We start from the raw sequence: 72089 nt of genomic DNA, 5'->3' as shown, positions 1-72089 counted from the left end.
TGCATGTACCTTCAATATCTGAGGTTACTGAAATTCTCATTAGGGCGATTTCTTGATTTGAGATAACTTAGTGTCTCAAAATCTGTCTAGTTTGGCCAGAAATTTCAACTAGCTCCATTTTCCTCTTTCATTCACTTTGAGGTCATAGTAAAACACAACATAGCATCATAGTATGAAGCCAAGGTATCAGTTAATGTTGAAAATGGTACTTGTGCCTGGCGCGGTGGCTCACGGCTGTAATCCCAGCACTTTGGGAGGCCGAGGCGGCCGGATCACGAGGTCAGGAGATCGAGACCATCCTGGCTAACACGGTGAAACCCCATCTCTACTAAAAATACAAAAAATTAGCCGGGTGTGGTGGCGGGTGCCTGTAGTCCCAGCAACTCAGGAGGCTGAGGCAGGAGAATGGCCTGAACCCAGGAGGCAGAGCTTGCAGTGAGCCAAGATCGCGTCACTGCACTCCAGCATGGGCGACAGAGCGAGACTCCGTCTCAAAAAAAAAAAAAAAGAAAATGGTACTTGTTTTCAGCCCCTGCCTTAGTTTCCTTTAGTTTGGTCTCTTGTCTATCCCTCCTCCCAGGTGGTCGACTTCTGACTTTTTCCCTCTGGCTCTTTAGCTTCTTCTCAGGTCTGGTGATATTGTCATGTCTTTCAAGACTACTCAGTGCCCATTGTGTGTGTGTGTGTGTGTTTCTGGGCGAAGGGAGTGTTTGGGTGAGGGAGAAGGGACAAAATGGAGGAAGGTGAACAAGAAGGCACAATCCATGTTGCTTCCGGGTTCTTCCTCACCAACTTTCCCACGCGGGAAGATGCAGATCAACCGAGCATGCACCAGGTGATGTCAATCCGAAGAGATCGAAACTTACCCGGCAACGCCTATGGAGATGCCCCTATCACGCCCTTATCCCGCCCACTGCCCTCCCCCTTCCAGTACCAATGCTTAAAAGTCCGCAGCCGGCAGTAGCCAGTGTGACTTCTTCAGCCCTGCATTTGTGGAACGGAGACCATCACCCGAGAGCGCAGGCGCGACTTCCCTGGCCCCCCACACCTGAGGACCAGAGAACCTCGTCGGAGAGTGTGTGCATATTTGCAATAAAAGACTGCCACTTTCTTATGTACTTTGGCCTCATGTTTAATTACTTAGCTCTCCTAAATTAAGTTACATTAAATTAAATTAAATTAAATTAAAACAGGGAGGTGTTTTCCAAATGAACAAAGTTTTTAGAGTGGGGTTCCAGCACTAACATTCATGGACAAAGTCTACAGTTTTCGATTTTCCTTCCTATTCCCAAACCCAACATTCAAAAAACCTAAGATTTCTTCCTCTTTTCCAATCTCCCACACCATAAAGTAAACTCTTAGCAAATCCCGATTATGTAATTTTTGAAGACACAACTCTTTGACTCATTCTCCTCTGCACTCTGCTCCTAGGTCTGCACCCAAAGCAGCTGGCTTTGCTCCCACACAAGCTGACTTTTGTTCACAATGGAAAGACTCCAACTGTTGAGAGTCAAAGTATTGCTGGGTGCGAAGCAAGGAAGTCAAATTGGGCTTAATCTTTTTTCTTCTCAGACCACCACTGGGGAGAAGATTAACCATAGGGGTATCAAGGAGCCGGTGAGTGGAACTAGATACGTCATGCTTCAGGCAGATAGTCTGTGTCTCATAGGAAATAGGATGATTTCTTTTAAAAAGGGAAAAACATCTTAATCAGCACAGTTTGGTAAGTGGGGGCTGTCAAGGCCAGCAAGACTCACCGACGTTGAGTTTGCCCGCAGCTCTCCAAAGGGCAGGTACCAGAAGCTTTGTTCTTTGCAGAAGGGGGCCTTTGCATAAAAGCCTGAGCTGAATTCCCCCATCCCCCGCTCCCTGTCCCATCGTGTCTAGGGTAAGAGCCTCCAGAGTGAAAGAACAAAGGGAAGGGGGCTGGTGGCTGGAAGGCCAACTTACCACATTCTTCGCTTACGAAAGCAATTTGAATAAAGTTGAGGTTTAGGAAGCTGTCTGACTTTAGATGTTTTGGAACAGGCTGGAGTAAGGATGTGTTAAAATGAGCTAACGGCTGGTCGCGGTGGCTCACGCCTGTAATCCCAGCACTTTGCAAGGCCGATTATCTGAGATCAGGAGTTCAAGACCAGCCTGGCCAACATGGTGAAATGTTGTCTGTACTAAAAACACAAAAATTAGCTGGGCATGGTGGTGCATGCCTGTAATCCCAGCTACTAGGGAGGCTGAGACAGGAGAATCACTTGAATCTGAGAGGTGGAGGTTGCAGTGAGCTGAGATTATGCCATTGCATTCCAGCCTGGGAGGCAGAGTGAGACCCTATCTCCAAAAAAAAAAAAAAAAAAAAAAAAAAAAAAAAAGATTTAGTAGAGTAGATAGACCAAAATGACAATTACAATGTTAATTATAATTATAATGTTATGTAATAAGTACAGGAAAAACTGCACTGAATGCTAAGAAAGTACAAATAATGGAGGTTGGGGTCCGGGAGGGATGGGCAGGGAAGACTGGACAATCTTCAGTGATCTGAGAAGGAAAAATGTGGAGAGAAGGGAATTCCAGAAAATTAACCTTTTGGGCAAAGGCACCAGAAAAAATGATGGATTCCAATACTGTTGTTTAGCAGGACTCAAAGGCAGGGGTGCAACAGGAGGGAGCTGTGTGAGAGAACACCGCAACTAACACTTAGTGAGCAGATTACTATCAGAGTCTTGTGAACCAGAACGACTCCATCTTAAATAGGAGCTGGGGAAAATGAGGCTGAAACCTACTGGGCTGCATTCCCAGATGATGAAGGCATTCTAAATCACAGGATGAGACAGGAGGTCAGCACAAGATACAGGTCATAAAGACCTTGCTGATAAAACAGGTTGCAGCAAGGGAGCTGACCAAATCCCACCAAAACCAAAATGGGAGACTTTTTGAATAATTCAAGTGATAGGATTTGGATAGGGCAATAGGTAGTGTTGGAGATTATTAGAAAAGGTCAAGTGCAGCTTGGGTTGACACACGTACCAAACATGAACCTACCCTTTGGCCAGGTGACACAGGTAATATACATTCTATCTATCTATCTATCTATCTATCTATCTATCTATCTATCTATCTATCTATCTGCCTATCTATCTATCTATCTACCTACCTACCTACCTATCTGATTTATCTCCTTACTATCACTAGAAAGTAAGCTCTGTGAGGGCAATTTTTTTGTTTGTTTTTGAGATGGAGTTTCCCTCTTGTTGCCCATGCTGGAGTGCAATGGCGCAATCTTGGCTCACTGCAACCTCCGTCTTCCAGGTTCAAGCGATTCTCCTGCCTCAGCCTCCCGAGTAGCTGGGATTACAGACACACACCACCATGCTCGGCTAATTTTTTTGTATTTTTAATAGAGATTCAACATGTTGGCTAGGCTGGTCTAGAACTCCTGACCTCAGGTGATCCACCCACCTCGGCCTCCCAAAGTGCTGGGATTACAAGTGTAAGCCACCATGCCAGCCTATTTTTATTTTTGCCTATTTTATTTATTGTCTTGTCTGCAGCCCTAGAAGTGTATGTATGGTTCATTCACCAGCATCCTCAGTATATCTGGGAGCTTGTTAGAGATGCTGATTAATGGGCTTCACCACTGAATAGGAATCTTTGGTTGTAGGGACCAGGAATCTGTGTTTCAAAGTTCTCCCTGTGATTTTTATTTTTTATTTTTTTTATGACAGCCTACCATTGAAACCAGGTGATTTTTCTGAATGTTATTGTTTAAGGACTACTATTCTAGAAAGAACCAGGCAAAAAGTAGAAAATCATTGTTTGTTGATGAAGGAAGGGGCATAAATGAGAACTAAGGTTTGTAAACAAATAGAGGGTAGGAGTCATTTCCTTACAAACTGCACATCAATGTGATATACAAAATAACTCTTGAAAACAACAATGCTCGTTGCCTCAGGTCCCCTACACTGACAATTCAATGAGCCTTGAACAATGAGTAATTTACAACAAGCAGTCATCCTTCCTCTGGGAGGTAGAGTTACTCTGCAATTACCAGTGATGGAAAGATGAACCCCACAGCTACTGAAACTACTTAGAGATTACAAATGGAATTATATAGCATATTCTTCACTTATTTTGCCTGTTACACCTACAAAAACACAAGCAGCTAGGTGCAGTGGCTCACACCTGTAACCCCAGCACTTTCGGAGGCCGAGGCGGGCAGATCACGAGGTCAGGAGTTCGAGACCAGCCTGACCAACATGGTAAAACCCCGTCTCTCTAAAAATACAAAATTTAGCCGGGGATGGTGGCATGCACCTGTAATTCCAACTACTCAGGAGGCTGAGGCAGGAGAATCGCTTGAACCCAGGAGGCAGAGGTTGCGATGAGCCAAGATCGCATCATTGCACTCCAGCCTGGGCTTTTTTTTATTAAAATTTTTTTTTCCTATGGTGCTGGGAAAAACAATTTCTGACTCATGGCTCAGCTTTGAATTTGTCAGATCTTACTCTAACTAAAGGCTTTTAATATTCAAGGACGGAATTACTGTGTATACCAAGTTCTAAGGTCTACTGGAGGGTTCAGAAGACTAAACCATCAAACCGAATTGTCAAAAATAGTCCTGACTGGTTTTGGCTCCTGAAAAATAGGAGGAAAAAAAAATAGTCCTGACCTTGACCAACACTATTGTTGCCAGCGTATTTATGACTTCCTCTTTCCCACCCTACTCTCAGGGGATCTTTGACCTACTGTAAAAAGGGATTTCTTTTTCACCCCTAGAGCCTGCAGGGAGAGGAGTAATATCTAAGAATGCCTTTCAAAGTTTAGCAAACATAGAACGTTGCTCTGGAACAGTATAATATTGTTGGCCAGAAGAGAATCGCCTCCTCAATTTCTCAGTAAGTGTTAGAGAAGGAGGAAGAAGAACATGTGGGTGGAGTTGAGGAAGGTGAAGTGATGATGATGTTGGGGAGAGAAAAGTCCAGCACCTATGACAATTCTCTTATCTTGACCTTAGCTGTTGCTCCAGTTAGCTGATGTGGGATAAAATAAAGCTGTTGACCCTAATACAGCGTCCAAAGAGTGAATTATCTAGGTAGTGAGTTATCCCAATTGATTGTTCAGGGTCAGTTACAGATCAAACTCCTTGTTCTACAATTTTCCACCTTCTCACTACTGCAATTGACTAGTATTAAAAGCTTTTTACAAAAATAAATAAATAGTATACCTAGACTATTGCAGGACATCAGAGTATTTCAGTTGGAGGAAGAGGGAGCAAGTGGTCCCAGCCACCAGGAGCAAATAAGTTTAATTATGTAAAAGAAAGAGTTCAGCCAGGTGCGGTGGCTCCTGCCTGTAATCCCAGCACTTTGGGAGGCCAAGGTGGGTGGATCAGGAGGTCAGGAATTCAAGACTAGCCTGGCCAAGGTGGTGAAACCCCATTTCTACTGAAAATACAAAAATTAGTCGGGCATGGTGGCAGCCGCCTGTAATCCCAGCTACTCGGGAGGCTGAGGGAGAGAATTGCTTGAATCTGGGAGGCAGAGGTTGCAGTGAGCCCAGAGGACACCACTGCACTCCAGCCTGAGCAACAGAGCAAGACTCCATCTCAAAAAAAAGCACAAAACAACAACAACAACAACAAAAAACCAGAGTTCAAAGCTAGGGCACATAGTGTAATGTTCAGGAAATTCAGTTTCAAGAAAGCATTTGCTAGGCCGAGCACGGTGGCTCAGGCCTGTAATTCCAGCACTGTGGCAGTCCTAAGACAGGCAGATCACCTGAAGTCAGGGGCTCGAGACCAGCCTGGCCAACATGGTGAAACCCCATCTCTACTAAAAATACAAAAATTAGCTGAGCATGATGGCGGTCACCTGTAATCCCAGCTACTCAAGAGGCTGAGGCAGAAAAATCACTTGAATCTAGGATGCAAAGGCTGCAGTGAATAGAGAGTGTACCATTGCACTTCCAGCCTGGGCAACAGAATAAAACTAGGTCTAAAAAAAAAAAAAAAAAAAAAAAAAAAAAAAAAAGGAAACGAAAAGAAAGCATCATTTGCTAATGGTACTAGTTGTTTTCTTAAATTTGAATTGAGAAACAACTTCTATATGGTGAACAAACCTCAAGTAAATATCTTTGTTTTGAAACAGAGCCTCACTTGTCACCCAGGCTGGAGTGCAGTGGCCTGATCTATGCTCACTGCAACCTCCACCTCCTGGGTTCAAGCAATTCTCTTGCCTCAGCCTCCTAGTAGCTGGGATTACTGGTGCACACCACCATGCCCGGCTAATTTTTGTATTTTTTAAGTAGAGATGGGATTTCCCCATGTTGGCCAGGCTGGTCTTGAACTCCTGACCTTGTGATCTGCCTGCCTCAGCCTCCCAAAGTGCTGGGATTACAGGCGTAAGCCACCGTGCCTGGCCTATAAATGTCTTAATGAATGTTTACTTATGTACAACCTCCCGGATAAAGACAGAAGGCATTTCCAGCACTTAATAGGTTAGCTTGCATTCACGTTAAAGGCCCAGGAATCTCAAAATTCAATTGTTCCTTAGACTTTTTTCAAATTCTTTTATGTTTCAGTCATGGAGTCAAACAACCTGAATTTGGATTCTATTTCCTCCTATTTCCACCCACTAGTTATGTAACCAATAGTTTCCTCTTTTTTTGGAGTCAGAGTCTCACTCAGTTACGCAGGCTGGAGTGCAATGGCATGATTTGGCTCACTGAAACCTCCGCCTCCCGGGTTCAAGCGATTCTCCTGCCTCAGCCTCCTGAGTAGCTGGGATTACAGGCACCCGCCATCATGCCTGGCTAATTTTTGGTTTTTTGTAGAGACAGGGTTTCACCACATTGGTCAGGCTAGTCTTTAACTCCTGATCTCAGGTGATCTGCCTGCCTTGGCCTCCCAAAGTGCTGGGATTATAGGCGTGAGCCAGTGCATCCAACCAATGGTTTCATATTTCCTTTTTTTCTTTTCTCTTTCCTTTTTCTTTCCTATTTATTTATTTATTTATTTATTTATTTATTTATTTATTTCTGAGACAGAGTCTCACTCCATCGCCCAGGTTGGAGTGCAGTAGAGCAATCATAGCTCACTGCAGCCTCTAATCTCTGGGCTCAAAAGATCCTCCTGTCTTAGCCTCCTAAGGAGCTTGGAGTACAGGCACGCACCACCATGCCCTGCTTAGTTTTGTTTTGTTTTGTTTTGTGTTGTAGAGACAGGATTTGGCTATGTTGGGTCATCTGGAACTCCTGGTTTCAAGTGATCCTCCTGCCTTGGCCTCCCAAACACTGGGATTATGGACGTTAGCCACCACATCCTCACACCCATCCCTCCATTTTAAAAAGTAATAATAATAATCACTCATAATTTACAGTTTGACATTAGTATGTTTCGGTTTCCGTAAGTGTAAAGTGCACATAATGCCAGTGGTTGCTTCTTAGAATCATAACAGGTGGCCGGGCACAATGGCTCATGACTGTAATCCCAGCACTTTGGGAGGCCACGACGGGCAGATCATGAGGTCAGGAGATCAAGACCATCCTGGCTAACACGGTGAAACTCCATCTCTACTAAAAATACAAAAAATTAGCTGGGCGTGTTGGTGGGCGCCTGTAGTCCCAGCTACTTGGGAGGCTGAGGCAGCAGAATCAGTTGAACCCGGGAGGCGGAGTTTGCAGTGAGCCAAGATCAGATGTGCCATTGTACTCCAGCCTGGACAACACGAGCAAAACTCTGTCTCAAAAAAAAAAAAAAAAAAAAATATGGTACTTGAGGGCCAGGCACAGTGACTCACACATGTAATCCCAGTACTTTGGGAGGTGGAAGTGGAAGGACCGAGAGGTCAGGAGTTTGAAACCAGCCTGAACAGTGTGGTGAAACCCCATCTCTACTAAAAATACAAAAATTAGCCGGGCATGGTGGTGGGCGCCTGTACTTGGGAGGCTGAAGCAGGAGAATGGCTTGAGACTGGGAGGTGAAGGTTGTGGTGAGCTGAGATCGCACCACTGCACTCCAGCCTGTGTGACAGGGCGAGAATCCATCAAGAAAGAAAGAGAGAGAGAGAAAGAAAGAGAGAGAGAGAGAGAAAGAGAGAGAGAGAAGGAAGGAAGGAAAGACAGATGGAAGGAAGGAAGGAAGGAAGGAAGGAAGGAAGGAAGGAAGGAAGGAAGGAAGGAAGGAAGGAAGGAAGGAAGGATGGATTATGCCTGTAATCCCAGCTACTCGGGAGGCTAAGGCAGGAGAATCACATGAAGCTGGGAGGTGGAGGTTACAGTGAGCTGAAATCGCACCGTTGCACTCCAGCCTGAGCAACAAGAGGGAAACTCCATCTCAAAAAAATATATATATTAAATGTCCCATGAATAATGTAAGGTATCAAGCCCTACTAAATTATACACTTTATTTTTATTTATTTATTTATTTTGAGATGGAGTTTCACTGTGTCACCCAGGCTGGATTGCAGTGATGCCATCTCAGCTCACTACAACCTCTGCCTCCCAGGTTCGAGCAATTCTCCTGCCTCAGCCTCCCAAGTAGCTGGGACTATAGGCGCCTGCCAACACGTTCAGCTAATTTTTTTGAATTTTTAGTAGAGATTGGGTTTCACCAAGTTGGCCAGGCTGGTTTTGAACTCCTGACCTCGAGTGATCCGCCAGCCTCGGCCTTCCAAAGTGCTAGGATTACAGGCATGAGCCACCACGCCAGGCCGATAAATTTTTATTTCATAGTTATTCATTCTTTTTTTTTTTGAGACGGAATCTCGCTCTGTCGCCCAGGCTGGAGTGCAGTGGCCAGATCTCGGCTCACTGCAAGCTCCGCCTCCCAGGTTCCCGCCATTCTCCTGCCTCAGCCTCCCGAGTAGCTGGGACTACAGGCGCCCGCCACCGCGCCCGGCTAGTTTTTTGTATTTTTTAGTAGAGACGGGGTTTCACCGTGTTAGCCAGGATGGTCTCGATCTCCTGACCTCGTGATCCGCCCGTCTCGGCCTCCCAAAGTGCTGGGATTACAGGCTTGAGCCACCGCGCCTGGCCCTCAGAGTTATTCAATAATATTTATTGAGCACCTACTGTATATCAGAGACTAGTTGAAATACGGGTGATTATGACAATGAATGAGATCAACAAGTTTGCAGCACTAAGAGAGTTCTCATTATGGTGGGGGTAGAGAGATGAAGGAATATATAAATATGGTAATTTTAGATGATGTTGAGTACTGTAAAGTAAATAAAAGTAAATAATGTGACCAGGAGTGACTGAGTATGTGTAGGACTACTTCAGATAGCTAGTCACAGAAAACATTTTTGAATAGGTGACATTAGAGGTGAGATGTGAAAGTTGCAAAGGAGGCAGCCACTCTCAAATCTGGAAGCAGACCATTCTAAGCTGTGGGAACAGCAAGAGCATAAGTCTGGAGATGGTAAGAAACAAAGTGTCTCTGAGAAACAAAAGAAAACAAAAGAGGGTGTGGTTGACATGCAATGAACAAGTCAGGGAATGTGGTCAGATGAGATTGGAGACTTATCATTTTCTTAGTAGATTTTTCTTTTATCATAAAGCAATGCCTCAATTTTCTGGTTCTCAAAGTATTTAAAGAATATTAGAAGCCAGGCACGATGGCCCATGCCTATAATTTTCTTTCTGCCATTGATTTTCATCTTCCTTACATTTTGTCTCATATTAATACTGCTGTAACAACTTTCCTTTGTTTGTATTTATATACCTTTTTCTACCTTTCTCCTATATATTGCATTTCAGGTGTGTTTATTGTAAATATCCTATATTTGAGTTTTAAAATCTAATCTGAGTCTCTGTATTTCAATGTGAGTCTACTGTGTTTATATCTATTATGTTTATATAACAGTGTTTTCTCTTTTTCTTAAATGATTTTGCTTTGTTTCTCAACTTGTTTCTTACCACCCTCTCCCTACAATTTTTTTAATTCAGATATCATGATTCTATTATTTTGCAATTCTTAATATACAGCAGGTATACATAACAATCTTTTTGCTTTTTTTCTTAAAAAGTCTCCATTACATCAGTATTTTAATATCTGCTAGACCTTTATAAGAAATTTGGGAAAGTTTTAAGTTTCCATTACTCTTGTCTTTCACACTCTTTTATATTCTTTTAGCCCCACTTTGTTAACAAAATAATGTATACATATATATACACATACACACACATATGTATGCATGACTGTGTGTGTGCTTTTGTATGTATATTTGTAACTATATTTGTAATTACTATTATTAAAGTTTACCAACTTGTTTTAGAATTTGCTTTGGTTACTATAGCCTTTTTAAGCCATCCTTTCCTTCATGTTTATATTTCTTCTTATGAAAATCCATTATCTAATGATTTTTCACTGAACTGTGAAAATGCACTTAGTTCACCTTCACTATTAAATGATTATTTTAACTCAACATAAATAAGATAAATGTATTTATGATAAAGAGAGAGAAAGATAAAAAATAAGAACAGAATTTTCCAGATTGAATTATCGACCAAGTATTGCTCATTTATAATAAATGTCAAATGAACCGATTCAAACCATATACATTTATGAGCTTTTGCTAATGTGTACTTTCATGTAACCAGCAACACCCCCTCAAAATACAGGACGTTTCAATCACCTCAGAGTTTCTACTTGTCCTTTTTAGTCAATTTCCCCTCAACCACAGGAAAGCATTCTTCTGATTTCTATCACTCTAAATTAGTTTACCTGTTCTAGAATTTGATATAAATGGACACATACAATGTAGGTTAGTTTATGTCTAGCTTTTTCTTTCATTCAACATGTCTGTGAGAGTCATTTATGTTGTTGCATTTTTAGTAGATTGTGTTGTTTTCTTGAGTAGTATTTCCTTATATGAAAATATCACAATTTGTCTCTCCATTCCCTCGCAGATGAGCACTTGGGATATTTCAGATGTTCCCCTGTTGTGAATGAAGCTTTTTAAAAACGCTTTACAAGTCTTTGTGTGATCATGTATTCTTATTTCTCTTAGATACATTTGTAGAAGTGGAATTGCTGTGTAGGTGTATATAGTAACTTTATGAGAAATTGCAAAATGTTACCTTGAAATGGTTCAACCATTTTACATTCTGACTAATGATATATGAGAGTCCAGATTCTCTGCCAAAAGCATTTGGTATGTCATTCTGCTTTGGTTTTGTTTTTGTTCTTTAGGTATTCTGATAGGTGAGTAGTAGAATTTTATTGTGAATTTAATTTTCATTTCCCTGATAACTAGAGATATTGAATACTTTATCCATGCTTACTAGGGTTCATGTATAAATCATGCCTTTTAAATTATTTTGTCAAGTTTTATTGAATTGTCTTTTGTTATTGAGTGTTAAGAATCTCTCTCATGCACAAATACACAATATTTAAGCAAATATTTATGACATGCCTTTTATTTTTTACCAATAACTTTTGATTATTATACTTTATACATTTTCCTGTATAGTTGTTAGTTTTTGCATCATCTATGGAACTTTCACCCACTTGTAGAATCAAAAATGTGCTTTTATATGTTCCTCTAGAAGATTAACGGTGAATAGGATTCATCCTGAATTTTGAATTATTTTTATATAGTAAAAAACTGCATTAAGTTCATTTTTCCCAAATTATTAGTAATATATTTCATTACAATATTTTGGAAAGACTTTCCATTCCTTCACTGAATATCCAGAATATATAGATATTTTTGCTGAGAAAACCTAAAATTAAAAGCAGAAAAAAAGAGAGGCATAGCAAGATGGTGGAATAGAAAGCTCCATTGAACATTCCTCTCCCACAATAACAGAAATATAAGGACATGAGTTGAAACTAGGCCTCATAATTCCTAAGCCTTATAAAATTTAGAAAGCTTGGCCATCATGAAACTTAAACCCTAGATGGCCACGGATAGCCCCCCGATGTTCCCAGAACCTAAACAGAAAGACAATTCCGGGAAATAGCCTCATGAGGTCCTACCTTGATAGCCTCATGAGGTCCTACCCTGATAACCTCATGGGGTCCCACCCTGACTCAATGTCCCCGATGTTCCCAGAATCAGCAGTTCCAGGAAAGAACCTCCTAAGGTCCCGCCCCAACCAATCAGAACAAGATACCTTGCTCAGGCCATAGACAGACCCAATTACCACACGCCTAAAGCCTTGTTTGAATTTCGTGCCCTAAGCTGTGTTTGAACTTGTGTTTGCCTATATAAACAACCTGTAACAAGCACTCGGGGTCCCAGGGCCAACTTAGAGCTTAGGACCCTAGCACGCTAGTAATAAATAACTCTCTGCTGTGAATCTCGTGTCGGTGATCCTTCGCGGCGACCCCTGCCCAGGAGGGAATCGACAGTTCGGTTCCAACATTTGGTGCATTGGCCAGGAAGTGGGGTCGTCCGAGGACCCCCGACCCATCCGGCGGAGACCCATCTGGCCCGGGCCACGGACTGCTGACTGAACGGACCTACCAGGTACTTTCGTTTTGTTCTGTCTGTCTTGCCGGCTAACTCTGAACTCTAGGGAGTACTCCTTCTGAATTAAGTGGGGAAGGGGGACAGATGTGTCTGGCACCTTCCCACTTACGCCCCAGGGGATGCCCTGGCGGTAGTCTAGGAGAAGGCTGACGACTCAGTCAGCCTCCTTAAATCTGTAGGCAGGTCGCCCCTGCCGTCTGAATATTTTGTAATCTTGTGGCGCCACTCTCTGGCCGCGTGGCTTCTCCTTACTTGTCTGGTCTTTGTTTTTGTTACTTTCGTTTTGTCCTTGTTATACGTGGATGAAATAGGACAAACGTTGACGACTCCTTTGTCTCTGACCCTGACTCACTTCCCTGACGTCTGGGCTCGAGCCCACCACCTCTCTGTAGAAGTCCGTAAAGGACAATGGAAAACATTCTGCTCGTCCGAATGGCCAACCCTCCATGGAGAGTGGCCCCGGGACGGAACATTTAACCTCTCAATTATCTTGCAGATTAAAGCAAAAGTGATGGATCCTGGGCCACACGGACACCCAGACCAGGTGGCCTACATAATTACTTGGGAGGATCTGGTCCGAAGTCCTCCCTCTTAGGTGAAACCCTTCCTCCATTCCCCTTCCCCATCCCAATCTACCCTCCTTGCCTTAGAAGCCCCGAAGAATCGGAATCCAGACCCGCATAAGCCAGTCCTCCCAGATGAATCCCAGAGGGATCTCCTCCTTCTTGACCCCCTGCCTCCTCCACCTCAAAACCCCCTTCTGAGACCTCTACCTTACACTTCACCCTTGCCCCCTGTCTTGTCCCCAGCTCTTTCCTCTACCGCCTCGGCCCCTACCCTTTCTCCAACTTCTCCCTCGGCCCCTCCCTCCACCCCGTCTCCTTCTCCAGCCCCGCCCAAACTCACCCCTCGGACGCCGCCACCGACACCTCCTCGTCTCCACTTGCGGCGGACTGAGGACCCAGATGGCCCTTCCACTTGGCAATCCTCCCTTTTTCCCCTCCGTACCGTCAATCGCACGGTCCAGTACTGGCCCTTCTCTGCCTCTGACCTCTACAACTGGAAAACCCATAACCCTTCCTTTTCCCAAGACCCCCAGGCCCTAACCTCGTTGATAGAATCCATTCTCCTCACTCACCAGCCCACTTAGGATGATTGCCAGCAACTTTTGCAGGTCCTCCTAACCACTGAAGAAAGGCAGCGAGTCCTCCTGGAGGCCCGGAAAAATGTGCCAGGACCAGGAGGCCTCCCAACCCAACTTCCCAATAAAATAGACGAGGGATTTCCCCTCACACGCCCGGACTGGGACTATGAAACGGCACCAGGTAAGAAGAGTCTCCGAATCTATCGCCAGGCTCTGTTGGCAGGTCTCAAAAGGGCAGGAAAATGCCCCACAAATTTGGCCAAGGTAAGGACCATAACTCAGGAAAAGGACGAAAGCTCGGCAGCCTTCATAGAAAGGCTTCTGGAAAGGTTCCGAATGTATACCCCATTCGATCCAGAGGCCCTAGAACATAAGGCTACTGTAGCTATGACATTCATAGACCAAGCTGCATTAGATATCAAAGGAAAACTCCAAAGGCTAGATAGGATCCAAACCTATAGATTACAGGAATTGGTTAAGGAGGCAGAAAAAGTGTATAATAAGAGAGAAACCCCTGAGAAAAAGGAAGCCAGGTTAGCGAAGGAACAGATAGAGCGAGAGGATCGTAAGGACCGAGTGAGGAATAAGCATTTAACAAAAATCCTGGCGGCAGTTGTGAAAAAAAAAGGACCAAGGAGAGAAGGAGAGAAGCGGAGGCGGCCAAAAGCAGAAAAAGACCAGTGTGCCTACTGCAAAGAATGGGGACATTGGATTAAAGATTGCCCCAAGCGTCCTAAAGACCAAAAGAAACCTGCCGCTGTCCTCACCCTAGGTGAAGATAGCGAATAGAGGTGTCAAGGCTCTGGGGCCCCCCCCGAGCCCCGGCTAACTCTCTCTGTAGGGGGGCACCCCACCACCTTCTTAGTGGACACAGGGGCCCAAAATTCAGTTTTGACAAAGGCAGACAGGCCCCTGTCTTCCCGCACATCCTAGGTCCAGGGGGCAACAGGGGGAAAATTGCACAAGTGGACTAACCACCGGACAGTTAATCTTGGACGAAGAATGGTGACACATTCCTTCTTGGTAGTACCTGAATGCCCCTACCCCCTCCTAGGGCGAGATCTTCTGACCAAGCTTGGAGCCCAAATCCATTTCTCCGAGACAGGGGCCCAAGTACTAGATCGGGATGGTCAGCCCATCCAAATCTTAACTGTGTCTCTGCAAGATGAATATCAGCTTTTCGACGCTCCGGTCATCACTAGCCTCCCTGATGTTTGGTTGCAAGATTTTCCCCAAGCTTAGGCGGAAATGGGAGGACTCAGGCAGGCCAAGTATCAAGCCCCAATCATAATTGATTTAAAGCCCACGGCAGTGCCCGTGTCTATCAAGCAATATCCCATAAGCCGAGAGGCTCATATAGAAATTCGGCAGCACATTAACAAATTTCTAGAACTCGGAGTGTTGCGACCTTGTCGCTCGCCCTGGAACACTCCTCTTCTGCCAGTAAAAAAGCCTGGTACTCAGGATTACAGGCCTGTCCAAGACTTGAGAGAAATTAACAAAAGAACCATGGACATCCATCCCACGGTCCCCAATCCTTACAACTTACTCAGCACCTTAAACCCAGGCTATAACTGGTATACAGTATTAGATTTAAAAGATACTTTCTTCTGTTTACCTCTGGCCCCCCAAAGCCAAGAACTCTTTGCCTTTAAGTGGAAGAATCCTGAGAAAGGAATTTCAGGCCAATTGACCTGGACCCGGCTTCCCCAAGGATTCAAGAACTCTCCCACTCTCTTCGATGAGGCTCTTCATCGAGACCTGACCGACTTCCGGACCCAAAATCCAGAAATGACCCTACTCCAGTATGTAGATAACCTCCTCTTGGCTGCTCCTACAAAAGAAACCTGTATACAAGGTACCAGGCATCTACTCCAGGCACTGGGTGAAAAAGAATACCAGGCATCCGCCAAGAAGGCACAGCTCTGTCAGACCAAGGTAACATATCTGAGGTATATCCTGAGTAAAGGAAAAAGGTGGCTCACCCCTGGGCGCATAGAGACAGTGGCTCACCTTCCACCACCACGAAATCCCAGGGAGGTACGTGAATTCTTAGGAACTGCTAAGTTCTGTCGCTTGTAGATACCCGGTTTTGCTGAACTGGCCGCCCCCCTTTATGCACTCACCAAGGAGAGCACCCCTTTCACCTGGCGGGCAGAGCATCAATTGGCTTTTGAGGCACTAAAAAAGGCCCTCTTGTCTGCTCCAGCCCTTAGGTTACTAGACACCTCAAAGCCCTTTACCCTCTTCCTAGATGAGAGGCAAGGGATTGCCAAAAGAGTCCTGACCCAAAAATTAAGGCCTTGGAAAAGACCGGTAGCGTACCTGTCTAAAAAGCTAGACCCTGTGGTGGCCGGCTAGCCCCCGTGTCTTCGCATCATGGCAGCCACCGCTATGCTGGTCAAGGACTCTGCTAAGTTAACCCTTGGGCAGCCACTAACTGTTATTACCCCACATGCCCTAGAGGCCATAGTGCGGCAGCCCCCGGACCGGTAGATAACCAACGCATGCCTAACTCACTACCAGGCCCTCCTACTGGACGCGGACCGCGTCCAGTTTGGCCCTCCGGTCACCTTAAACCCTGCCACGCTGCTGCCGGTACCAGAAGACCAACTAAGCCCACACGATTGTCGGCAAATACTGGCTAAGACCCATGGAACGTGGGAAGACCTTAAAGACCAAGAACTCCCAGACGCGGATCACACTTGGTACACAGACGGCAGCAGTTACCTTGACTCAGGTAGCCGGAGGGCGGGAGCAGCGGTAGTAGATGGCCACAACACCATTTAGGCACAATCACTACCTCCTGGCACGTCTGCGCAGAAGGCTGAGTTAATAGCACTAACCAAGGCCCTAGAGCTGTCCAAGGAAAAGAAAGCTAACATTTATACTGATAGCCAGTATGCCTTTGCAACGGCTCATACTCATAGAAGTATTTATAAAAAAAGAGGTATCCTAACCTCAGAAGGAAAAGAAATCAAGAACAAAACTAAAATAATTGCCTTATTAAAAGCCCTTTATCTTTCTCAAGAAGTGGCTATAATTCACTGCCCCGGGCATCAGAAAGGACAGGATCCAGTCGCAGTAAGAAACAGACAGGCTGACCAAGTGGCCAGGCAAGCCGCCATAGTGGAAGTACTGACCCTAGCCACAGAACCTGATGAAACCAGCCACATAACTATTAAACATACTTATACCCCAGAAGACCAGGAAGAAGCAAAAGCCATAAGGGCTATAGAAAACAAAGACACTAAAAACTGGGAAAAAGGAGGAAAAATAGTCCTTCCCCAAAAGGAGGCCCTGGCAATGATCCAGCAGATGCATGCCTGGACACACTTGAGTAATTGAAAGCTAAAATTACTGATTGAAAAAACTGACTTTCTAATCCCAAAGGCAAGTACCCTCGTAGAACAAGTGACATCTGCCTGTAAGGTCTGTCAACAGGTAAACGCTAGGGCTACCTGAGTGCCAGGAGGGAAACGAACTCGTGGTAACCGCCCAGGAGTCTATTAGGAAATAGACTTCACTGAAGTAAAACCTTACTATGCTGGATATAAGTACTTACTGGTGTTTGTAGATACCTTTTCAGGATAGGTAGAAGCCTACCCCACCCGGCAAGAAACGGCACACATAGTAGCCAAGAAAATTCTGGAAAATATCTTTCCTAGATTCGGACTTCCCAAGGTAATTAGGTCAGATAACGGGCCGGCCTTCGTTTCTCAGGTAAGTCAAGGGCTCGCCAGGATATTAAGGATTAATTGGAAATTACATTGTGCCTATAGATCCCAGAGCTCAGGACAGGTAAAAAAAATAAATAGAACAATAAAAGAGACCCTTACTAAATTGACCTTAGAGACTGGTTTAAAAGATTGGAGACGCCTCCTATCCTTAGCTCTGTTAAAGGCCCGAAATACGCCTAACCGTTTTAGGCTCACTCCATATGAAATCCTCTACGGAGGACCTCCCCCTTTGTCAACCTTACTTAACTCCTTCTCCCCCTCCGATCCTACGGGCCCGGCTAAAAAGACTCCAAGCAGTACAGGCCCAAATCTGGGCCCCCTTGGCAGAACTGTACCAACCAGGACATCCACAGACCAGTCACCCCTTCCAGGTAGGAGACTCTGTCTACGTTAGATGGCACCGCACTCAAGGACTAGAGCCTCGATGGAAAGGACCCTTACATTGTTCTCCTGACCACGCCCACAGCCATAAAGATTGACGGAATCTCCACTTAGATCCACGCATCCCACGCCAAGGTCGCTCCAGGGACGCCCGGACCAACACCACCTGAGACATGGAGACTCCAACGCTCCGAGGACCCGCTCAAGATAAGACTCTCTCGTATCTAGCCCCTTGCTTATTACTAGCCCTCCTTCCCTGCGTCGCTGGCAGTAATAACCCCCACCGGCCATATAACCTGACCTGGCAGGTAACTGATTTTAGTACTCATGAGGTCTTAGGTAAAACCTCAAAAATTGCTCCTATGAGGACTTAGTTCCCTGACCTCTATTTCAACCTAGACAAAATAGCAAGAATAGATGACATGGAAAGGGGAGAATGGAAAAAACAGGCTAGAAAGGTGTCCGTAAGCCGGAACGGGTTCTATGCCTGTCCCGGATTCAGGACATGAGAAATGAGAAAAACTTGTAGAAAAATAAATGCCCTGTTTTGCTCTAGTTGGTCCTGTATAACTACTAATGATGAAAAATAAAAATAGGCCACGAAACCCTGGTACATAACCATGTCCTTTGTCCAGCGCTGCACCAGAACCCGATATTCAAAAACTTGCAATCTGGTCCGCATCAAGTTTGAAGATACAGCAAAATCTGATAACCGTTAGATATCCAGGTTAACATAAGGCCTATATTTATACCAAAAGCCACTGTGTGGAATCCCTATCCAAATCAAATTAATAGTCAACCCTATCACAGCCCCTGTCACAGTAGGACCAAACCAAGTTTTATCAGAAACAAGGAAGCCCCTGGTTCCTGCACCGAGAGAGCCCCAACCAAGAGCTCCTAAAAGCACTTCCCCGCCCTTAATCTCCACCTCCTCTAAATACACACCCTCAGCCCAAAACGTCACCCGCAGGCCCCTTGACCTAGAAATAGGTGACAGGCTCCTAAATCTCATAAAAGGCTCCTATTTCGCTTTAAACCAGACAAAGCCAGAATTTACCTCCTCTTGCTGGCTATGTCTGGCAACAGGCCCCCCTTACTATGAAGGCATCGCCTCCACTAATAATTTCACTAACTCCGCCAATCCTACTGGATGCGCGTAGGAACAACAAAGAAAACTAACCCTGGCTGAGGTTTCTAGGTCAGGAACCTGCATAGGCCAAGTGCCCCCTAGTCATCAGCATCTTTGTAATGTAACCTTGACAGTACCCAGCTCCAATCACTATTTGGTCCCCTCCGAGACGGACTGGTGGGCTTGCAACACTGGGCTCACCCCCTGTGTATCCACAGCCGTTTTTAGCAGCGGCACCCACTATTGCGTATTAGTACAAGTTGTTCCCCGAGTATACTATCACTCTGGAGACTCCTTTGATCTCCGGTATGAGCAAAAAACTCATACTAGACCAAAGAGAGAACCCATCTCCCTCACCCTCACCGTCATGTTAGAAATTAAGTTAGCGGCTGGAGTTAGGACCGGGACAGCAGCCCTAGTGCATAGTAACCATCATCTGCAACAACTTAGAGTAGCCATAGATGAAGACCTTAGAGCCACAGAACAATCTATCACAAAACTTGAAGAGTCCTTGACTTCTCTGTCTGAAGTTGTATTACAAAACCGACGAGGACTAGAAATTGTCTTTCTGAAAAAGGGCGGGCTCTGTGCAGCCCTGAAAGAGCAATGTTGTTTTTATGCAGATCATTCAGGAGTAGTTAAAGATTCTATGGCAAAACTAAGAGAAAGATTAGACAAGAAAAAAAAAGAGAGAGAATCTCAGTAAAGTTGGTTTGAAAATTAGTACAACCGATCCCCTTGGTTTAGCACCCTAATCTCCACCATCTTAGGACCCCTCATCCTGCTCACACTCATCTTGACTTTCGGGCCGTGCATACTTAACCGTTTACTCGCCCTTATTAAAAATAAATTAAACATAGTACATGCTATGGTTCTGACCCAACAATACCAGACCCTCAGGACTGAAGAAGAGGCTCAAGATTGAGCCTCTAACACAAAAAGAGGAGGGAATGAAACTAGGCCTCATAATTCCTAAGCCTCATAAAATTTAGAAAGCTTGGCCATCATGAAACTTAAACCCCAGATGGCCACAGATAGCCCCCCGATGTTCCCAGAACCCAAACAGAAAGACAATTCCGGGAAATAGCCTCATGAGGTCCCACCCTGATAGCCTCATGAGGTCCCACCCTGATAACCTCATGGGGTCCCACCCTGACTCAATGTCCCCGATGTTCCCGGAATCAGCAGTTCCAGGAAAGAACCTCCTAAGGTCCCGCCCCAACCAATCAGAACAAGATTCCTTGCTCAGGCCATAGACAGACCCAATTACCACACGCCTAAAGCTTTGTTTGAATTTCGCGCCCTAAGCTGTGTTTGAACTTGTGTTTGCCTATATAAACAACCTGTAACAAGCACTCGGGGTCCCAGGGCCAACTTAGAGCTTAGGACCCTAGCGCGCTAGTAATAAATAACTCTCTGCTGTGAATCTCGTGTCGGTGATCCTTCGCGGCGACCCCTGCCCAGGAGGGAATCGACAGTTCGGTTCCAACACAGTGAGCAATAATCATCTGAAGGTACAAAATGCACTAGTAATACTAAGTACACAGAAAAAAAACCCAGAACATTATAACACTGTAACTGTAGTGTGTAAACTACTCTTATCCTAAATGAAAGACTAAATAAAGAAGCGAGCAAAAATAATAGCTACAACTTTTCAAGACATAGCAAAATAAAGTATAAATAGAAAAAAAAAATTAAAAAATACATCAACAAAGTTAAGGTAGCTTTTATTAGTTTTCTTTTTGCTTGTTTATTTGTTTAAGAAAACAATGTTAAATTGTTTTCAGGTTAAAATAATGAGTTACAAGATAGTATTTGCAAGTCTCATGGTAACCACTAACAAAAAATGAACATACCATGGATACACAAAAAGTCAAAAGCCAGAAACAAAAACATATCCCAATAAAAAAATCACATTTACTAAAGAAAGACAAGATGAAATGAAATAAGAAAGTGAAGAACACAAAACAACCAGAAAACAAATAATAACCTGGCAGGAGTAAGTCCTTACTTACCAATAACATTGAATGTAAATGGACTAAACTCTTCAAACAAAAGACTAGCTGAGTGGTTAATAAAACAAGACCCACTGATTTGTTTTTTATAAGAAACACATTTCTCCCATAAAGATACAAATATAAATAAAATAAAGGGCTGAAAAAGATATTTTATGACAATGAAAACAACAACAACAAAACAGGAGCTGCTCTATTTAGACAAAACAAAATTCAAGACAAAACCTATAAGAAAAGATAAAGAAGGTCACTATATAATAATAAAGGGGTTAACTCAGCAAGAGTAAAAAATAATTTTAAAAACATATATATATGTATGCACCCAACACTACAGCACCCAGATATATAAAGCAAATGTTAAAATGTTAATAGGAATAGTAGAAATAGAAATGTAAGACCCAATACAATAATAGCTGGAGACTTCAGTAACCCCACTTTCAACATTGGGCAGATATTTCAGACAAAAAATCAACAGAGAAACGTCAGATTTAATCTTCACTACAGACCAAATAGATTTAATAGATATTTACAGAACATTTTATCAAAAAGCTGCAAAATACATATTCTTTTTCTCAGCACATGGATCACTCTCAAGGATAGACCACATATTAGTTCAGATAACAAATCTTAAAACATTCAAATAAAGGCAGTGGCTGGCAAGATGGCCAAATAGGAACAGCTCCGGTCTGCAGCTCCCAGCAAGATCAGTGCAGAAGGCGGGTGATTTCTGTATTTCCAACTAAGGCACCTGGCTTATCTCATTGGGACTGGTTAGACAGTGGGTGCAGCCCATGGAGGTTGACCCAAAGCAGGGTGGGGCATCACCTCACCTGGGAAGAACAAGGGGTCAGGGAACTCCCTCCTCTAGCCAAGGGAAGCCACGAGGGACAGTGCCCTGAGAAATGGTGCACTTCGGCCCAGATACTATGCTTTTCCCACAGTTTTCGCAACCTGCAGACCAGCAGATTCCCTTGGGTGCCTATGCCACCAGGGTCCTGGGTTTCAAGCACAAACCTGGCAGCCATTTGGGCAGACACTGGACTAACTGCAGGAGTTTTTTCCATACCCCAGTGGCACCCGGAATGCCAGTGAGACAGAGCCATTCACTCCCCTGGAAAGGGGGCTGAAGCCAGGTAGCCAAGTGGTCTAGTTCAGTGGTTTCCATCCCTACAAAGCTCAGCAAGCTAAGATCCACTGGCTTGAAATTCTCGCTGCCACCACAGCAGTCTGAAGTTGACCTGGGATGCTTGAGCTTGGTGAGGGGAGAGGCATCCACTATTACTGAGGCTTGAGTAGGCAATTTTCCCCTCACAGTTTAACAGAGCTGCAGGGAAGTTTGAACTAGGCAGAGCCCACCAGAGCTCTGCAAAGCCACTGTAGCCAGACTGCCACTCTAGATTCCTCCTCTCTGGGCAGGGCATCTCTGAAAGAAGTGCAGCAGCCCCAATCAGGGGCTTATAGATAAAACCCCCATCTCCCTGGGACAGAGCATCTGGGGGAATGAGCAACTGTGGGCGCAGCTTCAGCAGACTTAAACTTCTCTGCCTGTTGGCTCTGAAGAGAGTAGTGTATCTCCCAGCACAGTGCTCATTCTCTGCCAAGGGACAGACTGCCTCCTCAAGTGATTCCCTGACCCCCATGCCTCCTGACTGGGAGACACCTCCCAGCAGGGTTCGACAGACACCTCATATATGAAAACGCTAGCTGGCATCTGGCAGGTGCCCCTCTGGGATGAAGTTTCCAGAGGAAGAAACAGGCAGAAATCTTTACTATTCTGTAGCCTCCACTGGTGATACCCAGGCAAACAGAGTCTGAAGTGGACCTCCAGCAAACTCCAGCAGACCTGCAGCAGAGGGGCCTGACTGTTAGAAGGAAAACTAACAAACGGAAAGGAATAGCATCAACATCAGCACAAAGGACGTCCACACAGAAACCCCATCTGAAGGTCACCAACATCAAAGATCAAAGGTAGATAAATCCATGAAGATGAGGAAAAACCAGCATAAAAAGGCTGAAAATTCCAAAAACAAGGATGCCTCTTCTCCTCCAAAGGATCACAACTCTTCGTCAGCAAGGAAACAAAACTGGACAGAGAATGAGTTTGACAAATTGACAGAAGTAGGCTTCAGAAGATGGGTAATAACAAACTCTTCTGAGTGAACAGAGCATATTCTAACCCAATGCAAGGAAGTTAAGGACCTTGATGAAAGGTTAGAGGAATTGCTAACTAGAATAACCAGTTTAGAGAAGAACACAAATGACCTAATGGAGCTGAAAAACACAGCACGAGAACTTCATGAAGCATACACAAGTATCAATAGCCAAATTGATCAAGCAGAAGAGAGGATAACAGAGATTGAAGACCAACTTCGTGAAATAAAGCATGAAGACAAGATTAGAAAAAAGAATGAAAAGCAATGAACAAAGTCTTCAAGAAATACAGGACTATGTGAAAACAACACACTTACATTTGATTGGTGTACCTGAAAGTGACAGGGAGAATGGAACCTATTTGGAAAACACTCTTCAAGATATTATCCAGGAGAACTTCCCCAACCTAGAAAGACAGGCCAACATTCAAATTCAGGAAATGCAGAGAACACAGAAGAGCAACCCCAAGACACATAATCATCAGATTCTTCAAGGTTGAAATGAAAGAAAAAATGTTAAGGACAGCTGAAGACAAACATCAGGTTACCCACAAAGGCAAGCCCATTAGACTAGCAGCAGAGCTCTCTGCAGAAACCCTACAAGACAGAAGAGAGAGGGGACAAGAATCAACATTCTTAAAGAAAAGATTTTTCAACCTAGAATTTAATATCCAGCCAAACTAAACTTCATAAGTGAAGGAGAAATAATATATTTTGCAGACAAGCAAATGCTGAGAGATTTTGTCATGACCAGGCCTGCCTTACAAGAGCTCCTGAAGTAAGCACTAAATTTGGAAAGAAAAAAACCAGTACCAGCCACTGCAGAAACATACCAAACTGTAAAGACCATTGACACTATGAAGAAACTGTATCAACTAATGGGCAAAATAACCAGCTAGCATCATAATGACAGGATCAAATTGACACATAGGAATATTAACCTTAAATGTAAATGACTAAGTGCCCCAATTAAAAGATACAGACTGGCAAATTGGATTAAGAGTCAAGACCCACTGGTGTGCTGTATTCAGGAGACCCATTTCATGTGCAAAGACGCACATAAGCTCAAAATAAAGGGATGGAAAAAGATTTACCAAGCAAATGGAAAGAAAAAATAAAAAATGCAGGAGTTGCAATATAGACTCTGGTAAAACAGACTTTGAACCAACAAAGATAAAAAAAAGACAAAGAAGAGCATTACACAATGGTAAAGAGATGAATGCAAGTGGAAGAGTTAGTTATCCCAAATATCTATGCACCCAATACAGGAGCACTCAGATTCATAAAGCAAGTTCTTACAGACCTACAGAGAGACTTAGATTTCCACACAATAATAGTGGTAGGTTTTAACACCACACTGTCAATATTGGACAGATCAATGAGACAGAAAATTAACAAGGATATTCAGGACTTGAACTCAGCTCTGGACCAAGCAGACCTAATAGACATCTACAGAACTCTCCACCCCAAATCAACAGAATATACATTCTCCTCAGCACCACATTGCACTTATTCTAAAATTGACTACATAATTGGAAGTAAAACACTCCTCAGCAAATACAAAAGAACAGAAATCATAAAAAAAAAAACTACCTCTCAGACGACAGTTCAAACAAATTAGAATTCAGAACTAAGAAACTCACTCAAAATCACACAACTACATGGAAACTGAACAACCTGATCCTGAATGACTACTGGGTAAATAATAAAATTAAGGCAGAAATAAATAAGTTATTTGAAACCTATTAGAACAAAGACACAACATACCAGTATCCCTGGAACACAGCTAAAGCAGTTTTCATAGGGAAATTTATAGCACTAAATGCCCACAGGAGAAAGCAGGACAGATCCAAAATTGACACCCTAACATCAGAATTAATAGAACTAGAGAAGCAAGAGCAAACAAATTCAAAAGCTAGTAGAAGACAAGAAATAACTAAGATCAGAGCAGGACTGAAGGAGATCAAGACATGAAAAGCCCTTCAAAAAATCAATGAATCCAGGAGCTGGTTTTGTGAAAAGATTAACCAAATGGATAGACTGCTAGCCAGAGTAATAAAAAAGAACATTGAAAAGAATCAAATAGACACAATAAAAAATGATAAAGAAGATATCACCACTGATCTCACAGAAATACAAACTACCATCAGAGAATACTATAAATACCTCTACACAAACAAACTAGAAACTCCACAAGAAATTGATAAATTCCTGGACACATACATCCACCCAAAACTAAACCAGAAAGAAGTCAAATCCCTGAATAGACCAATGACAAGCTCTGAAAATGAGGCAGTAGTTAATAGCCTAGCAACCAATAAAGGTCCAGGAACAGACAGATTCACAGCTGAATTCTACCAGAGGTATAAAGAGGAGCTGGTACCATTCTTTATGAAAATATTCCAAACAATAGAAAAAGAGGGACTCCTCCTTAACTCATTTTATGAGGCCAGCATCATCCTGATTCCAAAACCTGGCAGAGACACATCAACAACAAAAAAGAAAATCTCAGGACAATATCCCTGATGAACATCGATGCAAAAATCTTCAATAAAATACTGGAAAACTGAATCCAGCAGCACATCAAGAAGCTTATCCACCATGATCAAGTCAGCTTAATCCCTGGGATGCAAGGCTGATTCAACATACAGAAATCAATAAACGTAATTCATCACATAAACAAAACTATTGACAAAAAACCACATGATTCAATAGATGCAGAAAAGGCCTTCGATAAAATTCACAACCCCTTCATGCTAAAAACTTATTAAACGTGGTATTGATGAAACATATCTCAAAATACTAAGAGCTATTTATGAGAAACCCACAGCCAACATCATACTGAATGGGCAAAAGCTGGAAGCATTCCCTTTGAAAACCAACACAGGACAAGAATGCTCTCTCTCACCACTCTTATTCAATAAATATTGGAAGTTCTGGCCAGGGCAATCAGGTAAGAGAAAGAAATAAATGGTATTCATATAGGAAGAGAGAAAGTCAAGTTGTTTCTGTTTGCAGATGCCATGATTGTATATTTAGAAAACCTATTTTCTCAGCCCCAAATCCCCTTAAACTGATAAGCAACTTCAGCAAAGTCTCAGGATACAAAATCAATGTGCAAAAATCATAAGCATTCCTATACAACAATAATAGACAAACAGAGAGCCAAATCATGAGTGAACTCCCATTCACGATTGCTACAAAAAGAATAAAATACCTAGGAATCTAACTTATAAGGGATGTGAAGGACCTCTTCAATGAGAACTATATACCAATGCTCAAGGAAATAAGACAGGACACAAACAAATGGAAAAACATTCCATGCTCATGGATAGGAAGAATCAGTATCATGAAAATACTGCCCAAAGTAATTCATAGATTCAATGCTATTCCCATCAAGCTACCATTGACTTTCCCCATAGAATTAGGAAAACCTACTTTAAATTTCATACTGAACCAAAAAATAGCCTGTATAACCAAGACAATCCTAAGTAAAAAGAACAAAGGAACAAAACTGGAAACATCACACTATCTGACTTCAAACTATACTACAAGGCTACAATAACCAAAGCAGCATGGTACTGGTACCAAAACAAATATATAGACCAATGGAACAGAACAGAGACCTCAGAAATAATGCCACACTTCTACAACCATCTGCTCTTTGGCAAACCTGACAAAAACAAGCAATGGGGATAGGATTCCCTATTTAATAAATGGTGTTGGGAAAACTGGCTAGCCATATGCAGAAGACTGAAACTAGACCCCTTCCTTTCACCTTATTTAAAAATCAACTCAAGATGGATTAAAGATTTAAATGTAAGACCTAAAACCATAAAAACCCTAAAAGAAAACCGAAGCAATATCATTCAGGACATAGGCATGGGCAAAGACTTTATGATTAAAACACCAAAAGCAATGGCAACAAAAGCCAAAATTGACAAATTGGGTCTAATTACACTAAAGAGCTTCTGCAAAGCAAAAGAAACTACTATCAGAGTGAGCAGGCCACCTACAGAATGGGAGCAAATTTTTGCAATCTATCCATCTGACAAAGGGCTAATATCCAGAATCTACAAGGAACTTCAACAAATTTACAAGAAAAAAACAACCCCATCAAAAAGTGGACAAAGGATATGAACAGACACTTCTCAAAGGAAGACATTTATGTGGCCAACAAACATATGAAAAAAAAGCTCATCATCACTGGTCATTCGAGAAATGCAAATCAAAACCACAATGAGATACCATCTCACACCAGTTAGAATGGTGATCCTTAAAAAGTCAGGAAACCACAGATGATGGAGAGGGTGGAGTAATAGGAACACTTTTACACTGTTGGTAGGAGTATAATTTAGTTTAAGCATTGGGAAGACAGTAAGGCGATTCCTCAAGGATCTGGAAACAGAAATACCATTTGGCCCAATAATCCCATTACTGGGTGTATACCCCAAAGATGATAAATCATTCTACTCTTAAGACAAATGCACATGCATGTTTACTGTAGCACTATTCACAATAGCAACGACTTGGAACCAACCCAAGTGCCCATCAATGATACACTGGATAAAGAAAATGTGGCACATATACACCATGGAATACTATGCAGTCATAAAAATAAAAGATGAGTTTATGTCCTTTGCAAGGAGATGGATGAAGCTGGAAACCATCATTCTCAGCAAAGTAACACAGGAACAGAAAACCAAACACTGCATGTTCTCACTCATAAGTGGGAGTTGAACAACAAGAACACATGGACACAGGGAGGGAAATATCACACACTGGGGCCTGTCAGGGCGTGGGGAGCTAGGGAAGGGATAGCATTAAGAGAAACACCTAATATAGATGACGGGTTGATGGGTGCAGCCAACCACCATGGCACATGTATACCTATGTAACAAACCTGGACGTTCTGCACATATATCCCAGAACTTAAAGTATATATAAAAAAACATGCAAAAAAGGTAAAATAATATGAAGCAACTTCTTGGAACACAATGAAATAAAACTAGAAATTAACAACAAGAGGAACTTTTAAAACTCTGCAAACACATGGAAAATAAACCCTATGCTCCCAATTGACCAGTATATTAATGAAGAAATTAAGATTGAAATTTAAAATTTTTGGAAACAAATCATAAAGGAAGCACAACATACCAAAATCTATGGGATACAGCAAAAACAGTTCTAAGGAGCATGTTTATAGCTGTAAACTTCATCCAAAATAAGAACATTAAAAAAGAGGAACTGTTGGGGTCCGCGTGTTTCCTAAACAAAGGAATGAACACACAAGACAACACAAGACAAGACAAACATGGTGGCCGCCTCGAATCGCGGGCTCTGCTTTATTTTATACAGTCGTTTGTGGAATGTTACCAAGTCACAAGACACATTGTTGTTTTTCTGACCTTTCCCTGACTTCGTTTGCGAGAGCAGGACTTATGGGGAACGCCCTGCTTCGTTTGCAAGAGCAGGACTTATGGGGAACGCCCTGCTTCGTTTGCAAGAGCAGGACTTATGGGGAACGCCCTGCTTCGTTTGCAAGAGCAGGACTTATTGGGAACGCCCTGCTTTGTTTGCAAGAGCAGGACTTATCGGGAACACCCTGTTTGCAAGCACGTAGTCCTCTACATTTCCCCTTTCCTTATTTACAAGTTTGAATTTCTTTTAAAACCATCATTACATGTTGGGCTCGCTGGGATTCGGTGTTTGCCCTTTGGCACCGTCTCCAGCAGACTGTGAAAATGACAAAGGCAAGAATAACAATCAATACATTATTAGAAACAGAGGTCAGCAAAGTTTTTACAGGACTCATAGGGTTCAAAGACGTCAAACTGTGTGCAATACCAGTCATCAAATCTGCACAAGTCAGCAACGGTAACTGATTACAAAATGTTTCAGAAATGTTCTGTGTTAATTCTTGTATTTCTAGGGAAAGATTATTGTGACCAATTAAAAGTCTCTTTATCTCAGTCTAATTATGTACAGTGCTGTTAAAAGGAACAGGAGTAATACAAAATTGGGTAGTGTTCCAATCACATTTCAACAAAACTCGGGTATTCAACACTGTTAGCTGATATCCCAACCAAGAAACCACTTGTTCCAGATTATCTACTCGTTCAGTCAAATGAGCATCTATGTCTCGTTGCTGCTGCCGCAACAAATGTGATTGTTCATTCCATTGTTGCACAAATTCTGCATTTTGTATACTTTGGTGTAGAGCTAATCCAGCAACAGCGGCGGTGGAAGCAATTGCTACAAGTCCTATCACCGCGGTCATGACGATTCCAACCATCCTCCGACTGCGGTGGACAAGATCTTGCATAACCTTGTAAATTTGAGTAACCCCAGCAGATTCACTCCAAGTACGTGTTAAGTTTACAGGTAGCCAGGTTTCTTTTCTGGCTCTTAGTATATATAAATCGGAATGAGACTCATTCCAATTATTATTCCACCAAGTAGTATTTATACAACTTAAGAATGTACAATTGTTTGTACAGTTAACTACCCCTGTATTATTATCCCATTTAAAAATTCCTGTCAACAACAAGTAAGGCTTTCTTACACATGCAATAACATATCTAGAACTATTTCGATGCAAAGATATATGGAAAGGGTTAGCAATATTAGTAAGATTTAAGGACATGTTTCCCACAAAAGTGAACATTGGTTTACCAGCAGCTAGCAACTTCCAAATATGACCTTGTATTTGTGAGGTATTAGCCAAATGTGGCATAGGGGGTGATAGACCACCATCATGCCAAATAATAGTTTCATTGCCATCTGCAGCGATGTTGTGATTACCTATATGCCAACGAAGGTTGACATGGTTGAATTTAGTCTGAAAATCATGTACTCTCCAATCTGTAACAAGGTATTTACGACTCTTCCCTTTTACTTTTAACAACAATCGTGGCCCACTACTTCTACATCTAGTCCACTCTAGTTAGGAAACACCTCCGGGCACATCAGGGATAGGGCATAAAGATAATGTACTTGGCAGAGTTTCATCAAGTACTGCAGTATGATTATACTTGAAACTTTGAGCCACAACAATCATAGTAAAGGCAGAGATATGACTATGGGTTATAGCGAACAGCCCAAGCCTCATGAGAAAGATGCAGACAATGCGGACTACCCCCAAGACATATAGGTAACCCTTCAACCCCAAATTGATATGAACTATTTACTGTGCCAGTGTCTAATTCAGGATCTTGGTTTAAAAAAGGCGATGGCATCCAAGCAGTATCATTAGTAAATACTGGGACTTCTCTGTCTCCCCAGGCCACACCTTGATATAAGGGTGGAAAAGGAATATAAGCCCAGTATGTAAATTTTCCAGCTGTTACCTGACAATTTACTACGGCCAGCATAGCCAGGAATAAAGTCAGTGGGGTTTTGGGCTGCTCAGCTTGTTGAACAACCCCTTCAGCTTCTTAACTGTTTCAGTTGTCCCCATGTTGGGGGCTCCGCACGTCGAGTTCCGAAGGTGAATGTTCTCTGAGCGCTCAGATTTGGCTCCTGGAATTCCTTCAGGAACTCTTTGGATCAGCTTCTCTTCGCCATGGCACTGTTTCAACCATCGAGATGGAAACCAATCGTCTCCGGCACCTGTACGGACAAGAGCATAGCCTCGGCCCCATTGTAAAACGTTTCCTTTTAAATATTTCCCTTGTAATGAAGGATAATACACCCACAGATTTCTGTTTTGTGGCTTTTCTAAAGGCTGTTGAAAATGTTTTACCGCTGCAGACTGCTGTAATTGGCGCCAATGGTTGAGAAAATTTAAAGTAAAAAGGGCTTTCAGAGTTTGATGTTTTGGGGAATCTCGCCCATTTCCCCCTTTTTGCTTTAAAAGTTGTAATTTTAAGGTAGCATTGGCTCTTTCAATAATTGCTTGACCTTGACTGTTAAATGGAATACCAGTGGAATGATGAGTATGGTATAAAGAGAGGAAGGCAGCCAATTTTCGAGAGCAATAAGCAGGGGCATTATCAGTTTTTAATTCAGTAGGGACTCCCATAACTGCAAAGCAAGTAAGTAAATGAGTAATAACAGAGTCAGCCTTTTTAGAGGGTATGGCGTAGCCCACTGGAAATGTGACCACGTATCAATAGTATGATGAACATATTTTAAACGACCAAAGGAAGGAACATAAGTTACATCCATTTGCCAAATGTGATTTTGTTGAATGCCTCGAGGATTAATACCTGGACTTAAAAAAGGTGCAATAATAGGAGCACAAGATGGGCAGGCTCTGACAATAGCTTGGGCTTGACGGCGTGTTATAGAAAACTATTAGTATGATGTAGTTGGTGCTCATCCTGAGCCCGTTGGACACTGCCAATAAGTAAAGAATCAATCTGACTATTGCCAAAAGATAAAGGTCCTGGCAAAGCTGAATGAGAACGAATATGAGTGATAAAAAGGGGGGCAGTGCGGGAAGTAAGAGTTACAAATAATAAAGAAAATAATTTTTGTAAAGGAGTTTGAGGAAATAATGGTAAAGAAGTCTGAGAAATATATTTAGTTACATATACAGCATATTGGATTACAAGGGGTTTGAGGCCAGTCTTGTAGAACTATAAGAATGGCAAAAAGTTCTCCTTGTTGTACTGATTTAAATGGATAGTGAGAAATTTTTGAATTGTCTAAAGTCCAGTATCCAGCCTTTCCATTGTTTGAAGCATCAGTAAAAAAGGTGGGACCTTTAGCTGGAGTGTAAGAGATAGGATTATATGGCAGTAAAGAATATTGTTGCAGAAAAGCAAACAATTTATTACTAGGATAATGCTGAGAAAAAGAACCAGTATACTCAGTGCAAGCCACTTGCCAACCCTCATGAGTTTCCAGCAGAGATTCAATGTATTGATTAGATAATCGGGTAATAATTTTTACAGGGTCAGCACCAAGCAACTGACGAGCTTGATGTCGTCCTTTAATAATTAATTCAGCCAATTTATCAATATATGGGTGAATTTTCTTAATGGCTTTATTAGCCAAAAACAGCCACTCCAGAATATTATTATCTTGGTGTAAAACGGCCCTTGGCGAATGGGGAGTATGAAAAAGACACAACGAAAGTGGAAGATTGGGTGCAATATAATCAAGGTGAGCTTCACTAATTCTATTTTCTACAAATGACAATTCTTCTTCTGCTACAGGGGATAAAGTCCCCATAGGTTGAATACAAGTATTTACAGCTTTAAGATCAGTTAATAAGTGCCATTTTCCTTTTATTTTTTTTTTTGACAAGACAAACACAGGGGAATTTCGTGCAGAAGTACTTGGTTCAATATGCCCCTCGGCCAATTGTTCCTTAACTAAATTCTTTAAAGCCTTAAGTCTTTCTTTAGATAATGGCCACTGTTCCACCCGAACAGGAGTTGTAGTTTTCCACTTCAATTGTAAAGTTTGAGGCTTGTGGACAGTGGCTAAGAGTTTAAAGGATTGTAGCCCATTTTGAACATCATATTTTTGGCAGCTGAAGAAATATGAGGAATGCTTAAAAAGGCACCAAATTGTTGTAAAAGATCATGGCCCTAAAGGTTAATATTAATGGGAACAATATAAAAGAACACTTTTCCTTGTTGTCCTTCAGGTCCTACACAGCTCAGGGGCTCGACATTTTGGTAGACTATAGAAGCAGTACCTAGGCCGGATAGAGTAACCGATACTTGTTTCTTTTTCCAATGATCAGGCCATTGAGCCAAACATTATTATATACATCCGCTCCTGTGTCGACTAACCCCTCAAAAAGTATTCCATTAATTTGCAATGAACATAAAGATTTTTGATCAGAAACTAAAGTTTCTCAGAAAACAGTTTTCCCAGTACTACCGAAACCTCCTTGACGAGACACATCTCTAGATAAGAAAGGAAAAAAAGGCAATAAAAGCAATTATGCAATACATTTCCCTGCCTCTAGGTGCATAAGTTGTGAGACTTGTACCATAATAAGGATTTTATCAGTAAAATCAGGATCAATAATTCCTGGGACCACCATTAACCCCCGCATAGCGTTGCTGCTTTAACCTAGTAAAAGTCCTACATGTCCCTTTGGCAAAGGACCACACACTCCGGTAGCCAGCTTATATTTTCCTCTATTAGGAGATAAAGTATAAGGTTGGACAATAGCTAGGTCAGCAGCAGCGCTCTGCTTAGTGGCAGCATAAAGCTGAGAAACTAGGGTAGGGTAAGATGTCTTTAAGGAGGACTCGAGGTCATTCCTTGATGTTGTAAGCCACTGCTTACTGGGTACTGGGGTAGGCCTGCATTGTAGTTGTTGGGGCCCCAAGCCTGCGGGCCCTGGCTCCCGTTTCCCGAGAGGGGTGACAGTACATTCCCACTTTTATCAGTTTTTGAACGGCATTCATTGGTCCAATGTCGACCCTTGCCACATCGTTTACACATATCAGATGGTAACCTTTTTTCTTTTAGAGCAGAAGAGCCTAATTTTTTCCGGCATTCCTTTTTAAAATGACCGGGTTTCCCACATTGATAGCATATACCTTGTTTAGAATTGCCTTTTAAAGCCTTAGAAGGTGCCCCAGCAAACAATTGAGCATTGTAAATACCTCCTCCAACACCTGCACAAGCCCGAATGTATTCAGCTAAATCAGCTCCACTAGCTTTTAGAGAACGCAGCAATTTTTGGCACTCAGGATTAGCACTCTCAAAAGCCAGAGTATCCAAAAGAATTTTAGCAGCAAGGCCTGAACCTACAGTCTTTAATACAGCATCTTGAAGACGGGCTACAAAATTTGGATACGGCTCAGTTGCTCCTTGTAGGATCTTTACAAAAGATAAAGAAGTTTTACCCACTATTCCAACTTTAGTCCACGCTTTTATAAACAAGGCTTTAATCTGAGTGAGAGCAATATCATCTAGGCCTGCCTGAGCATTAAGAGTGGCGTATTGTCCTGAACCCGTAAGCTGCTCTTCAGTAGCCCTGGGGGATTTCGCGTAGCATTTTTTTTAGTTTGTACTTTTGCTTCCTCCCACCACCAACTTTTTAATTGAAGCCATTGCGAACGATCAAGGACAGCCTGTCCCAACGTTTCTCAGTCAATAGGGATCATCATATGTTCTGAAGAGAAGGAATCAAGAAGGCCAAGGACAAACGGTGATTGAGGTCCATAATTAGAAATTGTAGCTTTCATTTCTTTCAAAAATTTAAATTGTAGGGCTGTAAAAGTCACATTCTGGCCACCGTTTGGGAACTGAGCATTGGGGCCAAAAGCAGCCCGTGTTATTGGGAATAAATCTAATTCCTCGAAATCATCCTTTTCCTTCGATTCCTTCTTTTCTCCTACAGGAGGAAGAGGCACAGAGAAAACCTGACCTGACATAGGCAAAGAGGTTGGAGGTGGAGGCAAAGGGAAATCCTTTTAGCAGAAGGGAAGGTAACAGGGAAGGCTCATGGCGGAGAGATAGGAGAAACAGGAGCAGTGGTATCTTGCAATTTTAACAACTGTTGTAACATCTCTAAAATGTGCTGCAAATCAGAATTTCCTTCAGATGAAGGAGGCATTAGCTCTTTTTCCAATTCCTTGTCCTCAACAACCGGGGCATAAACATGTTCCTCTCTAAGATTATTTTTCTCTAAAGCTTCAGATGCCTCACCTCCTGTGGCAGTATCGCCATGCTCTGAGTCAGTTTCAAGTAACTCTAATGCCTGAGTAATGGAACTACACACAAAGTCCACAAAGTCAGAGGCATCATTTGCCCTCGCTGATGAGCTCGACGCAGTACTTTAACCACTTGTAACCATTCCTTTCGATTTAACTGCACTTTGGATTGATATTGAAACCAATAACAATGTTGTTCAACATGGGCAAACAATCACTTCAAAGTCTTATGCTCCTTAACTAACTTTTACTCCTATAGACATCAACAGTCCCTGCAGTAACCACAAATATTCAGAGGCCAGAGAGGTGGAATTCCCCATAATTTTCCCATGGGTCCCCCTTTCTTTATTTACCTGCCCGGGGTGTTCCCCCTCCGGTTCCTTGCTCTCGTGGAGCCACGGACCCTGCTCGCTGTGCCAGATGTTGGGGTCCGCGTGTTTCCTAAACAATGGAATGAACACACAAGACAACACAAGACAAGACAAACATGGTGGCCGCCTCGAATCGCGGGCTCTGCTTTATTTTATACAGTCGTTTGTGGAATGTTACCAAGTCACAAGACACATTGTTGTTTTTCTGACCTTTCCCTGACTTCGTTTGCGAGAGCAGGACTTATGGGGAACGCCCTGCTTCGTTTGCAAGAGCAGGACTTATGGGGAACGCCCTGCTTCGTTTGCAAGAGCAGGACTTATTGGGAACACCCTGCTTCGTTTGCAAGAGCAGGACTTATCGGGAACACCCTGTTTGCAAGCACGTAGTCCTCTACAGGGAACAACTAAAAATAAACAATCTAATGATGCATATTAAAGAAAATCAAAACCAAACAGAACCAAAAATTAGAAGAAAACAAATCATAAAGATAATAGCAAAATAAATAAAATGTAAATGGAAAAAAAAAATAAAAAGACCAATGAACCAAAACGTTTGCTTTCTGGAAGTTAAACAAAATTCACAAACCTTTAGCAGACTAAGAAAATAAGAGAGAAGATCCAAAGAAATGAAATCAGAAATAAAAAAGAGACATTACAACTGACACTGAAACAATTCAAAAGATCATTAGTCGCTACTATGAGCAACTATATGCCGATAAATTGGAAAATCTAGAATACATGAACAAATTCCATGACACATATGATCTGCCAAGAACTGAACCAGGAAAAAATCCAAAACCTGAACAGATCAATAACAAGTAATGATATTGAAGCCATAATAAAACGTCTCCTAGTAAATAAAAGTTCGGGATCTGATGACTTCACTGCTAAATTCTAATAAACATTTGAAGAAGAATTAATAGCAATCCTACTCAAAATATTCAAATAAATAGAAGAGTAGGGAATACTTCAATGCTCACTCTTAGAGGCCGGTATTACCCTGATACTAAAACCAAACAAAGAGGCATCAAAACAAAGAAACAAATGAAATACCTGCAGGGCAATATCTCTGATAAATATTAATGCAAAAATACTCAAAAATACAAACTGAATTTAGCAATACATTAGAAAGATCATTCTTCATGATAAAATAGAATTTACCCATGGGATACAAGTTTGGTTCAACACACTCAAGTTGATGTGATGAATCATATCAACAGTATGAAATGCCATATGATCATTTAACCTAATGCTGAAAAAGCATTTGATAAAATTTAACATCCCTTCATGATAAAAAAAACCCTTTAAAAACTAGGTATAGAAGGAACATAACTCAACATAATAAAAGCCATATATGGCAGACCCACAGCTAGTATTACGCTGAATGAAGAAAATTGAAAGCCTTTCCTCCATGATCTAGAACACTACAAGGATATCCACTGTCACCATTGTTATTCAACATACTGGAAGTCCTAGCTAGAGCAATCAGAAAGGAGAAAGATATAAAGGGCTTCCAAATTGGGAAGGAAGCCCTCAAATTATCCTTCCTTGTAGAGGATACAATTTTGTATTTGGAAAAACCTCAAGAGTCCACAAGAAAACTATTAGAACTGATGAACAAATTCAATAAAACTGTAGGATACAAAATAATGTACAAAAATCAGTAGCATTTTTATATACCAAAGGTGACAGTGTGGAAAAAATAAAACAATAATCCCATCATTTACAATAGCCACACATAAAATCAAATACCTTGGAATTAACTTACCAAAGGGAAACATTTCTATAATGAAATCTATAAAACACTCATGAAAGAAATTAAAGAGAACACCAAAAAATAAATAAAATACTCCATGTTTATGAATTAGAAAAATTAATATTGTTAAAATATTCATACTACCAAAAGCAGTTTAGAGGTTTAATGAAATCCCTATCGGCCGGGCGCGGTGGCTCAAGCCTGTAATCCCAGCACTTTGGGAGGCCGAGACGGGCGGATCCCGAGGTCAAGAGATCGAGACCATCCTGGCTAACACGGTGAAACCCCGTCTCTACTAAAAAATACAAAAAACTAGCCGGGCGAGGTGGCAGGCGCCTGTAGTCCCAGCTACTCGGGAGGCTGAGGCAGGAGAATAGTCTAAACCCAGGAGGCGGAGCTTGCAGTGAGCTGAGATCCGGCCACTGTACCCCTGCCTGGGCGACAGAGCGAGACTCTGTCTCAAAAAAAAAAAAAAAAAAAAAAAAAAAAATCCCTATCAAAATACCCATGACATTCTTACAGTAATAGAAAAAAAATTCTAAAATTTATATAGAACCATGAAAGACCCAGAATAGACAAAGCTATTCTGAGCAAAAAGAACAAAACTGAGGGAATGGTTACCAGAGGTTGGGAAGGGTAGTGAGGGCATTGGGGTGGGAGGTAGGGATGGTTAATGGATTAAAAAAAAAATAAGAGAGAATAAATAAGATCTACTATGTGATAGCACTATAGGTTGACTACAGTCAATAATAATGTACATTTTAAAATAACTTAAAATAAAAGTGTAATTGGATTGTTTGTAACTCAAAGAATAAATGCTTGAGGTGATTGATATCCTATTCACCATGATGTGCTTATTTCACATTGCATGCCTGTATCAAAACATCTCATCTACCTTATAAATTTTTACACCTACTGTATACCCACAAAATTTTTAAAAAATAAAAAGAGAAAACAAGAGGAATCCCATTACCTGACTTCAAATTATACTACAGAGATATAGCAACCAAAACAGCATGGTACTGGCATAGAAACAGACATATGGACCAATTGAATGGAAATCCACACACCTACAGTGAACTCATTTCCAACAAATATGCCAAGAACATACACTGGGGAAAACACATTATCTTTAATAAATGATGCTGGGAAACTGGATATCCATATGCAAAAGAATAAAACTAGACCCCTATCTCTCATCATATACAAAAATCAAATCAAATAAAAATTGATTAAAGACTTAAATCTAAGACCTCACAGCATGAAACTACCACAAGAAACATTGGGGATAATCTCTAAGACATTGGTTTGGGCAAAAATTTTTTGAGCAATACTCCAAAAGCACAGGCAACCAAAGCAAAAGCAGACAACTGTGATCACATCAAGTTAGAAAGCTTTTGGACAGCAAAGAATACAATCAACAAAGTGAAGAGACAACCCACAGAATTGAAGAAAATATTGGGAAGCTACCCATCTGACAAGGCATTAATAACAAGAATATATAAGAACCTCAAACAACTCTATAGGGAAAAAAAATCTAACAATCTGATAAAAAAACGGGCAACAGATTCGAATAGACATTTCTCAAAAGAAGACACACAAATGGTAAATAGGCATACAAAAAGGTGCTCAACATCACTGATTATCAGAATAGTGCATATCAAAAGTACAACGAGCTATCATCTCACCTGAGTTAAAATGGCTTACATTTAAAAGACAGGCAATAACAAATGCTGATGAAGATGTGGAGAAAAGGGAACCATTGTACCCTGTTGGTGGGAATGTAAATTAGTACAATCACTGTGGAGAAGAGTTTTGAAGTTCTACCAAAAAACTAAAAATAGCACTACCATATGATCCAGCAATACCACTGCTGAGTATATACCCAAAATAAAGAAAATCAGTGTATCGAAGAGATATCTGCACTCCCATGTTTGTTGCAGCACTGTTTATAATAGCTAGGATATGGACGCAACCTAAGTGTTCATCAACAGATTAATGTATAAAGAAAATGTGGTACATACACACAATGGATTGCTATTCAGCCATAAAAATAAATGAGGTCCAGTCATTTGCAATGACATGAATGGAACTTGAGATTATTATGATAGGTGAAATAAGCCAGACATAGAAAGACAAACATCACATGTACTCACTTATTTGTGGGATCTAAAAATCAAAACAATGAAATCATGGGCCTAGAGAGTAGAAGGATGGTTACCAGAGGCTGGGAAGGGTAGTGGGGGCTGGTGGTGGGGCTTGGGAGTGGCTAATGGGTAAAAAAAAAAATAAAAAGAATGAATAAAACCTACTATTTGATAGCACACCAGGGTGACTATCGTCAATAAGAACATATCTATACATTTTTAAATACTTTAAGTAATGTAATTCAATTGTTTGCAAGTCAATAGATAAATCCTGAAGAGGATGGACACCCCATGCTTCATGATGTGCTTATTTCACATTACATCCCTGTATCAAAGCATCTCATGTATCTCATAAACACATACACCTACTATGTACCCACAAAAATTAAAAATTAAAAACAAAAAATAAACAAGTATTAGGACTCTTAGCAAGTTAACTATGTACAAGATTAGTATACAAAAAAACTGTGCCTGTCTTAAAACCATAATAAACTCATAAAATATAAACAAAAATTCTGTCTAAGAATGTCTTAATAAAAAATGTATAGAATTTAATACAAAATAGTGGTGACTTCTTATTCCCAGCTAATATTTTTTTTGAATTATAAGCCATAATACAACTTTTTATAAAATAGTGCAATTTTGCTAATGTCTACAATTAGTAGGTATACCAATTTTAGAATAATGTATATCTTATTTTGCAACTGTGATCATTTTCTGTGTGAAGTAAGTTACCTTGTCTTTACTATGGGCATACATGCTACGCAGAAAGTTACAGTATGCATGAATACATGCTGTTCTGAGCATCTTATCCATCTTGCATTTTCCATGAGAGTCCTTAGGTAACTAAATTCTTTCACACAATGACAGTTATATGAAACTTGGAAACATGCTGGATAATAACACTAAAACTTTGAACTCATTTGAAACATAAAATATTTTACTAGAAATATACATTGGAGTTAAACAATACACATAAAATATACTTACTATATGCTGTTGATTGAATCGTGTCTCCACAAAATTTGTTTATTGAACTCCGAACTTCCAGTACCACAAAATGTGACCATATTTGTAAATGGGGTCATTGCAGATGTAATTAGTTAAGATTAGGTCAGTAGGAAGGACCGTAGTCCGATATGACTGTTACTCTTAGAAAAAAAGAAAATTTGGACACAGAGACAGACATAAACACACATAAATGTAAGATTATGTGAAGGACCAAAGGAAAAAGATGGTCATCTATGAACAAAGAGGCCTGGAACAGATCTTTTCTTTATAGCCTTCAGAAGGCACTAATTAGGCCTACACCTTGATTACAGACTTACGGCTTCCAGAACTGTGAGCCAATAAATTTCTGTTGTTTAAGCTATGTGGTTTGTAGTATTTTGTTACATAGGCCCTGACAAATAAATATACTATACATGGCATGTAATTAAAACCATATGTGCTTTATAGACCACATAGTTTGAAATTATTCTCTTCATGGGCAACTGCTAATGTGGTAAATCTTCAATGATGTTAGGATTGCAGGAGAGCACATTGTTGAAAGGTTAACAAGGGCACAGGAGATGAGTCAAGACTAGTAGTGAGAGCCATAGTATTCTAACTCACAGATTACAATGATAAAGGTTCTGTGAGGTTCATATCCCTAAGTGGAACGCAGAATGATACCTAGAGGAACTGACACACTTGGTCTTAGCTAATGATACCTTATTTATTTGAGTATTGCTTATAGATTAAACCCTTAAAACTCTTTTCTCACAGAATTTTGAAAGTGGTGAAAGGTCAAGTTTACTACATTGAGAAACTCTTCCTGTATTGTTTATATGGCCTGGCTTTATTCATCTTCCGTTTGTTTTCCAGAAAACCACAGAACTTATTTTGACATAATGATTAGACAGAAAAGTTTAATTTCTCGGGTGGCTTATTTTTCTTTATTTTATTGGGTTATCTCAAGTTTTTTTTTTTTACTCCAGATCCCTTTAGCAGGTTCCAAATCTTACTGGATAAATTTAAAACTCTTTAAAAGAGTACACCTTACTCTATATGGTTTGGTCCTTCTCAACTTCTTTAGTCACATCTGATCTCATGATCCCATTCATTATCTGCATTCCAGCTATTCTGGCCTTCCTTCAGTGACTTTAACTCACTAATCTCCCTCTCATAAAGAACCTCTTTGTCTCCCTTCCTACTTTAACTCTTGTTTATATTACACTCCTGAACTCAAGTATAAATTTCTCCAGGAAATATTTCCATATCTTTCTAGAGAGGTCACTTTGATCAAATAAGTTTGATATCCTAACTCTATATTACTCTTATTTTTATACATTGTGTTAAAATTTATAATTATCATCTGTTGGTGATTTTGATTATTTTAATAATGTCTACTTCATTAACCAGATTATAAAATTGAAGATCACAGAATAATCTGCTTTTATTCACCATCATAACTTAAGTGCATACAACATAGTTGTTGTCATAGTAGCAGTTCAAAAGGATTTTTTTAAAAAATAAACATATTTATAGACATGTAAACTTTTTGGAGTGTGACTCTTTTGCAATTATATTTTATAAAAATAACATTTATAAAGTCTACTAATTCTACCAATATCAGATGGAAATGTTTTTGGATTAGTAAAATCAAGTATCGAAGAATCATAAAATTTTCAAGCTGAAATTAACTCTAGATTCGGTTTAGTACAATGATTTTCTAACTTGATAGATTTGCCTCAGGGATTACTGAGCGGAATTGAGAGGAAAAGGCCGATAAAGCAGAATTTTGGGATCCCAACATTGGAAGTCGTTCCCCATCCAAATTCTACTTTTATCTATTTTATAAGTTGGAATTTCCCTTAATTTTTTTAATTAAAAAAAATTTAGTAATTAAAGATTTTTGAAATGCTGCTCTATTTTAACTGTCATTATTTTAATGACAAGAAAACTGAGTTTCAGTGAGGCTAAATTACATGAATAAGGGCACACATCTAATTAGTGTCAGAGCCAGGACTAGAATATAAATAATCTGACCCCTAGCAATTTCAGGATCGCTACTTTACCCAGAAATAAAGTAGTACTTACTTCTTAAGTTGATCTAATTGTGGTTCTATAGTTAATAAAATGAGTTAAGAGGCACGTGAATATGCAAAATGAAGCAATCATGACTCCTCATGTTTTCAACCAATGAAATCTATAGACTCTTATGTATGGCTGTGAGTTTTGAGATGCATGTTAGTAAAGCAAAAGGAATATAAACTCCTGTCTCCAATAAATCCTAATGTGTTTGAGTCCCAATTCTACCATTTACTAGCTTTATCATTTAGGCACAATGCTTAACCTGTCTCAGGTTCGTTTTACTCATCTGGAAAATGGGGACAATTATTTCATCTTCAAAATCAAGCTGTTTTGAGAAATAAATTAAATATATAAAATTGCCTAGCACAGTGTTTGGTACAGAATTGTCAGTAAGTTTAAGTTCACTTTTTACTACTCCTTTCCTGTCTCCTTTCCATTTTTGTTTACACGAATTTATAGATCTGTGACTTACAAACATATCTATACATATTAAACCTAAACATGTGTTTTGTCTACATACAAGGAATTAGGATCTATCAATAAATAATGATATATAGGGAATTCCAGGAAATTATTTTTGTTAACATTTCACACTCACGTCTTAGACTAATTACTATCTTCTTATTCTAACACCTAAAATTATCTTAAGTCAACAAATGAATGTTCTTCATAATGCAAATATGAATAGAATTCTACTTAGTGCATTTGATGGACTTCCTTTCTTTTCTAATCTTATGCACTATTCACGTTTATTTTTGTGTTGTGATTTTGTGTGATGATAGATATGCTAAAATGAAGGAAAAGGCAATTTTTAAAAATAAACATATATTTCATTTTATTCTGAATTCTTGTTCTGCTGTGTCTATTAGTTTAGGCTGTACTCCAAAAGTAATCCTAATAGATATGTATGTATGCGTATGTGTAAATATATACATATATATGTTAGAACAATGCTTTTTATGGAGTTTCTTTTTTCTCCACTCATACTCACCTACCAGCAGGTATTAGCATGTATCAGTTTAGTAACTAACATAATAAGGCAACTATCCAGCTTCCTGACTTAAAAAGAAAGTTTGCAATTCTTACCCTCTAGTGTCATCTATTGGTTTCATGTTAAAATTACAACTGTTGTCTTGTACGAATTTTCTCACCTGCCTACTAATTTTTACACTACTATGATAATAATGTTTAAGCATATTATTTTAAATTAGAGTTGTTTAACTTACTTATTGATTAATATTTAATAGGCTTCCCAGGTCTCTAGCTTATGGATAATATCATTCAGACACAAATTGTTCCATTGAGGGAGAAATTGTATTAAAACGTTTCAGTAACTGAAAACTACCAAACATTACACAATATTCTCATTGCACTCCCTGTTATAAAATAGTAAAATCCAATCCAAAATAAGCAATGTATCTTGAAGTATTAGATAAAAATATAAAGGATATTTATTTTCAATGTCTGAATTAGTCACATTTTGCATTTTAAAATATCTGTTTTATATAGTCCTAAATTCAACTCAAAAGAAACTACTTTACGTAATAGTGAAGCCAAAATTCATAATAAAAAAATCTCCAATTTCTTTTTTTTTTTTTTTTTTTTTTTGAGACGGAGTCTCACGCTGTTGCCCAGGCTGGAGTGCAGTGGCGCGATCTCGGCTCACTGCAAGCTCCGCCTCCCGGGTTCCCGCCATTCTCCTGCCTCAGCCTCCTGAGTAGCTGGGACTACAGGCTCCCGCCACCGCGCCCGGCTAATTTTTTGTATTTTTAGTAGAGACGGGGTTTCACTGTGGTCTCGATCTCCTGACCTTGTGATCCGCCCGCCTCGGCCTCCCAAAGTGCTGGGATTACAGGCTTGAGCCACCGCGCCCGGCCAAAATCTCCAATTTCATATGTTGAAATTGTTGGTAACAAATACTTCAGAATATCAATAGTTTGCCAGTACTGGAACAACTCATCAGACTAACACAATCTGTTAAAGAAATGCTTTTGAAGAGATTGAGTATGCATTGGTAAATCTGTTTATCATGCTATTTCCATATTCCTTTTCATAGGATTTCAGAGAAAAGCTAAAGTATATAGAAATTAAAAATGAAAAATTGTTGTTGTAGATGATGTATTTCAGAGAAACAGATCTCTATGTTTGTTATATGGCTTGAAAATGACTCTTATTAGTTATCCTGGAAGGAAATTTTATTTTATTCAGCTTTTACAATATACTGCTGCATATTTTTACATTCAGTATTCAGCAGTTCTAGGTCTGTGATTTGAAGCCTTAAAGCTTTTAAAAATATATCATTGATGCAACAGTTGAATTAATTAAATGATAAGCTCTGGATAAAGGTATATCTAGACACCCAAAACTTGTTTTATTATTTTCTTCTACTAATATATAATTTTACAACCAGCCTATATGAAACTGAAAAATATAATGTAGCTTTTCCATTGCAGAAATAGCTCTCAGTCTTTTATTCTTATTGAATTCTTTTTAAAAATAATTTCGGAGTCAATCATTGCTTACTCCATGTATTTTATTGGGCCAAGAGATAACAATTTTGTTATTAGGTCTAAGAAGCTGATTGTATCACCATTGGTCACTCAACTAATTAATACAAAGGCAATATTCTATTAACACTAGGTGGGTTTTTTGTTTGTTTGTCTGTTTGTTTGTTTTTGTAGGGGAGCAATCACTGGACTGTGGATGAGTTCACTTTGGGACCAGTTCCTGTATCTACTCATATCTAACTACAGGGATAATTCAAATTTACTCTCTCTAATTTTCTCTCTCTGCTTCTATTGGCTGGTGTCTTACCTACTGTTCATATAGTATTTTGCACTAGAATAGTATGTACAATATATAATAATTAATTAATTATGGATTTTGCAGTGTAATTCTAACACTATTTGGAATTAGGTCAAATTTCACAGTTTAAAGACCCAGTCTTTGACAAACTCCTCTCGCTTCAGGCACCACTCACTAGTTCTGGGTTTCCCAGGTCACCTGAACTTTTGATAAACTGGCAACAAATTTAGAGGTTTCTGCTCTTCTCCCAGGTTCTATAATTTTCTGGAACAAATAGAAATCTGGCAAGTGATACACTTACTATTACAGTTTTATTATAAAGAAATCAAATTAAATGTTGAACACAGTGGCTCATTCTTGTACTTCCTGTGGTTTAGGAGGCTGAAGTTGTAGGATAGTTTGAGGCCAGAAGTTACAGACTAGACTGTGCTACATATTGAAACCTTGCCTCGACAAAAAAAAAAAAAAAAAAAGTAAAAAGTAAAAGAAATTGGCAGGTGTAGTGGTGTGTGTCTGCAGTCCTAGCTGCCAAGGAGGTTGAGGCAACAGGATTACTTGAGTCCAGGGGATTCAAGGTTGCAGTGTTCTACTATCACCCATTGCACTCCAGCCTGTGTGACAAAGTGAAACCTTGTCTCAAAAAAAAAAAAAAAAAAAAAAAAAGAAAAGAAAGAAAGAAAAGGATACACATTAGGATTAATCAAATTAAGAAACATATACAAGGTCCGGAAGGATCCAAAATGAAAGGTTTCTGTAATCTCAGAATTTACTACCTTCTTGGCACATCGATTTGTGTCACCCATCAGGAAGCTCACCAAATGGCAGGAGTCCAGAGTTTTTAAAGGGTCTTATTACTTCAGCATGATTGGTTGAATTGTTGGCCATGTGATTGAACTCAATCTCCATTCCCCTCTCTTTTCTGGAGGTTGGGAGGTCAGACCAATATCACATGGCTCAGAAATCCAGTCTTCAAATCATATGTTTGGTCTTTTCAGCATGGCCAGCACCCATCTTGCAACGACCTACGGGTCCATCATGAGTCATCTCATTAACATAAATTCAGGTGTGGTCTGAGTGACCTACCGGGAATAACAAAGATATTTCTATCACTTAGGAAATCCAAAAGTATTAGAGGTTCTGTTTTAGGAACCAGGAACATAAAACAGACAAATTATTTACTGTAAAAGAGCTGGCACTGTGAGATCTGGTATATCCATTTAGGATTTTACCCAATATCTTCAACTTTAAGACAAAAGACCTAGTCATAAATGTTACCCAAATTTTCAGTTCAAAGTGTATTTGTTCCATGAAATATTTTTTAATCAATACTACTCAAAACTAATCTTTTTCTCCTCCATTCGATCAGAGTTCTTCATTTGTAGTTACTGTCCTACACATAAAAACAGCTACAATTGAATTACTTAAATGAATACATATTTTTCTCCCCCAAATGTCTGATAAATTTAGGGTAATTTTACTCATATTAGTTCTGAATGCACAAAATTAAAAGTAAGATTACAATAGAAAAAAATGATAAAAAATGATGAAAAAAATGATTCAAACAATTGACAAATTTTTAAAACTACTTGTTTCACTGAAATTCAAATATCTTTGTTTTATCATGTTTGTGATGGTTAATATTGAGTGTGAACTTGCTTGGATTGAAGGATGCAAAGTATTGATCCTAGGTGTGTCTGTGAGGGTGTTGCTGAAGGAGATTCACATTTGAATCAGTGGGCTGGGAAAGGCAGACCCACCCTTAATCTGGGTGGGCACCATCTAATCAGCTGCCAGTGTGGCTAGAATACAAAGCAAGCAGACAAATCTGAAAAGACAAGACTGGCCTAGCCTCAAAGCCTACATCTTTCTCCCATGCTAGATGCTTCCTGGCCTCGAACATCCAACTCCAAGTTCTTCAGTTTGGGGACTTGGACTGGCTCTCTTTGCTTCTCAGCCTGCAGGCAGCCTATTGTGGGACCTTACGATTGTGTGAGTTAATAGTTAATAAACTCATATATATATATATAATATATATCTAGATATATATAATAAATAAACTCATTCTATATAATATATGATATATATATTATATATATAATAAACATATATGTATATGTGTGTGTGTGTGTGTATCCTATTAGTTCTGTCCTTCTAGTGAACTCTGACTAATATGGATTTTGGTACCAGGAGTGGGACTAGAGGAAGAGAATATTAAGGATAGAGTTGTTTCATTTTGGGGTTTCTGGAGTTGGCTGTTTAATATTATTAGACTAAAAAATGCTAAGGTCTCTACTTCTAATAGTACGGAGAACACTGAGAGACCTTGGTGTGAACTGTTTAGAAAGCTAGGCAAAATTAATGCATTTGGAACTCCTGATTCACCGCTCGTGAGTTGCAAGGAGTTTAGTGACTCTATACATAATACCTTTGACTACATGCGAAGAACCAAGGAACATAATGAAGTTGGTTGGTTGCTCCTAAGTTCAGTGGACAAAGTGATGAAAGAAAATGATGAACTCAGGGATTCTAACTCCCGGCATCAGAAGCAGATACTGAGCATCAAATCCGCTCAGACTGCCCTGAGTGAGAGTCTTATCTTTTGTAGAGAAAGAACTGAAATTGTGGAAAAACAGACACAAGCTCTGATGATGCAATTGGCTGACCCGAAATGAAACATGCATGTACAGCCTCGTCAGGTGTCTACTGTTAAAGTGACAGCATTGATGGGAAAATTATAGGACCCTGCAACTTGGTATGGGGATATGTGGGGGGGATCTTGATGAAGCTGGAGACACTGATCTTGTAAACTCTGATGAACATTTTGGACAGAAGAAGCAGCTTCCCCATCCCAAGTAGTAGCAACATTCCCTCCCTGAGCCATGCTGCCATCAGCCTTTCCACCTTTGTCTGAGGAGACTAACCCTCTCCTCCCGGAGGCAACAGTGATGCCCTCCCCTGAGGCAATTGCCAGGCAAGATAATATTGATTCTCCGCAGGGGCCACCCACAATACCCTTGTTTACTTCTAAACCTATAACTTGACTAAAGTCCCAGCAGGCCCCTAGAGGTAAAGTTCAGAGTGTGACCCGAGGAGATGTGCAACACTCAAAAAGAACTGCTTGAGTTTTCTAACTTATATAAATAGAAATCTGGAGAACAGGCATGGGAATGGATATTAAGAGTGTGGGATAATGGTGGAGAAAACATAGAGTTGGATCAGGCTGAATTTATTGATTTCGCCCACTAAGTAGGGACTCTGCATTTACTGTTGCAGCTCAGTAAGTTAAAAAAGGGTCTAATAGTTTATTTGCTTGCTTAGTTGAAATATGGATTAAAAGATGGCCCACTGTCAGCAAGCTGAAAATGCCTGATCTCTCTTGGGTTAATGTAGAGGAAGGGATCCAAAGGCTTAGGGAGATTGGGATTGTGGAGTGGAGTAGTCCCTTTAGACCTACTCATACAAGCTGGGAGGGTCCAGAAAATATATCTTTGACCATTGCTTTGCAAAATAGATTGTGAGGACAGCACTTGCATTTTTGAAGAGCCCTGTATTTGTTCTTTTCTGTATGTCAGATCTAACAGTGGGAACCACAGTCACTCCACCAAAAAATTTAAATACAATGGGAATAATTGGATCCCAAGGTGGGAGGGGACAAGTGGTGGCACTCAACTGTCAATGGCAAGGTGGGTGTAGCTACTGTAATAGACAGCAGAGGCAAAACAGTAATCAGAATAGTCTGACTTGTGTAGAGCTCTGGCATTGGCTAATTAATCACAGTGACCTTAAAAGTGAAATTGATAGGAAGCTTACTGCATTCCTACTGAATTTATATAAGCAGAAAACTTCTGGGTCAAATGGACAAAAGACTAATTTGGATTATAGAAACAGGCGATCATGGCCTCTCAATCAATTTCCAGACTTGAGCCAGTTTACAGACCCAGAACCCCTTGAATGAAGGGAAGGCTAGGTCCCTTTGAGGAAGAACCCTTCTATGCTACTGACAATTTATGCTGTTAATCTTTCTCCCCTTTTTTCCCAAGGAGACCTCTGGTCTTTTCCCAGGGTAACTGTGCATTGCAGGAAGGGAAATGATCAGACATTTCAGAGACTATTGGACACTGGCTCTGAGCTGACATTGATCCCAGGGGACCCAAAACGTCATTGTGGTCCTCCAGTTAAAGGTCAGGCTTATGGAGGTCAGATAATTAATGGGATTTTAGTTCAGGCCTGACTTAGAGTGGGTCCAGTGGGTCCCCAGGCTCATCCTGTGGTCATTTTCTTAGTGCCAGAATGCATAATTGGCATAGACATACTTAGCAGCTGGTAGAACCCCTACATTGGCTCCCTGACTTTTAGGGTGAAAGCTGTTATGGTGGGAAAGGCCAAATGGAAGCCATTAGAGCTGCCTATACCTAGAAAAAATAGTAAATCAAAAACAATACTACATTCCTGGAGTGATGGCAGAGATGAGTGCCACCATCAAGGGTTTGAAAGATGCAGGGGTGGTGATTCCCACGACGTCCCCATTCAACTCTCCCATTTGGCCGATATAGAAGACAAATGGATCTTGGAAAATGACAGTGGATTATTGTAAGCTTAACCAAGTGATGACTCCAATTGCAGCTGCTGTATCAGATGTGGTTTTATTGCTTGAGCAAATTAACACGTCTTGTACCTTGTATGCAGCCATTGACTTGGCAAACACCTTTACTCCATTCCTGTCCATAAGGCCAACCAGAAGCAATTTGCCTTCAGCTGGCAGAGCCAGCAATATACCTTTACTGTCCTACCTCAAGGTATATCAACTCTCCAGTTTTGTGTCACAATCTTATTCAGAGAGACCTTGGTCATATTTTGCTTCTACAAGATATCACATTGGTCCATTACATTGTTGACGTTATGCTGATTGGATCTGGTGAGAAAGGAGTAGCAAACACACGGGACTTATTGGTGAGACTTGTGCATGCCAGAAGATGGGAAATAAATCTGAGTAAAATTTAGTGATCTTCTACCTCAGTAAAATTTCTAGGGGCCCAGTGGTGTGGGACATGTCGAGATATTCCTTCTAAGGTGAAGGATAATTTGCTGCATTTGGTCCCTCCTACAACCAAGAAAAGGGCACAACACCTAGTGGGCCTATTTGGATTTTGAAGGCAAAACATTCCACATTTGGATGTGTTACTGCAGCCCATTTATCAAGTGACCCAAAAGGCTGCCAGTTTTAAGTGGGGTCCAAAACAGAAGGCTCTGCCACAGGTCCAGGCTACTCTGCGACTTGGGCTATATGACTCAGCATATCCAATTGTGCTTGAGGTGTCAGTGTCAGATAGGGATGCTGTTTGGAGCTTTCGGCATACTCCCATAGGTGAATCACAGTGGAGGCCTCCAGAATTTTGGAGCAAGGCCCTGCCATCTTCTGCAGATAACTACTCTCCATTTGAGAGACAGCTCCTGGTTTGTTACTGGGCTTTGGTGGAAACTGAACGCTTGACTATGGGTCATCAAGTCACCATGCAACCTGAACTTCCTATCTTAAACTGGGAGCTTTCTGACCCATCTAGCCATAAAGTGGGGCATGCAAAGAAGCATTCCATCATCAACTGGAAGTGCTATATACATGATCAGGCTCAAGCAGGCCTTGAAGGCAGAAGTAAGTTACATGGAGAAATGGCTCAAATGCCTATGATTTCCACTCCTGGCATGCTGCCTTCTCTCCCCCAGCCTGCACCGATGGCCTCACGGAGAGTTCCCTAGGATCTGTTGACAGAGGAAGACAAGACTAAGGCCTGGTTCACAGATGGTTTTGCACGATATGCAGGCACAATCCAAAAGTGGACAGTTGCAGCACTACAGCCCCTTTTTGGGACATCCCTGAAGGACAGCAGTGAAAAGAAATCTTACCAGTAAGCAGAACTACAAGCAGTGCACTTGGTTGTGCACTTTGCATGGAAGGAGAAATAGCTATATGTGCGATTATATACCAATTCATGGGCTGTGACTAATGGTTTGGTTTGGATGGTCAGGGACTTGAAAGAAGTATGACTGGAATATTGGTGACAAAGAAATTTGGAGAAGTGGTATGTGGATAGACCTCTATGAGTGGTCAAAAACTGTGAAGAAATTTGTATCCCTTGTGAGTACTCATCAACAGGAGACCTCAGCAGAGGATGATTTTAATAGTCAAATGGAGAGGCTGACCACTGCTTACCCTCTTTCCCCAGCTACCTCCGTCATCACCCAGAGGGTCCATGCCCATGGTGTCAGGGATGGAAGTTATTCATGGGCACAGCAACCTGGACCTCCACTCACCAAGGTTGACCTGCTGAGTGCTCAATTTGCCAGCAGCAGAGACCAGCACTGAACCTTCAATATGGAACAATTCCTTTGGGTGATCAGCCAACTGCCTGGTGGCAGATTGATTATATTGGACCTCTTCCATCATGGAAAGAGCAGAGGTTTGTTCTCATTGGAATAGACACTTACTCTGGATGTGAGTCTGTCTAACCTGCATGCAATGCTTCTGCCAAGACTACCATCCGTGGACTCACAGAGTGCCTGCCTTATCCACTGTCATGGTATTCCATGCAACATTGCCTCTGACCAAGGCATTCACTTTACAGCTAAAGAAGTGTGAGAGTGGGCTTATGATCACGGAATTGGCTGGTCTAACCATGCTCCCCATCATACTGAAGCAGCTGGATTAATAGAATGGTGGAACGGCCGTTTGAAGTCACAGTTACACCAACTAGGTGACAATACTTTGCGGGGCTGGGGCAAAATTCTCCAGAAGGCCATGTTGGCTCTGAATCAGTGTCCAATATATGGCACTGTTTATCTCATAGCCAGGATTCATGGATCCAGGAATCAAGGGGTGGAAATGGAAGTGTCACCACTCACCATCACCTCTAGTGATCCACTAGCAAAATTTTTGCTTCCTGTTCCTGCAACATTATGTTCCTCAAAGTCTTAGTTCCAGAGGGAGGAATGCAGCCAACAGGAGACATAACAACAATTGCATTAAAGTGAAAGTTAACTTTGCCACCTGGACACTTTGGGCTCCTCTTACCTTTAAGTCAACAGGCTAAGGAGGGAGTTATGGTGTTGGCTGTGGTGATTGAACCAGACTATCAAGATAAAATCAGTCTACTAGTGCACAACTGAGGTAAAGAAGAGTTTGTAGGAAATACGGGAGATCCATCAGGGTGTCTCTTAGTATTACCACGCCCTGTGATTAAGATCAATGGGAAACTACAACTGCTCAATCCAGGCTGAACTACAAAAGGCCCAGATCCCTCAGGAATGAAGGTTTGAGTCACTCCACTAGGCAAAACAAAAAACAAAAAACAAAAAAACACAAAAAACCACAAAAAACACAACCTGCTGATGAGTGCTTGATGAATGCAAAGGGAATACAAAATGAGTAGTAGAAGAAGGTAGTCATCAATACCAGCTATTGCCATGTGACCAGTTGCAGAAATGAGGTCTGTAATTGTCATGATTATTACCTCCTTCTTTTGTTAAAAACATATTTATGCATGTATACACTTGTACTAAGAAAATATCTTCATTTTATTTCATTTTCTCTTTATCATGTGACACAAGATTTATTGACTTCATGTCAGCGTTTAAGTATTGTCAACTTTATATAATAGCATTTGGGTTGGGGATTGGTACATTTTCAGTTGTACGAAGGATAGTTGTATTACGTTAATCATAATTATGACCTTATTATTGTCTTTATTTGAAAATTGTGTGTAATCTCACGAGACGTGTATGGGTTCAAGTTGACAAGGGGTGTCTGAGTGTCTGGGCCAGGCACGGTGGCTCACACCTATAACCCCAGCACTTTGGGAGACCCAGCTCGGCTAATCACAAGGTCAGGAGTTCAAGACCAGCCTGGTCAACATAGTGAAACCCTGTGTCTACTAAAAATACAAAAATTAGCAGGGCGTGGTGGTAGGTGCCTGTAATCCCAGCTATTTGGGAGGCTGAGGCAGGAGAATCACTTGAACCCGGGAGGTGGAGGTTGTAGTGAGCTGAGATTACACCATTTGCACTCCAGCCTGGGTGACACAGTGGACTCTGTCTCAAAAAACAAACAAACAAACAAACAAACAAAAAAACTGAGTGTCAACTTGATTGGATTGAAGGATGCAAAGTATTGATCCTGGGTGTGTCTGTGAGGGTGTTGCCAAAGGAGATTAACATTTGAGTCAGTGGACTGGGAAAGGCAGACACACCCCTAATCTGGGTGGGCACCATCTAATCAGCTACCAGTGTGGCTAGAATATACAGCAAGCAGAAAAACCTGAAAGGACAGGACTGGCCTAGCCTCAAAGCCTACATCTTTCTCCCATGCTAGATGCTTCCTAGCCTCAAACATCGGACTCCAGGTTCTTCAGTTTTGGGACTCAGACTGGCTCTCCTTGCTCCTCAGCTTGCAGATGGCCTATTGTGGGACCTTGTGATCATGTGAGTTAATACTTAATTAACTCTTATATATATATGAGCGTATATATATATATATATAATATATATATTAATAATTAATTAACTCTTTTATATATATATCTCCATGGATATATGGAGATATATATATGAGTTAATTATATATATCTCTATATAGATTATATATATGAGTTATATATATAAAATAATATATATAAGAGTTATTATATATATAAGAGTTAATATGTATCTCCATGGATATATGGAGATATATTATAGAATGAGACCACCACTTCTCCTGCTGTCTTTCCCAACTTTTCCCCATCTCCCCTTTTCCCTAGTTTATAAGACAGGAGAAGGGGGAGAAAGCAAAAAGTTGGAAAGAAACAGAAGTAAGATAAATAGCTAGACGACCTTGGCACCACCACCTGGCCCTGGTGGTTAAAATAATAATGATAATATTAACCCCTGACCAAAACTACTAGTGTTATCTGTAAATTCCAGACATTGTATGAGAAAGCACTGTAAAACTTTTTGTTCTGTTAGCTGATGCATGTAGACCCTTGTCACATTTTCCACGCATGCTTGATTTATCACGACCCTTTTACATGGATCCCTTAAAGTTGTAAGCCTTTAAAAAGGCCACGTATTTCTTCTTCACAGAGCTCGGTTCTTAAGACGCGAGTCTGACAATGCTCCCGGCCGAATAAAAAACCTCTTCCTTCTTTAACCCGGTGTCTGAGGAGTTTTGTCTGCGGCTCGTCCTGCTACAATATATATATGGGATATATATATAAGATATGGGATATATACATATATATAAGATAACTATGGGATTTTATATAGGATATATATATATATATAAAACTAATAGGATATATATATCCTATTATTTCTGTCCCTCTAGAAAACTCTAATACAATGTCTAAGTGTACATAGGTTGAGATAAAAGAAAACATTTTATCCACTGAAGTAAATGGATAATCACATTGTAGACTCAATAGGTAAGTAAATTATATAAAGGCACAAAGCAAGGAAAATATTATTTTATAAAAACAGCACAAATGCATAAAATATATTTTTTAAATCACAAATTTAGTATCAAAAGAAGAATAACTGATTAAGATTTTTATTGTATTGGGCAAATTGAAGGTATGTGTCTGGGCAGAGTAGTGGAAGTGGCTGCTATTTTCCCCTCAGGAGACTTTTGGAGATCTTTCTCAAAGTTTTCTCTGATCTTTCCTGTGAGCACCTTGTGAATTGCTGAAAGAAAAACTTGCAAGAGAGTATGAACCTGACTGTATGTGCAGCCACTACGGGCTTCATACTCATGCATGCTAGACCACTCAGCATTTAGCAATTTGTTCCAACTTTTCTGGCTGCTAGCACTTCTGCCTCAGGTGTGCAAATATTAATGACTTGGTTCTTCTTGTAGGCACCTGTCTCTCTCCAGATTTGGGGTTATTTAATTGCCCTGCAACCTCAGTTCTCTAGTGGATTAAAGAAAAAATATTAATTTGAAGAATATTCACCTCTTTTTATGTTATAATTGTGAGACCAACTTTACTTTCAGATCTACATCTTCAGGCTCAAACAGAAGTGGTTATATATTTTAATTGACCAGATTTTAAAATTATGAGAACAAATTTGGAACAAAATTTATTACTGCTGTGGAAAATGGTATATGAGTTCAAATATTGATTCCTGGGAATGAACACTGTCATACTGAGAACTTGATCCAAGGTACAGATGGGGCTTGATGCAGCTTTGTTCTATGGGTAATGATTATGAATGTGTGATGTTGATTCGGGTACATTTAGAAGGAAGGAAAATATCTAATTTTATTGTGTGTTTGATGAGTGATGCTGAAGAGTACATCTGCAGTTGCTCCAACAGAGCAGATGGGCACATAAGCGAATTGCAAGATGGAAGCATCTTGGTCTAGATTAAAGGTCACCAAATTATGGCCTTTGTGCCAAATCTAGGTCTGTTTTTGCACAACTTTTTAGTTAAGTTTTTTTTTCATTTGTTTGTTCATTTTTAACATTTTAAGAGAGTATTTTTTAAAAAGACAAAAAAAAGTGTTACCACAAATATATGTGGCTGGCAAAGACTAAAGACTGAATTATTTACTATCCATCCCCTTACAGAAAAGGTGTTCCAATCTTTGAGATACATATTTCTCTCATTTTGGTCATGTCCCATATCTGAGCTTTCACTCAAGGATAAAATGAAGCAGCCCTGAATGGAAGAATTATCACAATTTGACACTCAGGAAAATCACAGTGTGATGATACCCTTTCAGAAAGAATGTAAAATTATAATTTAAAAAAATCAATGAATCACAAGTCTTAAAACTTCAGGGTGTTTCCATTTGTATTCACCATTATTCATTATTTATTCAAAAACTGTTTATTGAACACTTATTATAGGCCAGGCATGCTTCTATTTATTAAGAATGCAACTGTGAACAACAATCAAACAAAAATCCTTATCCTCGCGGAGGTTGCATTCTAGTGAATTAAAAATGAGGATAGAAACAAATAAATAAGTAATATACACACTATGCTAGATGGTGATTAGGGGTATTAAGGAGGGTAAAAGAAAAACAGGAAAAGAAGTTAGGACTTGTCAAAGATTAGGAAGTTTGGTTTTAAATAAGGTGTTAAAAGAAGATCATTATTTATTTTCCCAAATGTGAGGATGCACCCAGGAAAAACATAAGTCAGAAGAGCATCTATATCCTGTGCTTTTCAAAGAGGGTTTGGGGAACTCAATATTTAAAGAGGAAAGAGCAACCAGGAGGGAAAAACGAAGAGGGCAGGCAGTGAGGCAAATGGTTACATTCTTGTGAAGCTCTAATAAGGGTTCTGTACATCTCAATTTTACATAAGATAAGGTAAGCATGTGAAAAGAGTGAGCAGAGGAAAAAGTCAATTATGCATTCATCTCAGTGTAGTGGGAAAAATAATTTCCGGTCTTGTCCTTGCTCTGTATCTGTGAAGATTAGATCGTAATTGAAATCCTCAGATTGAGATTTAGCAGGACTCAATTTTAGCGCTAGTTTATAGAAAGGATATGTATCCTGAAAGATTTAGGGGCTCACAAAGTCTTTTCTTGTGAGCACATTAAGAGAGAGACCATCTGGGAACATATATGGCCTTTCATTGTGGAAACATGGTTTATGCATAAGGTTATGACAAAGGGTTGTGAAATGGTAGCTGTTTGGGAACAAAAAGGAGGCAGTATTGAGTGACTCAGTTCCCAAGCTTAACTCTTCCTTTGAGAGCGAGTTTAGGTTCCTGAGATCTACTTTTTTCACAGAATATAGAGAGCTGGATAGAGAGGATCTCTTCCACCCTTACAAGTTGAAAGGGTCGGGGGTGGGGGTAAAGAGGAGGAGAAGGAATTAAAGGAGAGGCTGGGTACAGTGGCTCATGCCTATAATCCCAGCACTTTGGGAGGCTGAGGTGGGCAGACCATGAGGTCAAGAGATCGAGACCATCTTGGCCAACATAGTAAAACCCCATCTCTACTAAAAATACAAAAATTAGCTGGTCTTGGTGGTGCACGCCTATAGTCCCAGCTACTTGGGAGGCTGAGGCAGGAGAATCGCTGGAACCCAGGAGGTGGAGGTTGCAGTGAGCCGAGATTGCACCACTGCACTCCAGCCTGGTGACAGAGGGACACTCCGTCTCAAGGAAAAAAAAAAAAAAGAGCAGTAGAAGGAAGAAGTGGGGGAACAGGAAGAGAAGGAAAAGCAGAAGGGAGGGAAAGTAGAAGGAGAAAAAAAAAAAAAAAGCCAGGCAATTTACAAATTTGTAGCATGTCTTAAACTCATGATAAGCTGAGGTCACAGGAAAATAACTTGAAATCTGTGAAAAGGCCAAAGCCCTTACCTACCTGAAACAAAGGCTTCCAGACACTCTTAAAACATTTATTTTTTAATGTATTGCTAAAGGCTGAGTGTAGACCAGAGAAAGAATACATTACGTCTGAGGGGTTGCAGATACAAGGATAATTTGCACCAAATCACATATTCTTCTCTACTGACTTCACTAGGTGTTCACAAACAAGAATGGGGACAGGGAGTCTTCAGAAATTCTCTCTCTTGGTGCAGGCTTAAGAAAGGGTTACAGCAGCTGCCGTGGAAAAGGCACAAAGTCTCATTTGCATTCTTCTCCTCCATTTATCCTATGAAATGGAATTCTTAAGATTCAGGAAGAATGACAGTGAAGTCTATGCTCCCTTTAAATAAATGAAAAAACACTTTGCAATTAAAGAAAATTAACATTAAAAAAAGAAAAGAAAATTAACAAACAAACAAACAAAAATATCTACCCCTGGGCAAGGGGCAGAAAGTGTGTTGGGCCCAAACCAACAGCTTGGGACAGGAAAGGATCACGATCCCTGAAAAGTTCCAATGCCAAGATCAGGGACACCGTGCCTGTCTAAAGTGAGGCTTAATCATAACAATAATTGTCCCCCATGTTGATATTACCAGCCTAAGAAATAGCAGCACTCTACTGGTGCTCAGAGATAGTCTCTGAGGCACAGTACAAAAAAAAGAAAAAAAAAAAAAGACTTGAAGCTGAGGGTGAAGCAGATATTTTTAAGAATCTTCTGGAAAACCAGCTACTGCACAAAACACAAGGTAACGCTGAAGAATTTAAAGATTGTGGCACAATGAGAGAAAATGTAGCAACAGCAAAACCCAAACTAAGCTCAACTACTGATTAAATTGATTCAAAGCTCCACACTAAATGCCTAGCAAAGCTTTTTAATTTCTTATTTAAAGCGTGCTCATTTCTAGGCATACAGTGTTTACCTCAGCCATAACTTTTCCATGGATGATGTCCAGTTTACAACACTATAAAAAAACTGAGGCATATAAAGAAGGCAAACTAAACAAAACAAAGCACTGCCAAAAGTAAAAGTGATGAATAGAATGTGATATAGATATGAAACAGATGTTGAAACTATCAAGCATGAAATGTAAAACAACTGATTAATATGCTATAGGTTCTAGTGGAAAAGGTTGACAGCATGTATTCTCCCTTTAGCAGAGAGAATGAAACTGTAAGAAAAAATTGGCACAATGCTGCTATGCATTGGGACTCATTCCTGGCTTCCAACAGCTCCTAGGAAAGGGGTGATTTGAGCAGGTGTGGAGCAGCACACTCTTGCTATGGACATCTGGAATCCTGACAGCAGGAGATCCCAAAACCCCCTACAGACACTGGACCTGGCCGGGAGGGTTGCTTAGAGAGGTGTTAGGGGCAAAGCTTCAGCTAGTTTGGAGCCCAGAGGGTTTGGTGTGAGAGCGTCTGTAGGGGAGCAAAGCCAGGGATGCTCATCACCCAAGGTTTGCTTTTTTCCATAGGAGACTTTAACCTTAGGGGAACTGTCAGACTTGAACAGTGCGGGGCAATCTTGCTCATAAGAAACGGTCAACCTCAGCACCCTGCTATCTGCTGCCCTCGACCAGGGCCCCAGCCTGGCCATGCCTGCTTGCAGTGCAGCCTTGTGCCCAACCAGGGCACCTCTTAAAGTCAGACATCATAGCTCCTGCACTGATAGGCAAGACTTGACCATCAGAGAGCTCCAGAAGAGCAGTCCCTGCTGGTACAGACCAGCCCTCCTGTGCCCTCCATCCATCACAGACTCCCTCATGTTTTATTTATTTATTTATTTTTTGCCAGCAAGCACTCATTTCCAGCCACGCCCCACATTACTTTACAAGGGCAGAGTTTAACTTCTCTTCCCAGCTGGTACCTGTGTGCACATGCACCCCACCATGCCAATGCTGTCTTATCAGTGCACCTGGCAGAAAAACAACAAAAAAGGAAAACTGCAAGCCAATATCCTTGATCAACAGTGATATAAAAATATTTAACAAAATACTGGCAAATTGAATCCAGTAGCATATCAAAAAGCAAATCCACTGTGATCAATTAGGCTTTATTCCTGGTTCTACTTATGGAAATCAATAAATGTGATTCACCACATAAAGGAAACTTAAAACAACAAACACATGATCATTTCAACAGATGTGGAAAGGGATTTTAAAATAATTCAACATCCCTTCATGTGAAAAGCCCTCAAGAAACCAGGCAATGAAGAAACATTCCTTAATATAATAAGAACCACGTATGACAAACTCAAAATCAACATTATAGTGAATGAACAAAAGCTGGAAGCATTCTCCTAGAAACCTGGCAGAAGACAAGGATGTCTTCTCTCACCGTTTATATTTACCATAGTACTGGAAGTCCTGGCAGAGCAATCAGGCAAGAGAAAGAAATAAGACCTCCAAATAGGAATAAAAGAAGTCAAACAATCCTGTTTGCAAATGATATGGTTCTACATCAAGAAAACCCCATAGTCTTGTTCAACAACTCATTGATCTGACAAAAAATTTCAGCAAATTTTCAAGATACAAAATCACTGTATGAAAATTAATAGCATTCCTATACACCAACAACATCTTAGCCAAGACTCAAATCAATAATGCAATCCCATTTACAATAGCCACAAAAAGAATAACAGACCTAGAAATACAGCTAACCAAGGAGATGAAAGACGTGTGTAGTGAAAATTATAAAACACTGCTCAAAGAAATCAGAGATAACACAAACAAATAAAAAAAGTTCCATTCTCATGGATGGGAAGAATCAATGTTTTTGAAATGGCCATACAACCCAAAGCAATTTATAGATTCAATGCTATTCCCAATAACATTCTTCATTTAATTAGAAGAAACTGTTTTTATATTCATAAGGAACCAAGCAATGGCTTGAATGGTCAAGGTTATTCAGCAAAAATTATAAAGAAAAAAGCTGGAGGCATCACAATACCTGATTTCAAACTATACTATGAAGCTACAGTAATCAAAACAGCATGATACGCATAGCAAACAGACACATAAACCATTGGAGAGAATGATCCAGTGGATAACCATAAATGATTTCAAGAGAGAAAGAAATAGTTGTGAAGATAGCCTTGCAGAAACAGGAAACAGTTGTGGTACCTAATGCTCATGTGGAGGGATTGGTCTTAGCAAGAATCATGAACATTTTTTTCATATTAGTCACAGGAAATAAAGAGTAAGTGAGGAATAATTCTGGTAGGTGGGTAGAAGTGATGAGGGCTGCTGGAAATATCTCTTGACTGTTTTTATTTTATTTTCTCAGTGCAAATTATAGCAAAAGTATCAGGGTAAGATGGCCAACTAGACATAGCTAGGTGGAACAGCTGTCACCAAAGATCAGGATGACTTTTGCACTCCTAACAGATCTTCACAGGAAAGGCACTGAGCATGGTTGGAAGAAAGACAGCCTGTTGGTGCCTGCCTGCAGTGCAACCTCAGTTGCCCTAGGGGACCACATCACATCTCCTGGGCTGGCCAACTGCACCTGACCAGTGGAAAACTCCAGTGGGGTGACCCCTTTGGTCACGCACCAACCTGCCCACTCCCTCCTCCCACTCTAGGTGCCCCTGGGCCCATGGCCATCACCCACATTGCTTTGCTTGGGCATGTGTACACAGGTAGATTTTGCTTTCCCTACCCCTCTATTACTTTTTTGTGTGTGCATCCTGCTCTGTCACTGCTGCCTGCAGGAATGCACTCTGCCATTCCTCCCCCACCATACTGCCATTGCAGTGGGAATTTCATCAGGAACAGAGCCTGCCAGCTCTGCACTTCTGCTGTGCCCCATTACTGTGCCATCACAGCCACCAGAGGTAAACTAGGCACAGGGAACAATGGATTTTCTCCTGCCCTGAGTGGCCATGTCTGCCTGTGTGAACATGCACAGAGACCACATACAGTCCTGTGGCTGCCAGTGCCCTACACATATGCTAATACTTGCACCAGCATGGCTGCAGGCACAGGTGCCAGTGGGTTCCCACAATCCCTGCAAGCTGTGCTGTCTTTGCCACTGCTCCAGATGCCCACGCAGAGACTGAATGTTTCCAAACACCCACTAGCAACCTGCCGCAGCCATGAGTGTGCACCCTGCTGTTCTGCTGCTGCCACTGGCAAGTGCAAATGAGGACAGAACTGCTACCAACACCCAAAGAAATGCTTTTGTTGGTACTACCCATGAAAGTGCTGGAACTAGAGGTGTGGGAACATCTTAGCCCCACCAGCACATTGGGTTTCTAACCTCATGGAGCCAGAGAACAAATTCAGGGCCCAATATTAGCCCACCAGAGTTAGAGCACACAGACCAAGATATGTGAGCTGAGCCTCTTAAAATCTTCCAGAAACAAAGCCAGTTGGCTGAACCCAATTTATACCACAATAAAATCCTCAAGGTCATCCAATAGGATGAAAGAAAAAAACATTCCAAAGGGCAGCAACTTCAAAGATTGAAGGAATCAGCTCACAAAGATGAGAAAGAATCAGCACAGGAGCTCTGGCAACTCAAATAGGCAGAATGCCTTCTTCCTCCAAATTACTACACTAGCACTCCAGCAAGAGTTCTGGATGAGGCTGGGATGGCTAAAGTGGCAAAAGTAAAATTCAGAATATGGATAGGAACGAAGAGTACTGAGATGCAGAAAGACATTGAAACCCAAACCAAGGAAGCTAAGGAATCACAATAAAATGACACAGGAGAAAAAGGCAAAATAGCCAGTATAGAAAAAGCATAGCCAATCTGGCAGGGTTGAAATACCCCCCTGCAGGGATTTCATAATGCAATCACAAGTATTAATAGCAGAATAGACCAAGCTGAGGACAGACTCTCAGAGCTTGAAGACTGGCTTCCTGAAATAAGACAGTTAGACTAAAAACAGAAATAAAAGATTTAACAGGAATAAATAAAACTTCTGAGAAATAAGAGACTATGTAAAGAGATCTAATCCATGACTCATTGGTGTCCACTAGAGAGATGGAGAGAATGGAAGCAACTTGGTAAACAGATTTTAGAATATCATACAGGAGAACTTCTCCAACCTAGCTAGAGAAGCCAACATTCAAATTCAGAAAATGCAGAGATCTTGTGAAGTAAATTACTTCACAAGATGATCATACCCAAAACACATAATTATCAGATTATTCAATGTCAAAATGAAAATAACAAAATTTAAGGCAACTAGAGAGAAACAACAGCTCAACTAAAAGGGAAGCCTATCAGATTAACAGCAAACCTCTCAGCAAAAGCCAATATTCAACATTATAAAAGAAAAGACATTCCAACTAGGATTTTTATGGCAGGCCTAACTAAGCTTCATTAGAGAAAGAGAAATAACATCATTTTCAAAGAAGCAAATGCTGAAGAAGTTTGTTAACACCAGACATGCTTTACTTCCTAAAGAAAGCACTAAATATGGAAATGAAAAACCATTACTAGCCATGACAAAAACAAAATTATGTACACAAAGCAGTGACACTAAAAAGCAACCACACAAACAAGTCTGCAAAATAACTAGCTAACATCATGATGGCAGGATCAAATCCACACATATCAATACAAGCCTTGAATATAAATGAGCTAAACGTCCCAATTATAAAACACACAGTGGTAAGCTGGATAAGGAACCAAGACCCATCGGCATGCTGTCTTCAAGAGACCTCTCACATGCAAAGACACACATATAAAGAGATGGAGAAAAGTCTACCAAGCAAATGGAAAAAAAATCCAAGTTTGCAATCCTAATTTCAGACAAAACAGACTTCAAATCAACAAAGATAAAAGAAAAATACAAAGAAGGGCATTACATATTGGTAAAGGGTTATATTCAACAAGAAGTCCCAAATACCCTAAATATATATGTATACAACACAGTAGCAACCAGATTCATAAAGCAAGTTCTTAGAGACCTTGGTGACTTAAACTCCCACATGATAATAGTGAGAGACTTCAACATCCCACTGGCATTCCCAGGCAGATGATTGAGGGAAAACATTCACAGATATTCAGGACCTGTACTCAGCACTGAATTAAACAGACATGATAGATATCTACAGAATTCTTCATGCCAAAACCAGAGTATATACATTCTTCTCATTGCCATATGGCACATACTCTAAAATCAATCACATAGTCAGACATAAAGCACTCCTCAGCAAATGCAGAAAATTGAAATTATAACAACCACTTTTTGGACTTCAGCACAATCAAGTTAGTAGTCAAGACTAAGAAAATTGCTGAAAACCATAAAATTACATGGAAATTGAAAAATTTGCTCTCCTGAATGACTTGTGGGTAAATAATAAAATTAAGGCAGAAATAAAGAAGTTCTGTAATCCCTGCACTTTGGGAGGCCAAGGAGGGTTGATCACTTGAGGTCAGGAGTTTCAGATCAGTTTGGCCAACATGATGAAACCCTGTCTTTATTAAAAATACAAAAAAACAACCAGGTATGGTGGCATGCACCTGCAATCCCAGCTACTCAGGAGGTTGAGGCAGGAGAATCACTTGAACCCAGAGGGCGAAGGTTGCAGTGAGCCAAGATTGCACCACTGCACTCCAGCCTGGGCAACAAGGGTGAAACTCCATCTCAAAAAAAAAAAAGGAGTTATTGAGAAGAAAGATACAACATACCAGAATCTCTGGGACACAGCTAAGGCAGTGTTAAGGGGAAAATCAAAACATTAAATGCCCTAATCAAAAAGCTAATAAAAAACCTCAATTTGATATCCTAATAAAAGAGATCCTAGAGAAATTCAACCCCAATGCTTGAGGAAGACAAGAAATAATAAAAGCAGTGTTTAACTGAAGGAGATTGAGACATGAAGAAAACATTCAAAGGATGAACAAAACCAGGAGTCTTTTTGGGGAAAAGTTAATAAAATAGACCACTAACTAGACTAATAAAAAAGAAATAAATAAAAAGAAAAAAGATAATAACTAAATAAACACAATTAGAAATGACAAAAGAGATATTACCACTGATCCCACAGAAATACTGATGACCATCAGAGAATATTAAAACCTCTGTGCACATAAACTAGAAAACCTAGAAGAAATAGATACATTCCTGGACACATGCACTCCCCTGAAACTGTACCAGGAAGAAATTGAATCACCGAACAGACAAATAATGAGTTCTGAAATTGAGTCAATAATAAATAGTCTACCAACCAAAAGAAGCCCAGGACCAGAGGAATTCACAGCTGAATTCTACTAGATGTACAAAGAAAAGTTGGTACCATTTCTGCTGAAACTGTTTCAAAAATTGAGGAAGAGGGACTCCTCCCTAACTCATTCAATGAGGCCAGCATTATCCTGATACCAAAACCCGGCAGCAAGACAACAATAAAAAGGGAAACTTCAAGCCAATATCCTTGATGAACATTGATGAAAAAAATCCTCAACAAAATACTAACAAACTGAATCCAGCAGCATATCAAAAAGCTTATTCAACATGATTAAGTAGGCTTTATTCCTGGGATGCAAAGTTGGTTCAAAATATGCAAATCAATAAATGTGATTCATTACATAGACAGAACTACTAAAGGTAAAATCCAAATGATTATCTCGATAGATGCATAATAGGCTTTCAATAAAATTCAACACCCCACCACATTAAGAACTCTCAATAAACTAGTTATTAAAGGAACATACCTCAAAATAATAAGAGCCATTTATGACAAACCCACAGTGAACATCATACCAAATGGGCAAAAGCTGGAAACATTCCTCCTAAAAACCAGCACAAGACAAAGATGCCCTCTGTCACAAGTCTTATTTAATATAGTATTGGAAATCCAGGCCAGAGTAATCAGTCAGCATAAAGAAATACAGGGCATCCAAATAGGAAGAGAGGAAGTAAAACTATCCCTGTTTGCAGACGACATGATCCTATATCTAGAAAGCTCCATAGTCTCAGCCCAAAAGCTCCTTGAGCTAATAAGTTCAGTGGTCTCAGGAAACAAAATTAATGTACTAAAATTACTAGGATTCCTGCATGTCAACAATAGTCAAGCCGAGAGTCGAATTAAGAACAAAATTACACTCACAATTGCCCCCAAAAGAATAAAACACCTAGGAATACAGCAAACCAGGAAAGTGAAAGATCTCCGCAATAAGAACTACAAAACAATGCTCAAAGAAATCAGAGATGACGCGAACAAATGGAAAAACATTCCATGTTCGTGGTTAGAAAGAATCAATATTTTTAATATGGCCATATTGCCCAAAGCAATTTACATATTCAATGCTATTTCTATCAAACTACCGATGACATTCTTTACAGAGCTAGAGTAAATTATTTTAAAACTCATGAAACCAATAAAAGAGCCTGAATAGCCAAGGCAATTCTAAGCAAAAAGAACGAAGCTTACACTACCCAGGTTTGAACTATACTGCAGGGATACAATAGCCAAAACAGCATAGAACTGGTACAAAAACAGACACATAGAACAACGGAATGGAATAGAGAACCCAGAAAATAATTGCCACTATCTGATCTTCAACAAATCTGACACAAACAAGCTAAGAGGAAAGGGCTCCAGATTCAGTAAATGGCACTGGGATAACAGGCTAATCACATGCAGAAGATCGAAACTGGAATCCTGTCTTACACCATACACAATATCAACTCACGATAAATTAAAGGCTTAAAGGTAAAACTCTTGACTGTAAAAACTTTGGAAGACAACCTAGGCAATCTCATTCTAGACACAGGAACAGGCAAATATTTAATGATGATGTCAAAAGCAATTACAACAAAATCAAAATTGATAAATGAGATATAATTAAACTAAGGAGTTTCTACACAGCAAAATAAACTATCAACAAAGTAAACAGACAGTCTATAGAGAGGGAGAAAATTTTTGCCAACTATGCATCTGACAAAAATCTGACATCCAGCATCTATAAGTATCTTGAATGAACTTTCAAGAAAAAACAAACCCCAATAAAAAGTGGGCAAAGACCATGAACAGACATTTTTCAAAAGAAGACATACATGTGGTCAACAGGCATATGATCATCATCATTGATCACTAGAGAAATGAAAATCAAAACCACAATGAGATACCATCCCACACCAGTCCAAACGACTGTTATTTAAAAGTCAAAAAATAACAGATGCTGGAAAGGTGCAGCGAAGAAGGAACACATACACTTTTGGTGATAGTGTAAATTATTCCAATCATTGTGGAAAGCAATGTGACAATTCCTCAAATAACTAAAAAGAGAATTACTGTTTTGTTGAGAAATCCCATTACTGGGTATATACCCAAAGGAATATAAAGTGTTCTATCCTGAAGACACTTGCATGTGTCTGTTCACTACAGCACTATTTACAAAAGCAAATACATGGAATCAACCAAAATGTCCATCACTGGTAGAATGGATTAAGAAAATGTTGTACATATACACCATAGAACGCTATGCAGTCATATAAAAGAATGCGATCATGTCCTTTGCAGAAACATGAATGGATCTGGAGGCCGTTATCTTTAACGAAGTAATGCAGAAACAGGAAACCAAATATTGCTTGTTCTCACTTATAAGTGGGAAATAAATGATTAAAACACATTAACAAATAGAAGGGAGCAACAAATACTGGGGCCTATCTGACATTAGAAGGTGGGAGAAGAGAGAGAGTTGGAAAAAATAACTGATGGGTACTACGTGTAATAGCTGGGTGAAGAAATAGTGCGTACAAATAAAGCAAAAGTATCAGCTGAGACTGAAGATGAGGAAGGAGTGTTTATCTTTATGAGTAGGAACTTGAATAAGGTGGATGGGTTGATTCAACTAGGATTGAAGTCTTACAAAGGAAATTCAGGCCGGGCGTGGTGGCTCAAGCATGTAATCCCAGCACTTTGGGAGGCCGAGGCGGGTGGATCACGAGGTCAGGAGATCGAGACCATCCTGGCTAACATGGTGAAACCCCGTCTCTATATACAAATACAAAAAACTAGCCGGGCGTGGTGGCGGGCGCCTGTAGTCCCAGCTACTCGGGAGGCTGAGGCAGGAGAATGGCGTGAACCCGGGAGGTAGAGCTTGCAGTGAGCCGAGATCGCGCCACTGCACTCCAGCCTGGGCGACAGAGCGAGACTCCGTCTCAAAAAAAAAAAAAAAAAAAAAAAAAAAAAGGAAATTCAAAGATGAGATACGTAGAAAGAAAGAGGGAGAGAGTGGTCAGTTATATTTAAGGGAATAATTATTATGTTTGACAAGTGAATTTCATTTTAATAATGAGGAAAGGGAGAGTATACTAAAAGTGAGGTGGTACCATATAGTGTAATTTCTAAGGATTGTTGAAATGAGGTTTAAAATGTAATGAAAGAAAAACCATAGGAAGAGGTAGATTAAGAATGGAATACAAGAAGTTGAGATAACGAAAGGATGACAGTTTTTCTTAATTAGAAAGTATAGGTAGCGAATGACCAAATAAGTTGAAGTAGATTGGAGGAGAGGACTGCAGAAATAAAACATGAGTTCAGATTATTAAACATAGTATTTCTTAATTTTGGAAATCTGTAAGAACTTTGGCAGGAGGAATATAATGCAATATTACACAAACATTGGATAATTGAAGGGATTATATCTCCAAAAAATGAGTCAGAAAAACATGAAGCATATGAGATAACTGCAATATGGTCTTACAGGTCTTTTTAAACGCTCCTTGTAGGTACCTTACTTTTGGTACATCAGAGTGCACTGAAATGCAATGAAATCAAGAGAAATTGCCATTCTTTTTTTAGGTATTCAACTAACAAGACATTTAAATTAAGAAGAGATAATTAATACACTGGGAAATAAATACAAGTTCTTACTTTAAAATAAATGAAAGGTATTCTTAGGCAGTAAAAATTTTTGCAACTGACTGTTACGGTTGAACCTGGTAAGGAAAATGTTTCATTTGGAAGAAGGTATTGGCAATATTATATTTAAAATGGTTTGGTATAAGGAACTACTACTAATAATAGCATATATTCCTCTTTTTCTTTTGTATATGGGAAGGAAAAAATAAACGGAGAAGTAAAAGATGAATTTTAAAGATGAGGAAATACTGACTGAGAAAGTAGTATTTACCAGAGAAAAAATGCGTCATTCTAGAGGAGATTAAAGTATCATGGCTAGTTACCAAAATTTAAAGTGTTTTCAATCAGTGAATTCAGAGAGCTGTCTACATGTCACCAAAAACTTAAAGAGATATACATAAAATAAAATGACAAATTTGTAAATTAATATTTGATTATAAATATGAGGTGATGAAAGAGTAAATGAAGTACATCATGCAAAATTGTACATGGGCCAACTCCCAGTTATAGTTTCAACTTCAAGCCGTTCTCTTCAGTTAAATGCAATTACAATGAAAAATACTGTATACAAATGAGATAAAATTCAGGGAGTTTTCTTTTTTTTTTTGAGACGGAGTCTCGCTCTGTCGCCCAGGCTGGAGTACAGTGGCCAGATCTCAGCTCACTGCAAGCTCCGCCTCCCAGGTTTACGCCATTCTCCTGCTTCAGCCTCCCAAGTAGCTGGGACTACAGGCGCCTGCCACCTCGCCCCGCTAGTTTTTTGTATTTTTTAGTAGAGACGGGGTTTCACCGTGTTAGCCAGGATGGTCTCGATCTCCTGACCTCGTGATCCGCCCGTCTCAGCCTCCCAAAGTGCTGGGATTACAGGCTTGAGCCACCACGCGCGGCCAATTCAGGGAGTTTTCACCTTACACTCTAATGTGGGACTATAATACTGATGATGCAAGTTGAAACTGCAAAGCAACCCTTAAGAATTAATGAGAAAAATTAATCACATTGTTCTATGGTCTTTAAAAATTTTGTTAAAACATTATGTTCTATGATCTTTAAAAATTTTGTTGAAACATTAAAAACTATCTTAGTTTTAGTTGTAAATGTATAGAGAATTGAAAAAGAAAAACTAGCAATTAAATTATTATGCATTTTTAAACATTAGAAACACTTTTTGTAATGAAATTTATCAAACGTAATTTGAACATTGCTTGCCTTCTAATTTACAACAAAGTGTAAAACTTTAGTAGGCTTAGGCAAAATTGTCATTCTCCTTTCTAAATTTGGATCAGTTTTCAACAGTAATTTTAATCTTTTGTCCTTTTTACCATTACAGTTTTAATGTCATGTAATATTACTGTGAATTCCTTTAATTCTAAGCTTTTTTTTTTCCTTTTTCCATGTCACTACCTGTGAGATATCTTCATTCTTTTCATCACAAACACTTTTCCTATTAATATTATCTGTTGAATGGTTCTATCTTTAAATATCATTATGTTTTGTGGCACTGGATGTCAGGACTTTATCGTATGAATTAGGGGTGACATAATTCATTCTGTTATCACCTTTTAAAAAATAATTAATTTTTAACTCTTTTATAGCCTTTTCACAAACCTATGTTTTTCATCTTATAAGTTATTCTTTGGATTGCATTTGAAAAACACTTGTCTAATGAACACTAAATATATATGTCCTTCATAATCCAGGCGCAGATTGTATAGCGATGTTCTTATTTGTACCAGCAGCCTCACCAAATAGCTCAACATTAATCAATCCATGCTGATTTCTGAAAGGATGAAACCACCTTTTAATGGCAGTATGACATTATTCTTCAGCCTTCTTGGAATTACCGTTTCCTTTCAAGGTGGCAACTAAATTATACTTTTTGTCTTTAATCCTAGCCTAACTCATTGAGATTTACTTTTTATGGCATTCTTCAATCTAAAGTAGAATTTAACACTTCCTTTAGCCAAGGATAAGTGGCTTTCTGTTCTTATTCATGAACCAAATAATAGCTATGCAGTTACAAATTACTGTCAAAATTTGAAAGAAGTGATGTGATTAGCCACTAAGCATGATGTACATATGTTATTTATCTAGTGACTTTTGGCATAAAGGGATAAAAGCAAAGTTTGTACTGTATGCATTTGCTAATGGATAATAAACGATTTCATGGTAACCAAAGCTTGAACCGTATTGTTGGGGGACTGGTGCTATTTAACCAAAGCTGTTAACTGAAATATATTTATATTGCAAAAGAGCAAAATAAGAACCACCTAAGTAAAATCACAGCTGCCCTGGTTCGAGTTGCTTTCACCTGGAATAAGCATCGGAGGAAAAATTTGAGAGATGTTTGTGACACGATAAAAAGATACTTTAGAATTTGAGATAGGTAATAGCTATAATGTTGCTAGTTCTTATAAAAAATATAGTCCCCCAAATTTTAGTGGGTTAACAAGATAGAAACTTATTTCTCACTCATGTAAAAGTCCAGTGCTGCTATTACTGATTAAGGAGGGGGTGCTGTGCTTCATGTAGTCATTCAAGACTCTGGTAGATGGAGGCTCTTCCAACTTTAACAAATGGCTTTCAAACTTGCCCTAAGAATAGACATCCAGCCATTAAAGGGGAAAATCATTCTCACATGGGAGGCTTTAGTGGGTCAGGCATAGAAGTTAAACACATCACATCCTCTAAGATTCCACTGATTAGAATGTAATTACATGTCAAAATCTAGCTTCAAATAAAACTGCAAAATGTAATCCCTGACCAAAAAACTGTTTATCTGCAACAATTGTCTATTATACAAAGAGGAACAGGACGTTTGGAGAACATCTAGTTTTCTCTGATACATTTACTAAATGGTTAATTTGACATTAAATGTTCAAAAAGGCTTCTGGGCACTGCATATTTATTATTCCCAGATGAGTTCTGTCAAATCTGCATGGATGATACAGTATGTACTAGCATATTTGTGCTGCCTTTTCTGTTGTGCTTATTGCTGTGTTACATGAATGCACCCATTGACTAAGAAAATATTTGTAGCCTATCTCCTAGAAAACTGTGTGACTTCATCTTACATAATGTTAGGACCATATAGAATGGGGAATACTAGGAATGAAGCAAATTAAATTAAAAGAATGAACAACCAGTTTAAAAAGGTGTAAAACACATGCAAAAACAAATTGCTACAAAAAAATACGAAAGAAAATATATGTAGAAAAAATATTCAATCTCATTAACAAAGAAATAGAATGTCATCAGCAAGATGGCTGATTAAATGTGTCTGGCACTCATTCCCTTCCTCCACAAAAAAAAGTAGCAAAACAATAGGTAAACAATGACAATTTGACCGTAGTATCTGAGGGAGAGTGCTGGAGTGCAGCAAAGGACTGACAAAATCCCTGTGGAACATGGAAGCCCAGCATGGTAGCATAGAATGGGGAATGAAGCACCCCGCTTCTGCTGCCCTGTCTCCCCTATTGGGATTGGCTCAAAGCCAGTAGGGATTTTTCCTAATAAAAAAAAGGGTAAGTAAATGTTCAATGACAACTCTCATTGCCACTGCAGATACTTTCAGTCTGTAGAACAGGAAATCTGAAGTCCACAGTCCTCAAAAGGCTCAAGCCAAGTTTGCAGAGTTGCCTGGATTCATACAGCTGCATTACACTAGGGTAGGAGCACACATTGTGCATTCCCTGCCAACCCATGACCTAAGCTGCTGTTGAATGGAGCCATCTTGAAACTGAAGCCACTGCTTCACAAGCAAAAAATGGAGGAAATTCATTACCACTAGAATTCGTTAGCATTTCTGGCCTTGCTAGAAAAACTTAAGGGACTCTTACACTAGAAGAGAAAGGATGATAACTACCATCATGAAAACACATGAAACTCACTAGTAAAGCAGATACACAAAGGAGAAAGAGAAATGTATCAAATACTATTACACAGAAAACCACCAAACCACAAATATAAACAATAGGAGAGAAAAAAGAAACAAATGTTACATAAAATAAACAGAAAAACAACAAAGTAACAGGTCTATGTCTGCATGTCTTCATCTATCTATAATAACCTTGAAGGTAAATAAGTTACATTATTCAATT

This window comes from Macaca thibetana, chromosome X (genome assembly GCF_024542745.1).
Source record: "Macaca thibetana thibetana isolate TM-01 chromosome X, ASM2454274v1, whole genome shotgun sequence".
NCBI classification, from domain to species: Eukaryota; Metazoa; Chordata; class Mammalia; order Primates; family Cercopithecidae; genus Macaca; species Macaca thibetana.
Note: the sequence above shows the minus strand (reverse complement) of the source record.